The sequence below is a fragment of the Typopeltis vanoorti genome, chromosome 18 (assembly GCF_054136105.1).
Source record: "Typopeltis vanoorti isolate ZY-2024b chromosome 18, IOZ_Tvanoo_1.0, whole genome shotgun sequence".
Taxonomy (NCBI): Eukaryota; Metazoa; Arthropoda; class Arachnida; order Uropygi; family Thelyphonidae; genus Typopeltis; species Typopeltis vanoorti.
This window is the reverse complement of record NC_143566.1, coordinates 81,501,133-81,573,221: the sequence shown is the minus strand read 5'-3', so window position 1 is coordinate 81,573,221 and position 72,089 is coordinate 81,501,133. Positions and strand designations below refer to the sequence as shown.

The 72,089-nt window shown below is 35.3% G+C and overlaps 2 protein-coding genes across 2 annotated transcripts; both read right to left on the bottom strand.

Annotated features, from left to right (window-relative positions):
- Positions 1-1,073: 1,073 nt before the first annotated feature.
- Positions 1,074-17,017, bottom strand: mRpS17 (mitochondrial ribosomal protein S17). Its single transcript, XM_090408441.1, has 3 exons — positions 16,766-17,017; positions 5,897-5,974; positions 1,074-2,719 (listed from the first exon to the last, which is right to left on the bottom strand). The coding sequence occupies exons 1-3, from the start codon at positions 16,892-16,894 to the stop codon at positions 2,501-2,503; spliced, it is 426 nt and encodes a 141-aa protein (XP_090264567.1). The 5' UTR covers positions 16,895-17,017; the 3' UTR covers positions 1,074-2,500.
- Positions 17,018-39,960: 22,943 nt separating this feature from the next.
- On the bottom strand, positions 39,961-42,757 carry LOC150096848 (uncharacterized). The gene is made up of 3 exons (XM_090408740.1): positions 42,711-42,757; positions 42,112-42,567; positions 39,961-40,048 (listed from the first exon to the last, which is right to left on the bottom strand). Exons 1-2 carry the CDS (start codon positions 42,720-42,722, stop codon positions 42,133-42,135), a joined length of 447 nt encoding a protein of 148 aa, XP_090264866.1. The 5' UTR covers positions 42,723-42,757; the 3' UTR covers positions 39,961-40,048; positions 42,112-42,132.
- Positions 42,758-72,089: the final 29,332 nt, after the last annotated feature.

Sequence of the window (72,089 nt, the reverse complement as noted above, 5' to 3'; positions counted from 1 at the left end):
AGAAGTAAATTTGAAGTATAGAATAATATGGATTCAGAATTTCCATAATTCCATGAAATAAAATGGAAGTTTTCTTTAAGAAGTGCATGAACATACAACAATCTGTTACTGGCAACTGACAATGCTGATATTTTCAAGATACTTCTTACAGGATATGTTCAACTGATGAAGGAACAGTTGATAATTCGTACTATCACTGGACAGTATGAATTATTACAGTACGAAAAACAACTGCAACAGAAGAAACTAATATATGTACTTCCATTATCATTATTACAGTAGACTCACTGTGGGAAGAGAACTCAATTAGCAACATGTCTGTCATATTGAACCTTGAAATCATTTACACTCTCTGCATTCCATTCACAATGTGTTCCATTCCCCAAGAACTCTCCATGTAAAAATCTACTCCACACACTCTTTTAATGGGCCCTACCTTACTTGTACAAAATCACTAACTTTTATGAAGTTATTATTTGGTCCTTTTCACTAAAAATGATACATAATATTGGATTTATTACACCATGGTCTTAATAAAACATTTATACATAATCGTCGACTAGTTTTGCCAGCTGTAGAAACTGGTCGATGATTATGTATAAATGTTTTATCAAAATTATGGTCTAATAAATCCAATATTATATATCATTTTTAATCACTAACCTTAATGCTAACATACAGTAGAGGGTGAACTGTTCCACTCCCACCATGTTAAATCAGACATCAGAGAGGTACTTCTTTTGCATTTCCAGGGATGGTCTTTTGTTTTCTCCATTTTACAGTCTACTCTTTCTTATAATTTCTTCTGCATTAATAACCCCTTAATAAATAATCTCCATTTATTATACTCAGAGAACAGACTGTTTGCAAGTGCACTTGAAGTTTTTTAAGAATGCAGCTGATGGATAAGTAAGATACAATATCATGACCTACATATGTTTATCAATATGATAAATTTAGTTTAATCCTTTATCCAAGTGTAAGCAAACAAAGTTTGCACCTGAAGTATCTTTAGGACTGAGGCAACTCATGGTAAAAGTGGACCAAGTTCTCATCACTACTTGTCCTTTACCATGAGTTGCCTCAGTCCTGAAGATACTTCAGACACAAACTTTGTTTGCTTACACTTGGATAAAGGATTAAACTAAATTTATTATATTCTAACCAAGTGGAAAAAACTTCCAACATCTTTCTCTAAATCCAGAGTCATTTAATAATAAGGTGAGACACCTTTTGCCAACTTGTATAGGTGAATACGGCTTCTCCATTGCTTCCACCTTAGTATCACCACCTCTGGGTCTGGCTTCCACTGACGAGACCTCAATAAAGGTCAAAACCGGTTGGGTAGTGGCCTTTCCCTTAATGCACAGCATTATACAAGTCTGCAAGGAGATGTGTTTTGCATTATGGGCGATAATAAGACAAGTAGTGATGAGAGCTTGGTCCACCTTTACCAAGAGCTGCCCCATGCCTCAGTCCTGAAGATACTTCAGGCACAAACTTTGTTTGCTTACACTTGGATAAAGGATTAAACTAAATTTATTATATTCTAACCAAGTGGAAAATGTATTATATTCTAACCAAACATCTTTATCGACATGAATTTGATAAATTTTAGTTGAGTTCAATGTATATTCATCTTTATTTGTTTGTACAATCTCATTTGAGAGAAAGTGTGCAACAAGGGAGTGACTTCATATTTTTAATTCAAAATGTAATGATTTGTCTTTATATGTTGACTAGATGAGCAATGGACAAAATCAGTATAAATAATATTAGATTTATTAAATTGATTTTTGGATATATTTGGAGAAATTACTGGCTTCAGCTATAATAGTTAATGATTACAGTTCTTTCAATTGAATTAATACTTGAGTCTGAGTTCAGTAATAGCATTTCCATAGAATATGAACCTGATTAGTATTTTGGCAGTTAAAATAGATGACTGCATGAAGGAAATCATTCTTGATCAACATAATCACATATTAAAAACAAACAATATTTTCTTGAATAATTACTCTTGGGAATCAGTATGTAATGAATAATCCCAACTCCATAATGAACCTCACTATATTTATAATAACAATAGTATACTGTTTATAACAGACAGAAAGAGAAGGATTCTGCTAAGGTCAACTGAAAATAACCCAATTTTTTAAAAGGGGAGAGGCACAGTAATTCATGTCTGGCATTCAGTAAATGATTCCCTTTACTTTTTTTTTGATATCCTAAAATGCTAAGAAAATACATACCTTTGTACAAGTTATTATTTTAAGGCATGCTATTGTATTTATTTACTAATATTAATATGATATACAAACAAGAACAGAATTTCTAATAATGTGTAAAATCTTTAATATAATGATGATATTTCTTTACTGCACAAAATATTGCTTGCCTTTCTATCAACAAAATATTCTCTCTACCTATTGTTTACACACACACACACACTGTATATATAATATTTATTTAAAGTTTTTTTTTCCATGAGAAATGTATTTTAAGATGGTGGAAGAACATCACTACCAGATGAAGATGATGAATCCTGTTTCTTATAGCGAGGATTATAACCAAGCAGATTACTTTCCTGATCCAATTCATCTACATATTTGGTCCATTCACACCTCCGACCTGTTAGTGGATCAATAACATTTCCCAACTGAAAAATCACTTTTTCGACCCTGTGATTTATCTTGAGACTTAGTGGTTCTGGTAACTGCTATAAAATCAGATAGAAGGTAAATGGTAAATGAAAAGAATACAAGAAAACATTCAAGATACTCTTTAAATAAAAACTTTAAAACTGGTAAATATACCTTAAATTTTAAAGTAATTGGATTTAATTCATGGTAATAAAATATGTACAACTGAACTCTGCATACAGGTAGGCCCCAAAGCTCAACTATTATAGTTGTAACCACTCCTAACTGCTTAATCCCTGGCTGTTCAATTCTGAGAAGTGTCCAAGACATAACAATAAAACTTGCAGAATGGCATAAAAATATAAAATGATTAGCCTTTGGCTGTAGCTGCTATCAGTAGTTAATCTTTATTAACTCTTCCTGAAGATTTTATTTTCCACACACAATTATGATTCTTTCTTTTCTCATTCACTTTTAGACAACAAGAGAGTGCATTTATATGACAGTAACTACAAAACCTGCAAAATAATATATAGTAGTGGCTGCTTGAAACAATATTCACTACACCTCTTTGATGAAAAACGACTTTGTTACATCAACAATAGTATAATCAAAGGGAATTTTATGCTACTAATTTCATTCAACTCCAAATAGGGGAAAAAAAAACCAGATGTAAATTACTGTATTAATTGGCTTATTTGCTGTCATCAGGAATAAACTGGTTTAACCTACACATACTGGCAACTGAATTAGAAACGCTGCAGAAATCAGTGGTTTCTATATAGGCATGTGAGGGCCAATACTAATCCTTTTCAATTTCCTGTGTACAGTTCAGTGAGATATGGGTTGGGAACAGCCTTAATTAAATGCTTTAGTCAAATGCTGAACAAAGGAAGTTCTGTAATTAAAATAAAAAGCCAAAAGGCTAGTTTTCTGGCAATTGAATAGATATTAAATGGATAAGAATCCTATATTGTTTTATAGCCAGTAAGTGAAACTCAAGATCGATAACTACAATCTATGAGTTTCAATGCCGAAAAACTATTGGCGAAGGCAATTCGAAGCAAAAGGTGGAGCAAGCTCAATCACTATTCTTGATATTCTCTCATAATGTAAAACACAGCTCCTAGGAGATGTAATACTGTCATTACATTATGAGGGGGAGGTCACTACCCAGACCGGTTTCAACCTTTTTTGAGGTCTCATCAGTGAGTAGGTAGACCTGGAAAATATCAAAGCTTAGTGAAAAGAACTTACATACCTTCACTATACGAATGCCATAAAGGTGTGCTTGTATTTTGTAATTAAAATAAAAAGCCAAAAGGCTAGTTTTCTGGCAACTGAATAGATATTAAATGGATAAGATAACTATGATCTATGAGTTTCAATGCCGAAAAACTATCGGCGAAGGCAATTCGAAGCAAAGGTGGAGCAAGCTCCACCTTTGCTTTGTATGGATAGTTTTACATTATGAGAGAATATCAAGAATAGTGAGGGAGCTTGCTCCACCTTTGCTTTGAATTGCCTTCGCCGATAGTTTTTCGGCATTGAAACTCATAGATTGTAGTTATCGATCTTGAGTTTCACTTACTGGCTATATAACAATATAAGATTCTTATCCATTTAATATCTATTCAATTGTCAGAAAACTAGCCTTTTGGTTTTAATTTTAATTACAAAATACAAGCACACCTTTATGGCATTCGTATAGTGAAGGTATGCAAGTTCTTTTCATTAAGCTTTGATATTTTCCAGGTCTACCTACTCACTGATGAGACCTCAAAAAAGGTTGAAACCGGTCTGGGTAGTGACCTCCCCTCATAATGTAAAGACAGTATTACATCTCCTAGGAGCTGTGTTTTACATTATGAGAGAATATCAAGAATAGTGAGGGATCTTGCTCCACTTTTGCTTCGAATTGCCTTCGCCGATAGTTTTTCGGCATTGAAACTCATAGATCATAGTTATCGATCTTGAGTTTCACTTACTGGCTATATAACAATATAGGATTCTTATCCATTTAATAAAGGAAGTTCTGTTTGTATAAGTCTTAGGGCCATAGTTACGCCTCTTAGACAAGCAATGCAAGTTATTTTTCCACTGCTTAAACACCCAAGATATCTCACTTTTGAGAAACCAGTCAATACTAATGTTTTCAGAATCATGGCTGCAGCCAGACGGGTGCTCACAATAAGCTCTTTACTGAACTCCGAAAGATCCTTAATTTTTTTTTCATTGTGATCAATATTACTGATGATTACTGACAGCAGCATTCTTAAATAGTTACCTAGAATATATTGTGACACATGTGACCAATATTTTGCATATAATCTGTGGAAGTGAAGTTTATGTACATCTGCATAAAGGTTTCTTATTCTGTGTCTGATATATGTAGTAGCTCTAGTTTCTGCTAGTATAAGGGCCATCTGTTTTTTAAATAGTTGATAACACAGGTGTTGTTTTATATTTGCTTACATATATACAGTTCCAACGATTTGCTGCATTTGAAACATTACAGAATTTTCTCTATGATTCTATTTTCACACATGTGAAATTATGTAAATTGATAACTGTATTTTACCCCAGAGGGAAAAGTCAATTACTTAAATTGAATGACACAATGGCTTGCATGTTTTGCATAGACATGATGGCTTGCATTCAACATTCCTGTTGGCAGTGACTCTTCCCTTTAAGATGCAATTTTGTGAAAAATTACTTATGGAATAAACTTTTTTTTGTGTTCTTTTAAATGTTTAATGAACAGAGATAACAAAATCTGAATGAGACCATAAGTCACTTAATGCACACTTGAATCCACTAACTATCCCTCTCTACTAAATCTGAAGCACAGTACGTTGTGCACTCTGGATATGACTAACAGAAACTAATCAACTAATCTTGCACCTGCAGAGACTAAAACTCTGAGTCTCTATTTAAAATTATGCATGTTGTATTTTCCTGCTCCTAACTGTTTCTTCAAAAAAAAAAGTTTAGAAGTCACTCGTGACATTTTGATTCATCCTGTATGTTACACACTTTGCATGCTTTTCTGTTGTTGTTAACTTATAATCTCTCTAAGATAAGGTCATGACAACAATGAATCTGGGGTACATTAGAAAACTAGATATTTTTTAAGATCCAATAATTTATTTAGTTCTTTTAAGATTAAATTATGGACACTTAAGCAAGAATACATAATACAAAAAGAAATGTACATTTAGATATGTAAAATTCAAGTAATTATCTATACATACTTTTATCAGGACATAATCTCCAGGTTTGGTTATTTCATTTGGATCATAAGCTAAATATTCATATTTCTGTTTAAAATACTGCAATAAAAAAAAATAAAATAAAAATCATGAAACAAACTCCATAACTCTATAGATTAGTATATAATTAAATTGTAGGTATTCACTCTTTAATACAAAAAAACTACATTTTAGATAAGCTAAAAAACATTTTTACTTTGCCACTACACTTATTACATAGTAGTCCACCAGTCCAATGGGTTATAACATACTAGCTGAATCCTGGAACAGGAATTATGTATTTATGCATTCAGTTAACTATACCTGTGGTTAAATGAACAGGAGATCAATATTTCAGGACAGACAGATATTGAGATCTTCATACTTTAATTATCTCCTAAAAGTTCAACATGCAATTATATGTAACAAATAAATAATTTTAAATTACACTGAATGAGTTTAAGAAGAAATGTTTTGTGTATAAAGGTTGGTGTGGGTTTCACAATGAGCCTTCTGATTCTATGAGGATATCCCATATAATAATAATAATACTAATGACAATAATTTGGTGGTGAAGAAAGTTGTATAGTAGGTGTCACGAATAATAATAATAATTTAATATTGGTAACTTCCTGGTCTGCCTCCCACTAATAAGATCCCAATAAAGGTCAGAGCTGGTCTGGATCACTGTCCTTTCCATAATGCTTGTGCATTATGGAATACAAAGGCAACTTATATTAGCTGTGAAGATACTTCATGCACAAATGTTATTTTCACTTGGGTAAGCAAACACACTTCCTCTCCAACCAGCATGCTGTGTAGATTTGATTTCCACCATGGCCCGGATATTTTATTATTATCAACAGACTTCCATGTAGTCAAGAGACCCATTTCTCACAAGTGCAGCTCATCATACCTTGACACATACATTCACTGTCTCTGCCCTCATCACACCTTTAAGAAATGCATTCCAATCACTCGCCACTCTCCATGAAAAAAAAAATCTCTCTTTTGCAAGTTTTTAAATGGAACATAATTCTACTGCCATATATATATATATATATATATATATAAGACCATCACCTTACTTATTGGAGGTTTGAAATGGCTTGAGAGCATTTCATGTTTGGTCTCTAGAGCAGGGTTTCTGAATTATGTAAAATCCACACACACGTATACATACACAAAAAAAACCCTTAGCCCACCCATTGCAAGTTTAAAGCCTTCATGGGAGGAAGTTAAAAAAATAAAATAAAAATGAAACCACTCCAGATATCCAGATTATTGTTTTCTTCAGTTTTTATGTCAACTTTTTTCAGGGGGGGTTCCATCTTGCAAGTGGTCTTGTTGCCTTCTTTTCCCCTTGGATCCATATTTATCAACTCTTTTCACAGTGATACAATCCTTCTATTTCTCTCTATATTCCTAAATCTTCACATTTAAACTACAAATATCTAGCTCTCTTTTCATTTATTTTCATTAGTTGTAATTATTTGTCTTTATTGATTGTTCATAAAAGTCTTTCTGCTACCTGTATTCCTACTTTGATTTTTTTTTTTAACAGTTCATATTCTGAACCATATAATAACTGAGTGGGAGTGGTAACTACCTTATAAAATTTAAGTTCGGATTCTTATCTTGTTATTTTATCTATTGTTCCAAAATTTTTTTGAAATTTATTTATTTATTCTATGACTCTTTTTGATCTAACATGCTCTCTGCATTTAAATGCCATGATTTTTGTATTTTTTTTTCTGAAAGCAGCTTTATTATTATTATCAACAGACCTCCATGGAGTCAAGAGACTCATCGTGGGAGGATGCTAATCTGGTAATTATTCCTTACCAACTTATACATCTCGATCATGTCTCTCCTCTTCCTTCCATATAGTAGGCTCTGTAATTTGCATTCTCTCAATCTGTCCTCACATTCCACAGAGACCAGAAACCAACTTAGTCAATCATCTCTAAACCCTCTCCAATATCTCATCATCCTTTTCAAAACATGTCAACCAAATTTGTGCACAATAATCCATATGCAGCCTGATCAAAGTCTTGTACAATGGAATCAAAATAGCCTTACTTCTACATTTCAGTATAGTCTGCATCATTCCCATAATCTGCTGTTTTATCCTCAATTTTAGCCAAATGTCCATGAAATTGCAAGTCGCCTCCACCTTCTCTAAAATATCTCCACCAATCATATAGGCTCTGCATCCCATTTTTGCTTTCAATTTTAAAACCTTACACTTTGCAACATTAAACTGACATTCCCACACACTCGCAGATTCAGACAGTCTATTTTGGTCCTTTTGCAAAGCTACAACATCGGCTCTACTTTTCATAATGCTCCCCAACTTTGCTTCATCTGCAAACAACTATATATTATCATGTAAGTCCTTTCCAATGTCCTTTACATACAAATTAAACAAGAATGGCCACAAAACAGATCCCTAGGGCATGCCACTAGTGAATTTCCTCTTCTGGGATATCACTCCCCTGTACACAACCTGCTGGTATTATCAATCAGCCAATCTCCAATCCAACATACTAATCTACTATCCATCCTCATCTGTTCCAATTTAACAGCTAGTTTGTCATGTGGCAATCTATCGAAAGCCTCTGCAAATTCTAAATATTACTGGATATGCATCCCCTTGTTCCAATATACTCATCACCTTGTTATAATAAGCAAGATGACTGCTAAAACACAATCTTCCTTTAGCACATCCATGCTATCTCTTAAAGAGAATTCTACTGCTGAATCAAAATATGGGTCAAATGGATTATGGATCAAAAATCCTTAATTCATTTTGTAATACTATTTCTTCTTGTTCTAAGCATTTATATTAGCCTCCAAAAATATCTTTTCTAAAATCTATATGACTTTTTTTTTGTTTTAAATTTAATTTTATATATAACTTGGTTTTCCTTGATTTTTCTCTATTGCCTGCACGAGTATATGGTGAGAGAAATTTATGACTTTCTTTCATTTACTGCCTCTAACTCTGTATCTATGATGGAGTTATTTTTCTATCTTTTCAGGTTTTACCACATGCTTGCCTGACTGAGGTAGTCAAGTTTATTACATATTTCGCTATGTAGTCTCTGAGTGTTGAGTTTTGTTTTCAAAAGGGGCTAAGTGCATGCAGGAGCATTCTCACTGCAAAAGGATACCTTCCTAGTAGGAGGAAATGCCAACTAGACCACTAGGTGGCAGATCACATTCATTACCCAGTGAAACACCACCACTGGGGCCTGAAGTGGTGAAAGCTATGTTTGTCCTTCAGACCAGAGGTTCTGGCCTCCATCCCTACCTCTCTTCTCCATGCAGTGTGAGTCAAAGGGTACATCAGTTAAAACTGTGGTAATGCAGTCCGAATGCCAGATAGTATATGGGTCTGAACTGGTCACTAATGAGTTAGGTGGTTTCTCAGTCAACTGGTGCATAATCCTGCTGCTGCATGCTCTGCCAGGTCATGCCTGGTGAGGGAGTCTGAGCAGTCATATGTGAGAGGCACTGTTGAAGTCATGGAATGGTAAGAGACTGGTTGCTCTCTGTATGAGTGTCTTGTTCACGAGTCTATCTTTTCCCACTCTTTCTTTTCATCTAATAATAAAGCACAAATAATGACAGCAACAGTGTGATCAAAATAAATTTCCCTTGACAACCAATTCATTTAAACAAACTCTATCCAGCTATCTAACCAGCGAATTCATCTTCCATAACTCTAAATGGCTTCCCCTTCTCCAACACTACCGATCAAGCTGGACATGATGCTGAAGTTTTTACTATAAGCAATGATCTAATGCAAATTGTACATATATCTACTGAAATTCCCAATAATCACCTCAACTTTCTCAATAACCTTGACCTTTTTTTTTTTAACTAGTTCTCCTTCCACATACACTGTAGAGGTTACCTCTCAGAAACTCAGACTGCAATCATGTGCAAATTTACAGCCTCACAGAACACTCCTCCACTGGCCACACCCAACCTTGTGTCCTTGAGAAAGCAACTGACACAATGAAAAAGAAAAAGTTGGTCCTTGTTGGGAATCTAAATAGCAGAGTAGGAAATGATTGTCAGACATACAAAAATGTTTTGGGAAAATTTGGAGAAAAGAGTAAAGCTAATAATAATGGCAAATACCTATTGGATTTCTGCTCAGGACATGGACTGGTTATTGCTAACACAACGTTCCAACATAAAATGTGCATAAATTCACATAGAGAGAAGAGGCAAGGAATAAGGAAAGTCTCACTGACTATGTTATTGTTGATAGTGATGTTTTCTCCTTGGTGAAGGACATGAGAGTGTACAGAGCATTTGAAACTGGAAGTTATCACCATTTAATCTTGAGCAAGATAAAATTGAATTTCATATTGAAAAGAACATGAATATTTCCACAGTTTTAAAGCAAATAAAAGTTGATCAGCTCTCAGATGTGAACTGTATGCTAAAATATGAGGTCTATGCTAAAATATGACAGTCTCATGAATGGTTGTTTTTGAATTAAGTGGGATCCAGTGTCAGAGGATTTCTTAGTAACAGTGGTCTGAAAAGTTCTCGGCCTAACAATGAAAAAATGAATTTATAATTTCAAAATTCTCTTTATTTTTCAACATAATCTCCCTTAAGACATTTATTCCAGTGATGCTCCAGCACCACTATCCCGTCCCTGTAGTTGTTCTAAGTAAGATCTGCAAAATACCCCTCTACAGCTGTAATCATCTCTTGATTCGAAAAAAAAAAACGCTGACCAGGGAGGAAGCTTTTAGTTTTGGGAAGAGGTGTATAAAACAAACTATTTGATAGAATGTCTTGCAATTTCACATGGATGCTTATGACAGATGTACCAACTTAGAAAAAAAAAATCTTGCCAATAGTGTTACATCTATGGTGGAGGCTGAGAACTTTTCAGACCACCCTCGTACACAAACATTATTGAAGAAAAAATTAGAGTTTGAAAACAGGAACCAAACCCTGGAGATTCAGTGGCTGTTCCAACAATTCATAGTGCAGATCCCTTAATTTTCCCATTGCCAAAACACCTTTGTGGGCAGGTGCATTGTCCTGATGAAAGATGATTTTTTTTTTCTCTGCAAACCGGGTCTTTTCTCAAGAATTTTTTCATCTAGTCTGGTTAAAAGATTGGAATAATCTTCCTCGGTTATTGTTTTACACTTTTCAAGATAATTAATAAACAAAATGCCTTTAGCACCCCAAAGTACCGATGCTATGATCTTTCTTGTTGATGGAACCGACTTTGTTCTCTTGGATGCTGAACAACCGGCTTCTGTCCACTGTTTTGACTGCTGTTTGGATTCTGGTGTGTAATGGTGAATCCAAGTCTCATCCATAATAATTAATTGATGCACAAAATCAGTTTTATTCTTGTTAAAAATGCTCCAAGCACTGTTCAGAGATTTTCATGCGAGTGCATTTTTGATCTGCTGTGAGCAAGCGTGACACCCATTTCAAGCAAAGCTTTTTCATTTGCAATTCTTCATGCAAAATATATCCTACAAGTTCTTTTGAAATGCCTATAGTCTCAGCACTTTCACGTAATTTGACTCACTAGTCATCCAATGCCATATCGTGCACTTGACCAATGATTTATGGTGTTGTTACACTTTTTGGAGATGGCCTTCACGTGGATCATCTTCAAGGCTGGTACGGCCACGTTTAAACTTGGCAGCCATTTCTTAATTGTCGAAAACAAAGGAGAGGAGTGCCCATAAACTTTATTTATATTTTTTTTAACTACACCAATGCCATCTACTGCCCGCCACCACCACTAATATTTCCACAGACAATCACAAACATCCATGCCCACAGCGGGATTCAAACCTGCAACCTCTTGGCTGGAGAGCCGATATGCTAACCGCTCAGCCAACTAGGCCTTTTATGAACTTTGAATGAATTTCTTTCAGTGTTAAACCTTCTTTTACAAAGAATTTTATAATTGCACGATACTCAATTTTATCCATTTCAACGGATACAGACAGCACTTTTGCTTCAGAGAGCTATATAAAACAAACTACTTATAGAATGACTTGCAATTTCACATGGATGCTTATGACAGATGTACCAACTTAAAAAAATAAAAAAATTGCCGATAGTGTTGCCATTCTATGGTCAAGGCCGAGAACTTTTCAGACCACCCTTGTATCCAAACATTATTGAAGAAAAAATGGAGTCAGAGAACAGGAACCAAAACCTGGAGATTCAGTGGCAAGCCCTGATGAAAACATTGATTAAGCCAAAGAGGCATGTGGTGAGATTGTCTGCAAGGATAGAAAAATCAGAACTCCATGATGGACGCAGGAAGTTAAAGAGATGGTGAAGGAAATGAAGAAAGCATATCAAAAGTTCCTGGCAAATAAGTCAGCATGTGCTCTTAGAGAATACAGAGACAAATGTAAGAAAGCTAAACATTGTGTAAAATTACTTAAACAAAAGTCGTGGGAAGACTTTGGCAAGAGCATTGAAAATAAATATCAGGAAGGTGGCAAAATATTCTGGAGACTGTTGAAAAAGCTCAGAAATAGAGGAAAGAGTGCCATAAAAAGAATTACAGATGATAAAGGAGACATGAAAACTGGAGAAAAAGATATCCTTGATGTATGGAGCAATTACTTCGAAAAATTGCTAAACGAAACAATCAGTGACAGCATCTGACCTCCATGGAGTCAGAGACTGATCGTGGGAAGTACTCACTATTGCATACAATGCTCATCCAACTGCATCTTAAACCGATTCAATGTGTCCACATCCACAATACACTCAGGCAATGTATTCCACTCACCAACCACCCTCCATGCAAAGAACCTGCTTCTCACTAATTTGCTCACACCCTCCTTATACAGTTTCCAGCAATGGCCACTTGTTCTACTCCCCTCTCCCAATCCATGAAAAATCTCTTCCATGTCCACCTGATAACCACCCCGACCAGCTTATATGTCTCAATCATATCCCCCTCCTTCCTCCTATTCACGAGGCTCTGCAACTTACATTCTCTCAATCTGTCCTCATACTCCACATTCCAAAGACCACTGACTACCTTTGTGAATCTTCTCTGTACCCTTTCCAACATATCCTCATCACCATGAAAACCTGGTGACCAAATCTGTGCACAATAATCCATATGAGGCCTGATCAAGGCCTTATACAATGGAATCATAACCTATTTCTGCATGTCAGGGTTCTCTGCATCATTGCCATTTTTCGATGTGATGTCTTCATAACTTGTGCAATGTGGCCCCTGAATTTCAGGTTCTTGTCCACCATCACTCCTAGATCTCTCATCTCCTCTACTTCTGTTAAAGTTTCCCCATCAAGTGTATACTTTGCATCCCATCATTGCTTACCAAATCTCAAAATCTTACACTTGGCAACACTGAACTGGAAGTTCCACTTACCTGCCCATTCATGCAATCTATTCACGTCCTGTTGTAAGGCATTAACATCAGCCTGACTGTGCATTGCTCTTTCCAGTTTTGTATCATCCACAAACAGCTGGATATCACTAGTTAAACCCGATCCAATATTAACATACAAATTGAACAACAATCACTCCAAAACTGGCCCCTGTGCCATACCACTGGTGACCTCTCTCTTTCAAGATACTCCACTCCCATATGCAAGTTTCTGATACCTATCTGACAGCCAGTCACTGATCCAACACAGAAGTCTGTTATCCAATCCCATCTCTTTCAATTTATTTAAGAGCTTGTCATGTGGCATTCTATCAAAAGCCTTTGCAAAATCCAAGTACACCACTGTATATGCATCTCCTCTGTCCAAGGTATTTGTCACCTTGTTATAGTACATAAGTTAGTGAAAACATGATCTTCCCTTAACAAACACAAACCCATGCTGATCCACAGAGAATACTGCTATTATCAACCCATTTCTGTATCCTACTTCTCACCAATTTCTCCAGGACTTTGACCACAACTCCAGATATACAGACCGGCCTATAATTTAAAGCTACAGCCTTATCACCACCTTTATGCAATGGAACAATTTTACCCTCCTATATTCAATCAGAAATACTCAAGTATGGAAGTATAAAAGTCTTGTAGTGGCTGCACTGCATACTTCAGATGGCCTAGACAAAGGGATGAATTCCAGATGATTGGAGCAGAGCTCTCATAGTACCCATATATAAAATAGGAAATAAAACTGAATATGAGAATTACAGAGGTATTTCCCTACTGAGTGTTCCTGGTAAGATTTATGGAAGTATACTTGAGAAATATTTGAGAAGGATTGTGGAAGGGAAGCTTCGTGAACAACAAGCTGGATTCAGGCCAAGCAGAGGTTGTCAGGATCAGATTTTCACTTTAAAACAAATAACTGAAAAATCTGTATTTAAGTTCTGTAGATCTGGAAAATGTATGTGACAAGAGAAAAGTTATTCAAAATGATACAGTTATATGATGTCAATGGGGCATTATATCAAGCAATACTTAGTCTTTATTTGAGTTGTAAGTCAGCAGTTAGAACTGAAGGAAGTACAGGAAGCTGGTTTGATATTAAATCTGGTGTCAGACAAGGATGTACATTATTCCCTCTGTTATTCATTATAGGATTGTACATTATTCAAGGATGTACATTATTTCCTCTGTTATTCATCAAGATAGGATTAATTCAGAGGATATTTTTGAGATCAGGACTGGTGGTGGGAGGACTAGGGGCCATACATGGAAGCTGGGCAAGAGTGTGGTTAGCAGGGGTGTTAGAGCTGGGTTCTTTACTTTTAGAGTGGTAAATGAGTGGAATAAGCTGCCAGAGTCTGTTGTGGGTGCTATGACGGTGAACGAGTTCAAGGCAAGGTATGATAGATACTGTGAGAATGTAATCGCATAGTTGTGTGGACATGATGTTTAGGGCCTCCCTCGATGAGTCTAAGGACTCCTGGAGTCGCCCGAAATAATAATAATAATAATTCATTGTCAATATGGATCACATTATGAAGGAAAGTGGTATTAAACCTGATATCAAAGTTGGAGATATTAATCTCGGCTCTTTACTTTATGCAAATGACGTTATGCTTTTAAATAAATCCAGTTCAAGTCTGCAAGATTGCTTGACTAAATTGAATAACTGTCGTAATATATTTGGTATGAAAATCAGCAATAACAAGACAAAGACAATGAAAATAGGCAGAAACACTGAAAATATTAACTGCATTGTGAATGGAAAACCTACAGAACAAGTAAAACATTTCAGCTACTTAGGCACAAATTTTTAGTGAAGATGGTAAATTAAATATGGAAATAGACAATAGAATCAACAAAGCTGGTATGGTAGGAAGTCAACTGAATAAATTTATATGGAATAAGAGAGAAATTAGTCAAAACACTAAATTAGTTGTATACAAGACAGTGTTCAAACCAATTTTAACTGATGGATCTGAGAGCTGGGGTAGAAATAAAGCACTTGAGCAAAGACTAGAGACTACAGATTTGAGTCTTGAAAAAAATTAGGAGCATGAACAGATAGCATCAATGGCAATATCATATAAAAACAAGTATATTAGGAAAGAACTTGACATTGTTAGCATTCAGGAATGTGTTAACAGAGCTAATCTCAGGTGGTAAGGTTACTTGAACAGAATGGGAGAGGAAGATTTCCAGGTTCGCTGGAAAAAGACCCAGAGGAGACCAAGATATAGGTGGATTGATACAGAAAAATTGTCATAGAAGACAGAAATATAAGATCTGATAATGTTGGAGTCTTGACAGGTAACAGATTGATTTGGAGGAAAATTGTTGATAGGAAATTAGTAGTGATGTAAGCTCTTCTTCATGTAGTATTATCATAATATCCTGTACATCCCTTGAGGATACATGTCAGGAATTTGATGATGATGGGCTGTTTGCATGCTCACTAGAATTATGGACAATTTTCACAGTACATATATGTAATATATAGGCTAAATACACATGCATTTTTAGTTCTTCATATTTTATGAACATGAGAAAATATTTAAATATGCTATTGGCCAAAAATTTCACGCAATGTTTAAATGTTTATCACATCTATAGTTTATTTTATTATTGTTTCCTCACACCATTACTGGTTGACCATTCCATACACTCACCACATAATATGTAAACCAGAACTAACACTTGTGGACAGTTTCCAGGGATAACTCCAAGTTTTCTTCCCCTTGCCAACATATTTCTATATCATCTCATTTCTACTGTCTGTTACTCAACCTTTGAAGACCATATTCTCTCAGTTTATTCTCATATGATCAATAACACAAGCCACGTATCTTAGTTTTCCCATCTGTTGAATACTTCCAGTTGTCTTTTCATCTCTTCTAAACTTGAGATGTGATTGTATCAAAATCTTGTTTTTGATACATATCCAACTTAGATTCTTCTTCAACATAACAGTTATCTGAAGTGTTGACTTAACCACCCAATCAATATGGCCGGCTCCTAAAATTCAACTTTCTGTTTACAATCATCCTTCTATCTCTCTTTATTGACCATTTAGCAAATTACCATTAATACTCTACCTACAAACTTCTTACAAAATGCATAACCTTGCACTTAGTAACATTCACATATTAATGTTCTATAAGTCTAGACATCACTTTTCAGAAATTCGGATTTTTCATCTTGAAATACTTAAAAAAACTATCCGGAAATACATCAAAATTATTATATATAAAATTTTTCATAGAGCTAATTTTTTCAGATCGGCACGTAAGAATTTTGTCTTGCAAATTTCTCTTATAATCTTCCTAACTTTGCATCATTGGCAAATAATTATATACTGCATTAATACCCGGTCTAACAAGTTAAACATGGCACAAGTACGCAACTTGTGAAATTAAACGTGACTTACCATGTGAAGAAACTCATTCATTTCTAAACGGTCAACAATCACCCTAGCTGTTTTGGCCATTACACAAGTAACACACCTTCCAAACATTAAGAACGTTTTACTTGAGGATGCAACTACATGTCCAGCCATTTTAATCTAGATAAACGTCAATATACTACATACATAGACAAATATATCAACCTAATTAAGAATCCAAATCATACACACACATTTAACTTGACCTAGATATAAGAACAACTACAAATAACCCGGCTTTCCACCATTTTTCACAATTGTAAACAACCTGAATATTGTGAATGGCCAAAGATATAGCAAAAATCAACACTGTGTATAGCCCAAAAGTAGCTATCAAAAGTGTCATCTTTCTCTACGGATGAGAAATCTATTGCAGAACAAACTGAAGGCCATATTAGGCTCTCTCTCTCTATATACAGGGTGGTTCAAAATTCCACGTACAGACTTTTAGGGGAGGTAGCGAACATCAAAACCAATCATATTCACATAAGAAAGCATGACCGGAAACGCCACCGGAAGGTACTAACAGGGACACAAAGATGCAGAAATAACACAAGGCAGTATGCAGTGTAAAAAAATTTTATTAGGTGTAACTGAACAGTTCAATAGTAGTTGGATACATAATATGGTTTCATATCAGGTGCTCAAAGTTAGGACAATTAGCAGTGGGCATTCCTGACACCGACGAACCATTGATTGCCGTACATTTTCGAAAATACCTGGAGTTTCTAGGATATTAGCAGCGGTGATGGCGATTCTTGGCACGAAGTCCATGTCAGAGGCAACAGGCGTTTCGTACACCATGGCTTTAAGGGTCCCTCACAGAAAGAAATCAATGCTCGATAAATAAGGTGAGCGTAGGGGGCATGCGATAGGTCCACCACACGCCCAATCCATCAAGTCCCAAAAGACCCGTCCGAATACTGACGCACAGAAATGCCAAAATGGGCTGGAGCCCCGACGTGTTGGAATCACATCTGCTGACGCACAGTCATTGGAACATTGTTCAATAAATCCAGCAGAACTTCCAGAATGGTCCGATACTTCTGAAAGAGTCCAGTCGGGGTAGCAACAGGTATGGGCCAACTAAACAGTCAGCGACGATACCTGCCCAGACATTAATGGCGAAGCGATGTTGCGCAGCATATGATCGCATAGCGTGTGAGTTCTCATGGGCCCACACACGAGCATTGTGGTGAATGAAGACTCCTTCGTGGATAAATGAAGCTTCATCCATGAACAAAACACAAGTTAGAACATCCGGATCTATGGCACTTTTCTGCAGAAACCACTGCGCGAATTCCACACGTCGAGGATAATCTTCGACCTTCAGTAACTGTACCCGTTGCAGATAAATCGATGTAAGGACTCAGAGTGCAAAACGCGCAATACACTGGATCGAGATACCTCTATAGCAGAGGCAATGGCACATGTGCTTGTCTCTGGATTATTGTCCATTCCATGCAACACTTCCTCTTCCATGGCGGGATTTCGCTTCGATCGTGGCCGCCCACTATCATGCCACCACACATAGTCACACAAATTCTGATGCAAATGTGCAAACATTTGGTGATGTGGTACACGTCTGATTGGATACCTTTCGCGATACATTCGTAAAGCGGCTAGTCCATTACCGTCAGCTAACTCGTAAACGAGGTGCATCTCAGCGTTCGTAAAACGACGCATGGTCTTCGTACGAAGTCGAAATCTTGAATGAGGAAGCCCAAATTGACCACCTGGAGGGCTGGCGAACAGCGCCACCTATCACTTTCGGGTGGCGTTTCCGGTCATGCTTTCCAATGTGAATATAGTTGATATATATAATTTTTTAACGATACTTGTGACATAATGATTAGAAATATATACACGTTAGCAAAAGAATAATGTTTAATTTGCCAAATATTTCGGTCTGAATATTACAGACCATCTTCAGTCGCTACATAGAAATAGTTTTAAAAAACAAAATGGAATACGAACAATTGATCATTCATACATAGAAAGCGCCGCGTGATGTCGTATCGCTAAGTATTAGAAGAGTAAACATTTAAAAAAAAACATAATTAAAGATATTAATTCAGAAATTCATATAATGATCTTAAATAATTATGCTTATAAAAAAAATAAAAAAGTAAAAAATAAAAAATTTAATGTGTTATCCTGATTAAACTTTCCCAAATTTTTGATATAGATATATAGTCATTAATTCAAGTTAGGACGTTGAAGTGAGGCCTCTACACTTCTTTAAATAAACGTTCAAATTTGTAGCGACATCTGTGTAGGAGGAGAGTCTTGCACCAAAGGATGTTTTGGTTTGTTTCTAATCCATACTAAGCTAATCTCAGGTTTGTTGTGTTTAATTGATGACTGATGTTCTTGAATTCTTTTTTCTATGGAGCGTCCAGTTTGTCCAAAGTAAGAAAGATTACAATTACATTCTTTAGATGAAGGAAAATGGTTGGTGGTTGGATAATTTGTTGATAGGTGTATAAGTGGCTGTTAGATTATATTTTTTAGAATTCTCGAAATTGGTTCTGAAATCCCAGAAATGTAAGGAATTGGAACTGGACATATTGAATTTTGGATGTTCTGTGTTAGTTTGTAATAATCGAACAGATGTTGTGTACTCTTTTTGGAGAAGCCATTTAGTTTCATGTGATGTTTGATAGTCGAAAGTTCCTTCTGCAATAAATGAGAAGTTGAACAGTTAGTTTTGACTCGTCAGATTAAACATTTTGTTACTCCTGTTTTTTGACAAGGGTGATGAGCAGATTCGTTGAGAATATAACGACCTGTGAATGTTTGTTTTCTGTAAACTGGTTGTTGTAAGAATACCAGAAGGTGAACGGATGAGAAGGACGTCTAAAAGGGTAACTTGTTGTCTTTTTCAATTTCTGTGGTAAACTTTATACGAGGATGTAAGGAATTGATACTGCTTAAAAAAGAAGGTAAGGAGTCTCTGTCGTGAGGCCATACAGAAAAGATGCCGTCTATATATCTAACCCATAAGGATCGTTGAGGGAATATAGATGAGAACATGACTTCTTCTAGCTGTTCTAAATAAAAGTTTGCAAGAGCAGCAGAAAGTGGACTTCCCATGGCTGTTTCTTCCACTTGGTTGTAAAATTTATTTTGACATAAGAAATATTTAGAGTGCATTACGAAATCAAATAGTTTTATATCTTGTTGGAAGATGTCAGCTAGTAATTCCAAAGTCTCTTTGAAAGGTACATTCGTATATAAAGATTCTATATCGAAGGCAACCATAAGATCTGTAGGTTGTAAAGAGAAAGTTTTTAATTTATTTAAGAAATATCGGAAAAGTTTTTAAAAAAAGAGTGTGAGTTGCCAATGTGTGACTTCAATAATTTAGATAGATATTTGGCTATGCGATAGGTAGGAGAATCAATACAATCCACTATAGGGCGAAGAGGAATATCTCTCTTATGTATTTTTGGTAGACCATAAAACCTGGGAGGCCTTGCAAAATGAGTTTTTTGTCTTTCAATAGTGTCTACATCTAAACTTATGACCTCATCTAGAAGGGATTTTAATTTCTTCAGTTGTCTGTTGGTTGGATTGTAATTGAGTTCCTGGTATGTTGAGTGATCTCGAAGTAAAAGGGAGAGTTTTCTTCTATAGTTTGAAGAGGCCTTATTTCAATGTCCTAACTTGAATTGTAATGATTGTATATCTATATAAAAAATTTGGGAAAGTTTAATCAGGATAACACATTACATTTTTTTAATTTTTTATTTATTTATTTATTTTTATTTTTTTTTTAATTTTTTATTTTATTTATTTTTTTATTAGTAGGCCTGTGTAGCTCAGTGGAAGTGGCGCTTGCTTCCTCTGCGCTTGGCCGCTTGAAGTTAGACCTAGGTTCTAGTCTAGTCGCTGATTGGAGGAACTTTTTCTAAGCCTATCTTCGACCGGTTCCCGAGTTAGTCGATTTCTGGCGCAGGCAAGCTGGTTTTTCCTCCCGGAAACTCGGGTTTTTCGTCCCGTAAACTCAAGAAAATTGACTGTAGTACCCACATTATTTCAGATAGTGACATATCTTGTTAGGGTTAGGTATCTGCCATCTCTTGGCAAACAAGTGCTGCCAAGAGATGGCAGCACTTGTTTGCCAGCCGATTTCATAGGTGGCTGCTATAATCAGTGATTGACATGGGCGAGCTATCTCTGATTGGCTACCGGTGGAGATTGAACTGCCCACTCAGTCTTCAAAAAGCTAGATAGGGTATAAAGGCCTCGCCTACTCCTATTAAGGAATAAAAACGCGTTAGTTGATTTTTTTATCAGTATAATGTTATTTAAGATTATTATATGAATTTCTGAATAATATCTTTAATTGTTTAAAAAAAATGTTTACTCTTCTATACTTTGTGATATCACATCGCGCGGCGCGTTCTATGTATGAGTGATCAATTGTTCGTATTCCACTTTGTTTTTTAAAACTGTTCCTATGTTGCCACTCAGGATGGTCTGTAATATTCAGACCGAAATACTTGGCAAATTAAACATTTTTCTTGTGCTAACGTGTATATATTTCTAGTTGATATAAATAAATAAATAAATAAATAAATATATATATATATATATTGGCCAGACAGATAAATCTGTTTCACTTCGTCTTGAGGAACATAGACGTGACATCTCCTACAATAGAACACGAGCGAGCGCCCTTTCAAGTCATGTCCTTTTCTCGGCAAACTCTAACCTTGAAGAACAGCCACATCAAGTTGACTGGGAACGCACTACTAATTTATATATTTGCAAGGATGAATTCGAAAGAAGAATTATCGAATCAAAAGAAATAGTTCTGGACCCTTCACATTTAAACAATAATCTTAGCTACAATTTGCCTGATTCCCATAGCGCAGTAATCCAGTACTGGCGCTCAAAAATTAGCTGTCGCACACATTCTACTCATGCGAACGGTAGCACGCGGTCACCTATTCAAATATGACTGTTACTATTCTGCTTTTTATTAAGCTGGAAAGTTCATTTTTTACCGTGTTATTTTATATCTTATGTTTTGTATTTCTCACCTGAAGAAGTTGGAGCACCGATGAAACTAGTTGTGATGTATTAAAGATTTTTGTTATACTTTCTCGGGTTCTAGTCAGTTAAATTTATGTTTATAAATGTATACATCCCGAGTAAACCCTAATTTCAACAATATATATATATATATAAATTATAAAGTATCGCTATTTGCAAATCTAAGTTGAACGAATCTAGCATAAGAAAACGAAAGTTGATCCCATAATAATAGGTGCTTTAGGCGCCATCCCGACATTGAAAAACATCTAGAAGCACTCGAGTTAGATGGATTAAAAATTGGGCAGCTGCAAAAGGCCGCTTTGTTCGGCATAGCATTCATTTCCAGAAAGTATTTCCACAACTCATAGGTTCTTGGGTAGGGCTCGAATTAGTGGAATATAACCAGCCTTTTCTTAAGACTGAGGAAGCAACAAATCAAGCTTTGATGATTATTATATATAAAATCATCTAACGCCTTTTTATTCCCGTATATAGGGAGTAGGCGTGGTCGTTTAGCCCTGTCTAACTTTTGGAGACTGAGTGAGCAGTTCAATCTCCACTGGCAGCCAATCACAGATAGCTGGCCAAAGGCTATCACTAATTAAACGGCACGCAGTGAAGAGCAAATGCCACTTCCACTGAGCTACACAGATACCAAGCAATTTTATAAGCTAGGATTTTGTACAATTGTACAGAATATAGGCTAAGTGAGCGATAGAAGTGAACCAATAGAGGTCTTTTTTAGTGAGGTGGAACAAATGCAATCTCAGTAGGACTACTTTGGCACCTTGTAAAATGTGTACATCACTCATTAATTATTAAGGCCAGAACAGCGCCTACTTACTTCCATAACCCTAAATCTGAAGAAAGAACGATCTTGCAAAGATGGATTCTGGCACTGACCAAAGTAATTTTTTTTTAAAATATAGTTTTTTCAGCCAATTCTGACGATAGTGTGTCTTTGGTACAAGCAACTCGGTGTTTTATTTCTTCCGTGTAAAGAAATATGGAGTTTCAATGGTTCAACTGAAATCAGCTCATCGTATCAGTATACGTTCTAAAATAGCAGGTGCCCTCCCTCGATGAGCCTTTGGACTGCCTGGGGGTGATATCATGTAATAATAATAATAATAATAATAATAATAATAATAATAATAATAATAATAATAATAATAATAATAATAATTGTGTTAGTTAAATGGCAAGTGTTATAATAGCACGTTGCCTACATGTGTAGTGAGTATGGAGATGGTGAAGCTTTTAAGAGATGGTATGATATGCTATGCATGTTTGACATAAGACCTCCTATGATGACTCCTCTGATTCCAGGAAGTCTGATGATGTTGTTGATGATAATGTATGTGCATTCAGAGTAGTAATTGAGTGAGTCCTTATTCGGCAATATTTTTGACAGAAAGCAGCTTCTCCAAATTATTAAACATGCGATCGCTAATGTCATTTATTCCTCAGTTTGTTAAGATCATTTAGCCCTAATTATCCGAAGACTAGGAGGAAAACAACCCTCTTTCAATTACCGTTACTAATATCTGGCCAAAGATTGTCAATGATTTTGTGAGGCATCTGCTAAGAAGTGTATAGCAAAGATCTGCTTTCATCTAGTGGTCACTAATCCTAACACTATATATCATTGTCTAAAATAGTGTGACTTCTATGTCGATTTTTTCAGTTGCTGGATCAAAATCGAAGTTTCCTGGTGGAAAAACGCCAATTATTTGCACTAAAGATCGACTGGCTCAAGGACTAGCTGAAAAACGTTTATTAAAGGTCTTAGTTGCCGACTGGAATCGAACCTCGAAAGGGCTTTCTTTTCGCTGTAGCTCTAGCAAGCGATTATCATTGCATAGCTCAACACAAGCACACCAGTGCAAGTATAACTGATTACACTCTGCGACAACTTTTTGTTCTCTGCATAAAATGGTATTCTAATTATGAATAGGTTGTTAAATTTTATCTATCACCCAAAGAGACACGTTATTCATAAAATTCGCCTACAGGAAAAAAAAAATGTTTCTGAAGGCTCTTTTTACTTTTTTTTAAATGAGTCCCTAAAAGATTTCGAATTTTTTTGTTGGCGTTTTGCATTAAAATGGAATTGATGAAATGTTCTGTATATCTGAACAAAAAAAGGGGTGAAGCATTTATTTATTTGAGCAATAAACTTTATGAATAACTGAATTCAAAATAAACAAAGATGCTTTAATTCGTTCGTTAGTATGATTGATTTTTAAGTTCACTTAACTGAAGCTTCTTTTTTAAAGGAAACATGATAGTTTGTCAATACTGTAAATGAAATGGCAGGCAGTATCAGTTCATGGATTTTTCAATATTAGGACGAATTTCCACAATTTTCATCCAGAACGTTTCTCTAGTATGAACATTACAGAAGTTTTCAACAGGATTATCACTGCCCACAGAAAGACGATTATAACTCGATTCTAGTCTTTCAAAACAGGAATGTTTACAATAGGTTTTCCTTTGGCTTGGTGGTAATGGTTCTTCTGCAGAAATTTTGGTTTTTAAACCTGCAGCTCTAAATCATCCACCAGAGGGCTCACACCATTTCTGATATAATAGATACCTTTTAGGTTTGGCCATGACGACATTTGTCTGCGATAATCGAATCATTCACTGCTACCATATTGGCTATTAATGATAGCAGGAAGGTGGCGATCATGCGCTTCTGATCTTCAAAAGGCATTTAAAGTAAGGGGCAGTTCTTTGAGGATAAAAAGTGTTCTAGATTTGTATATGTTATCTTTTCAAACATAACGGATGTTAATATAATCTATCTACTGGTTAGATGTTGAAAGAACCTGCTGAGATAGCAAAATTTTATAATTACGTGAGTGGTGAAGTGGAAGGCGGGATCGAAGATGGTATAATGCAAGCTGAGAATTTTAATACAATTTTACAGATCTAATATGAGATAAGAAACTTTTTTATGTCATTCACGCAAGAAAGATTATTTGAAAACCTATTGTATATTTTGTACTGTGGATGGGTTAAGGATATATTCCTGATATTTTAAATTATCTGACAACCTACAAGGCTGGAAGCAACGATGGTGTATGGCCTTTAGTAGTAAATATATGTATGTAAAATATAATTAAGCTTGTTATGATTCTTTTCGGTAAGTTAGAAAGATTAATAATCATTTCTACAGAATGGAAATTTGCAATGATGATATTAATTCATAAGTAGAAAGAGGCACATTGTATGAAATGGAAAAGTGAAGTCGGACTGTTACTCATGAGAGTTTTGTCAAACTAATGAAAAAAATTAAATAAGAACCGTATCTATTATCTTTAACAGCAATTACTTATTGAGCAGGACTCAGTATGATTTCATGAAAGATCTGTCGATCTTGAATGATCTGACAAAATGCTTGATATTAAAAAAAGTTAGGTATATAGACATATTATTAAGTGTACACTATGATAACATTTTATTTGAGTACTGTATTGTCTTTATTAATTTTTATTAAGTTGTATTTACAATGCTCCTGGAGCTAAAACGGGGCGTTTGAAACATCGAGTGGAAATTATTAATGACCTCGTGATCGAAAACAGATCTAGATCAGACAATAGCTGATCAAGAATAGGAAACAATATGAACCAGATGTAAGTTTTTAAAAAAAGTATCAGGTGTAGGTATAACCTAACGAAAGCTCAAGTAGTCCACAAATACGATAAAAACCATACAGAGATCACATTTGCGTACATTAACCATGTAGCTGAACCGATTCCAGCATGTGTGATTTTTTTTTGTAAGACCCTCACGAATGACAGCATCAAATCATTCAAGCTCAGACATCCTTTTGAAAGCATTCACAGAAACCGAATAGAATTCTTTGAAAATATGCACGAGTATCTTCATTAATTCCAGAAATTAATGTTTGGTGAGACAGGGTGTGAATACCAGACGCTTCCAATGCATGTATTGGAAGCGTCTGGTATAGAGTGTCTTACTTAATAGCAAAGTCTAAACCTTCTCAACTGATTGATTGAGCCCACAGTAAAGCCCGCAGTCAAAATAATAGAGAAACTCCTGGCAGAAGACAAAGAGGTAATGCTGTTGAAAAATATGTCTTGCAAATAATATAGGATGGTTATAATTAAACTTCATATTTCGAAAGCTGGTTAACTAACAGCAACGATTTAGTATTTAAGATAATGTGTGCGGCACAGAACGTCGAGTTATAATTGTTGTGGATATGGCACATAATAATTTGAGGTCAACTAAATTGGCTATGTGTCCACGATAGACAACGTCTTTGAAATGTCCCCACAGTCAAAAGTCGCAAGGGGTTGAGATCTGGCGAGCACGCTGGACACATTGTATGAAAATGTGACTGATAATTTTGTCCTCAGTAAAATAAAATATGTCTCAAGCAACTGCTTGACATGGGTGGCGATGCGAGTAGGGGCACTATTCTGCATTAACACGTTCATTGCCAATCACACGATATCGCGCGATGCGAGATCTCACCAAACGGTAGATCACGCGTTATCGCGTGGACGTCGCTAACTAAATAAAAAAGTAAAAAAAATTTGCCCACCACACGAAATTCCAATTTTCAGCTTGGCAATGAAAGTGTTAAAACTATTGAATCCAGGCACTGAACGGTGCTGAAGTGTTGGAATCACAAGATTGGCTAAGGGAGAGAGAGAGAGAGAGAGAGAGAGAGAGAGAGAGAGAGAGAGAGAGAGAGAGAGAGAGAGAGAGAGAGAGAGAGATGCATATCACTGGCCATTCATAGTGCAGGTAACGAGACTAGCAGGACAGAGCTCCTCGAAAAAGAAAGGTCCATTAATGAATTCCTTTCTGAAACCACACCGAACTGTTACCGTCAGGGTATGACACGTAGAATCTGTTGAACAATGTGTAGCGTCTGCAGTTACCCAAATTTTGCAGTTGTGCATATTCACAGCACCGTCCAATTGGAAGTGAGCTTCGTCAGTCTAGAAAATATTCTACAGGCAGTCGCTGTCCAGTTTAGTCAGACCAAAAAACTGCAGGGCATATGTTTCTCGGGAATTCCGGTCAGGATTCAACAATTACTGAATGGGGGAAAATCTTTTAAGGATAACAACATAGAATTTGCTTTACGGGTTTGTGAACCATGCTTATGGATTGGTCCAATAACTGTGCAATACTTCGCGCGCTGCTGCGTCCAACAACATTTGTCATCGTTTCTTCCTCTAACGCTGTGGCTACTTCCTGCACTGTCCACCGTTTCATCCTCTGACAGGTTTGACATCTAAAGAACCAGTATCTTCAAATTTCCAGATCATTTTGAGTAAACCATTTGCAGTCACAGGACTTGTTTTTGGTCCCTTTAATGTACTGAACTTTCGCAATGCTGTCAACGCACAGCTGTTAGTTTGGTAATGATGACATTTTGCTTTAAAACATTATCTTCTCAAAGGCAATGAACGGACCGCATTCCGCATATACCTGCTTTAATAGAAGCTTCTTTCGAAGCATACATTATTGGGGACATTTGCCATTTGTATAAATGTTACGGTCGCAGCTTTTCACTGCATGCTAGGAGTATCATATCTAATTTAAGGGTATTGCAGCGGCATATAACGCCCTAGTGGACAACTTTTAGAACTAACATTAGTTTTTGAGCATAATAAAATTCCATTGCCACACACATCATCATGTTAAATATTAAACCGTTCCTTAGAGCAGTTACCCAGTTACAGCCTTTCGAAATGTGAACTTTAATTATAATCATCCTGTATTTTCACAATAGAATTTTAGATAGGAAGAAAACATAAAACATCCATTGTTGTCACCGGTTTGACAAAGTCGATACTATACACTGCAAGTAAATAAATCTATTAAAATTATTCTGCTAATTCTAATGGCATTTGTTAGATACCAGCTAAATAAAGTAGCTACAATGATTTGGTGTTTAGGCAACGTGGGTCAGCACATACTACAGGGAAAGTTATTTTTCGAGTATTTGATGATTTCATCAGAGGCAAGAACATTAGAGTTGATGCATTGGAACATGTATGGGTGGTGAACTTCATCCTTTAAACTTCATAGCAGGAATTCAAAGTAAGGAATGTTCACTAAAAATGATGATTTAAAACCAAGTTTGACATGACTTAATACGTTTTATACAGATCAAAAATGTCTAATTTCATTTAAATTTATAATCACTAAATTTTGATAAAAAATAAATTGATTGAAAAAAGTAACCATATAGATACAGTGTCGTGTACAACTTAAATTTATCCTAGATGTTATGAAATTCGGCCTATCTACAGAAGAGTAAATGCAGAATAATTTTAGGCTTCAAAATGAAAAACCGAATTTATAATTTCCAAATTATTTTTATTTTTCAACATAATCTCCCTTAAGACTAATACATTTATTCCACCGATGCTCCAGCGTCATTATCCCGTCCCTGTAGTGGGTCTAACTCTGCCATGGGATCCTTAGGGGTTCCATGCATGGATTAAGACAGTGTCGGTAAGATGAGTGTCGATGCTCTGACCGTAAAGAAAAAAACACGATTGTTATCTGATGCCTATAATATCAACAGTCAAAACATGCCGACTCGGACGTCGCCAGAATGAACAAGGTCCACGATACCAATCGAGCGATCGGGGTTGGATCGAAAAGTGGGATACCGAAAGGAAACAGAAACTGAAACTAACAGAACTACTATCAGTAGGAACATGGAATATACGGACGCTTTGGATGTCAGGAAAACTAGAACTACTTCGCGAGGAAATGAAGAGATATTGGTGTGATATATTAGGACTGGAGGTGATGCGATGGACATCACCAGCAGAGATAAATGGATGCAAAGTCATATGGTCAGGGCATGACGCCAAGCACGAAGCAGGAGTTGGCTTCCTTCTTAACAAAAGAGCTAAAGAGTAGTGGTTGCCGGTGAATTTTAAATGGAAATGCTGCCTATACAAAATAAAAAAAAAATATTTTTTTCCTAATAAGTAACCAATTTATTATTAAATAAATCCGCAGATTTATTTATTAATAAATTGGTTACTAATTAGGAAAAAAAGAATTTTTTTTATTTTATATTGGCAGAATCCCCACTTGAAATTTCACCGGCGGCCACTGCTAGAGAGGCATTGTTAGAATACAAACCAGTCAATGAACGAATCATAGTAGTAAGATTTCAACCAAAACCATTTAATATATCAATAGTCCAGATATATGCAACCACATCTGACAGCACAGATGAGAATATTGACTTAATTTACAAAGACCTGACAGAGACAATTGAAACAACACCAAAGCAAGATGTACTGATTATTGAATGAGATTGGAATGCCAAAGTCGGAATAGATAATGATGGTTGGGAAAGCGTAATGGGAAAATATGGTTTTGGAGAAAGAAATGAACGAGGCGAAAAATTGAATAGAATTTGCTGTGGACCACGAGATGATGATCTGTAACACAAGATTCCAACAAATGGAAGTGGCGATCAAATAATGGGAAAACCGAGAGCATGATCGATATGATTACGATAAAAAGAAAATGGATAACATCAGTTATCCATAACATCAGTGGCGAAATTTTCAAGGAGCGCATATAGAACTCGGATCATAGTTTAGTGATTGCAAACATCAAGTTGAAATTAAAAAGAAAATATAAACCCATTATCAGAAACGAAGAGATACAGCAAAAATAAATGAATCAGAAATAGGAAGAAGGTACAAAACAGTGTTAGAGGAGAAACTAAAAAGGGTGGACAAAGGAAAAAAAATTCGAATCTGAGAGTGTAAGGATGAAGGCGACAGAAGATGGAGTTGAAGAAACAATAGCAGAAGAAGAGAAGATCAAGAAGTGGATTAGACAAGAAACACTGAAGTTAGTATAGGAGAAAAGAATGTTGAAGATAAGATGGGATACATCAGAACAAATAGAGGAGCAATATAGAAGAAAGTGTAATATGGTGAAAAAAAGCAGTCAGAATGGATAAGATGAAATGGTTAGAAGCCCAGTGCAATAATATAGAACAGCACCGGAGAGCATAAAACTAGGGAGGTGTACAAAATGATTAGAATCATTAATAGAAGGTGGAAACCAAAACAGACCACAAAAGTGATAAAGGCAAAGTATTGATGAATAAAGAAAAAATTGTACAGCGGTGGACAAGTTACTGTAGTGAATTATATGAAGTAAACTTTATTTAGATAGCGTTGGGAAACTGACTGAAGAATTGAAGCAGATATCACCACCATGTAATGAGTATGATATGGACATTTTAACAGGAGAGGTTGAAAAAGCAATAGGACAGCTAAAACACAACAAGAGTCCTGGTAATGATAACATCACTGGAGAAATGATTAAATATGATGGCGAGAGTATGGTTATAGATATGCATCAACTATATAATATGGTACGGAAAGAAGGAAAAATGCCAGAGGAGTGGGTGAAATCGATATTAGTGACATTATACAAGAAAGGAAATAAGCTAGAATGTAAAAATTATCGAACAATTGCCTTGACAAGTCACATTAGTAAAGTGATGACAGTAATATTGATAGCAAGATAGAGAACACAATTGGAAGCATACCTTGCAGACGAGCAAGCAGGATTTAGGAAACACAGAACTACAATTCAACAAATTTTGACTGCGATTAATAGCAGAGAAAATAGGAGAAAGAACAAAAACATTATATAGTTGCTTTGTTTATTTTCAGAAGGCATTTGACAGTATCGACCAGAAAGTGACATTAGTAGTCCTAGAATCCTATGGAATTGACAGAAAACTAATAGCTATATTAAAAGATGTTTATAAGAATGCAGTTGCAGCAGTTAGAATAGGTGATGATTTGGAGAAATGGTTTTAAACAAGCAAAGGTACTAGACAGTGTGGAGGGGGACAATATAACCAAGCATTTTCATGGGACATTTAGAAAGAGCAATGGATAAAATGAAGGAAGATGCAAAAGGAATATCAGAGCATTGGATAAGAATTAACAATTTGAGATTTGTAGATGACATGATTATTATTGAAGAAGGCGAAAGAGAACTACAAAAAACACTGAAACTGCTAAATGAGGAATGGAAGAGATTTGGACTTGTTATGAACTTGGAAAAAACAAAGACAATGGTATTTGATCAGAAGAACATGAAACAAAAGATACAAGTGGATGGAACTGATATGGAAAATGTTGAACAATTCACATATTTGGGAAGTAAACTGACATATGACTTGAACTGTAAAAAAGAAATAAAGATCAGGATTGCAAAGTGAAGAACAAATCTGAAGGCCATGGATAACATCTGGATAAGCAAAGTGATCAGCCTGCAAACAAAACCAGAAGTACTGGAAAAATACATTTTAGCGGTGTACTGTACAGATCTGAAACATGGATAATAAATAAGGAATCAAGAAAAACAAATTTTGGTGTTTGAAAGAACTTGTTACAGGAAGATTCTAAGAATAGGATGGGCAAAGCAAGTCAGAAATGAAGAGTTCTATCGCAAGATACAACCAAAGCAGAATCTAATGCAGAAGATTATAAAATGGAAGTTGCAATTATTTGGACAAATCTGCAGAATGAGTGAGGACCAGAAGATAAAGACATTAATGTTTTGTATTATGGATGGTGTGAACAGAAGAGGTGGGCCATACAGAGAATGGATAGATGACATAAAGGATTGATGTGGAAAGGGTGTACAGTTTCTGCGACACTGTTCACTGGACAAAGAAAGGTGGAATAAGATAGTAAAGGAGGCATCGGACACTAACGGGCAGTGGGCCCATGGTTCGTGATGATGATGATGATGATGATGTAGTGGTTCTCAGTAAGAGCTGCAAAATACCCCTCAACAGCTGCAATCACCTCTTGATTCGAATAAAAACGTTGACCAGTGAGAAAGAGTTTTAGTTTTGGGAAGAGACAGAAGACAGAGGGAGCTAAATCGGAGAAACAGGGCGAATATTCCAACAATTCATAGTGCAAGTCCCTTAATTTTCCCATTGCCAAAACACTTTTGTGGGCAGGTGCATTGTCCTGATTAAAGATGAATTTTTCTTCTGCAAACCGGGTCTTTTCTCAAGAATTTTTTCGTTTAGTCTGATTAAAAGATCGGAGTAATGTTCCCCGGCTATTGTTTTACCATTTTCGAGATAATTAATAAACAAAATGCATCCCAAAAAAAATGCCATTACCTTTCCGGCTGACGGAACCGACTATGTCTTCTTTGGGCTCTGAACAACTGGCTTTTGTTCACTGTTCTGACTGCTGTTTGGATTCTGGTGTGTAATGGTGAATCCAAGTCTCATCCATAGTAATAAATCGACGCACAAAATCAGTTTTATTCTTGTTAAAACGCTCCAAGCACTTATCAGAGATTTTCATGCGAGTGCGTTTTTGATCTGCTGTGACCAAGCGTGGCACTCATCTTGCGCAAAGCTTTTTCATTTGAAATTCTTCATTAAAAATATATTCCTACACGTTCTTTTGAAATGCCTGTAGTCTCAATACTTTCACGCACTTTGACTCGCCGGTCATCCAATACCATATCGTCATCCAATGATTCCTGGCATTATTACACTTTTTGGACGTCCTTCGAGTGGATCATCTTCAAGGCTGACACGGCCTTGTTTAAACTCTGCAGCCCATTTCTTAATTGTCGAAAACAAAGGAGAAGAGTGCCCATAAACGTTTGTGAACTTTGAATGAATTTCGTTTGGCGTTAAACCTTCGTTTTACAAAGAATTTTATAACCTCACGATACTCAATTTTATCCATTTCAAGAGATACAAACAACACTTTTGCTTCAGACAGCTGTATAAAACAAACTGCTTGATAGAATGACTTGCAATTTCACATGGATGCTTATGACAGATGTACAACATAGGAAAAATAATCTTGCCAATACTTTTGCTATCTATGGTCGATGCCGAGAACATTTCAGACTACTCTCGTACAGTTTTGAGACGTTTAGTCAATCTTCATACCATCTATTAAAATCTGAATTGTAATTGTCTTGAGTCAATTCTTGTAAGAACTGTAGTAATGAATTTCAGTAAATCCCAGTTATCTCAATAACTTAGTTCAGGTGAATGGATGAACCAAATAATAGAAGAAGGTATTTTAAGAATTTAGATTACCTACAGTCGATTCATAATGATAAAGGCCTTTTCAAAATTCGGGTTACAAATAATAATAATTAATAACAATAATAATAATAAATCAGCTAATGCCTTTTATTCCCATATAGGGAGCAGGGGCAAGGCGGTTTTAGCCATATCTAACTTTTGGAGACTGAGGGACAGTTCACTCTCCATCGGTAGTCACTCAGAGATAGCTTGCCTAAGACTATTGCTAATTATACATGGCGTGGCGTTCAGTGAAGAAGGATGACTTGCAAGTGCCGCCATCTCGTGGTTCCTAATCCTAACAACATGTTTACTGTCTGAAAATAATGTGGATTCTACGGTCAGTTTTCTTGAGTATATATAAAAAATTAATGTACACTGCATTTTGTACTGAACCTTTGTACTGTACAGTACTTAATAATAATAATAATAATAATAATAATAAAAGCTGGTGCTGAAGCGGCTTTTATTCTCCAAAGAGTAGAAAAAGCAAAACTTTCCTTTCTTTAAAGAATAAAATGTATTAGCAAGTTTATTTAATTTTTTAAACTAAGATATTATATATATAGGCAGAAGATGATTCAGCATTTAGTGTCACTTACAGGATGCAACAGAAAGGGTTGGATAAGATAGTTTTCTTGAAAGTGTCGAGGTTAGTTACTGGAAACAATTTGTAAGGCAACCGAGGAAAATGGAATAAAAGAAAGAAAGGAGAGGAAAATAAATTGGATGCGTTTCCAAGAGATCAAAGGTATGTTGGGCAGCTATTGCACTTCTTTTAAAAGGTTTAGCGGAAGGCAAAGGAATAACGGATGCCACTTCAGTGGAACAGTGTCCATGAAAGTGCTATAGAAAAAGCAAAAAGATGAAAGAACATTGAGATGGTATTTGAAGTGAGACGGTGAATTGATGCTATCTCTGAACACCATCAAGGATAGGTAGATGAATTTCAGATTTCCACAGAGTTAGTAGCTGGATGAAAAATAACTCTTAGTTCTCAGAGGCTATGAAAACAATTGATTGGTGTACAATTGAAGATAAGGTAAGATGAGTTGATATTCATTTTTTTCCAAGTGGGATGGCGATGGCAAGACTACTTTATTTATTTATTTTTTTTATTGAAGCAGTGAAGTTGACCAGGTTATCTTCTCGATATTACAAAACAGAACAGTGATAAGTGTTTTTGGACTGGATTCAGATCTTAAAAATTGGGATGTTTGTGCATTGCAAAGTTTGTGATATGAGCAAGGTGAACAGAGTGTACCATCATCAAAACCGAGGATAGCATTGTTGATTGATAGAAGGTCGGTTCTCCAAAATGGCTAGTAATCCATCAGGCTTGAAATGCATTATTATATATAATGCATTATACGAGGGTGGTCTGAAAGGTTCTTGGCCTAACAATGAAAAACGAATTTATAATTTCACAATTATTTTTATTTTTCAACATAATCTCCCTTAAGACTAATACATTTATTAGTAAATCAACAGGTTTGTGTCCACTGTTTTGACTGCTGTTTTGATTTAGTGCGTAATGATGAATCCAAGTCTCATCCATAGTAATAAATCGACGCACAACATCTGTTTTATTCTTGTTAAAACGCTCCAAATACTGTTCAGAGATTTTCATGCGAGTGCGTTTTTGATCTGCTGTGAGCAAGCGCGGCACCCATCTTAAGCAAAGCTTTTTCGTTTGCAATTCTTCATCCGAAAGATATCCTACTGTACACGTTCTTTTGAAATGTTTATAGTCTCAGCAATTTCACGCACTATGACTTGCTGGTCATCCAATAACATATCGTCCACTTGATCAATGATTTCAGGCATTGTTACAATTTTTGGACGTCCTTCACGTGGATCATCTTCAAGGCTGGCATGGCCATGTTTAAACTCGGCAGCCGGTTTCTTAATTGTCGAAAACAAAGGAGAAGAGTGCCCATAGACTTTTATGAATTTCGAATGAATTTCTTTTGGCGTTAAACCTTCTTTTACAAAGAATTTTATAATGGCAAGCACTCAATTTTATCCATTTCAAAGGATACAGACAACACTTTTGATTCAGGCAGCTGTATAATACAATCTGCTTGAGAGAATGACTTGCAATTTGACATGGATGCTTATGACAGATGTACCAACTTAGGAAAAAAAAATTGCTGATAGTGTTGCCATCTATGGTCGAAGCCGAGAACGTTTCAGACCACCCTCATATATATATATATATATATGTATACTACCACCGGCCACTGAATTGGAAACCTTTATTTACATATACGTCACTTACGCGGCGCATATGCAAAATATTTTTTCACGTGTTATAAACTCCGCCATGTGTTATTAGCGACTTTTTAACATATGCTGCTGATCAATAATCTTCAGCCATGTTGATCACAATGGGAACAAAACAATGGACAGTTTGGAATTCGATAAAGAGCCAATTGTAGGTGTCCCTCTGGCTGGAGCCACGATTTTGAAAAGAGCAAAGCTGGCTGATATCTCTATAGTTGTGTCAGAAATACCGTAACTTGACCCTGGAAGAATCGAAGAAAGTTATGTGGTCCAACGAGTCATGATGCATATTGTTTTGTACACCAACGGTAGGGGAGAGTTTGGTGGGGAGCCCCACGAGGCAATGATCTTAGCTTCTCTTGTAAAACTAACATAAGGATCTGGAGGTTGTGCCATGGTGTGGGGTGTGTTCCCACCAACAGAACGTAAACAGATATTGCTGGAAGGTTGGTGTCCTTCAAGGAATATCTAAAGATTGTTGGCAATCAAGTGATTGGTGTCTCCCTTGGACGACAAGGTTACTGTCCACCGAGCAAGAACTACATATCAGTAGTTTATCGATCATAACAGCGACTTCCGCCATTCCTGGCCACCACAAAGCTCAGATCTCAACTTGATTGAGAATGTACGGAACATGTTTGAAAAAACAGATTCGGGAGTAATATCTTCTTCCGTAAAATCGAAGCCATTTCAACTACTGTCTGGCAAACGCCTGATGTGTTGTAGAAGTAAGCATATGCAGTTCAACACCTTGTGGAATCCTTGTTAAACTAAATATGTGCTATAATTCGGGCTGAAGGTGGTCAACCAGGCATTAAATAAAAACTTTCTAACTCAGTGACTAGTGTGTGTGTGTGTGTGTGTGTGTGTCCCTTTGTTTTTAAAGTACTAATTTTTGAGTCAATGTCTTTTATAATTTTCGTTTATTTGTATTTCATTATTGCCATTTCACGTTATTAAGTGGTTCTATGTATATTCACATGTGATTTCCTATACTGAATTCTTACGACCAATTTATCATCATCGTTTTTCTTTAAAAAAAAAAGCAGACATGTTAAAGACTTCGCATGCCTTTTAACATATTAAAATAATTTCATAACTACCTTGTTCTCGGTAATTTATTCTTGATTAATCAGATTAATAATTTTGATATATAAAGGGTGAACCATTCCATTTAAATAAGTTTTTCTATGCACAATTCTATTACTTTTTTATTTTAATTATTTCAGACAATCAAACAAGTTCTATAACTTCGTAATAACTTTTTTTTATGGCAACACCATTCATTATTGTATTAGGACTCAGTTTGTTACTTTGGAATATCAGATGAAGTTGTTTCTAGATATATACTGTAGTGATTATGTAAATGAGGTGGATATTAAATCCAGCATTATTTCAAAACTGATATAGAAACTATGAAAGTTTCGTAAAAAAGTTGACAAGAGAGCCTACGGGAATACACTCGCCGGCATTCACGAAATGAGCCCATTTCGGTAAGGTTTCACTAGCCTGACAGCTATTTCGAACTGGTTGGGTCTCCTCAGAGGCCAGGCAGAAACCTTAAGAGAGCAAAAACTCTCGTTCAAAACTAAGGAACTTGAAGTGTCAGAGAGGTGCATTTTTCGTAAGCGAACTCTAGGTGGGTGCATAAAGTATTTATAAAAATTAATTAATATTTTAATTGACTAAAATTTAGTAAATAATTAAGGCTAAAACGGCTTTGTTTTCCCCCTTTGAGGAATAAAAGTCATTAGCGGATTTATTTATATACCTTTTTGAATTTAAAAACTGAAAAAAATAATATAAATGAACTTTACTTCCTCAAATTCCCTCAGAACAGAGCATTAACGATTCATTAGTTCTGTAATACTTCGAAAAAAAAAAATATATATTTCAATTTTGGTTTTACAGATAATTCGAATGACACAAAGAAATGAATGGCTTGATATTCTGTACGGATTGAAATTCTAAATTTCATGAAATCTATATAATCAGTGTCTAAGGCAACCTGTGCATACATATCAATGAAGAAAACACCTAAAATCTGGCTATTTTTTTAAAACTTTTCTTCTTCTTCTTCTCCCTTCTACATGTTAGGCCTACTGGCCTGTTACAGAGCAATCTTAAGCTCTTATAACTCGTACCCGTCCCGAGGATAACGTGACTACCCCTATCCTCCCGGTATATTGCGTGTGTTCATGGGACCGGTTTGCCTGCTTGCGGGAGAAAAAACAGCAAATAAACTGTGGAAAAAAAAACCCTTATGTCCACGCCCAAGGCCTGCTAACTTGGCTATGTCTGATAAAGACACTCCTTCCCCAGGCATATGGTTGCGAAGTAGCCACTAGGTTAACCGCAAGGACATTATTACTAGTATTATTTTTAATTGGAAAAGCCTAAAAATGAACATGCTCATTTTTAGGTCTTGTTAGGCATTATATTCGTTTGTGCCCAACAAACTCAAAATAATAATAGTCTTTGCAAAATTAACAAAGGATCAATGGAGAACAGGATAGACGGTTGAAAATCTACTACAGGATATTTTTCGGAACTGATATTTCGTAATCAGCAGGGGCGACTCGTGCATAGGCACTAAGGAACTGCAGTACCCTCAATTTTTCTCGATATATAAATATATTTATTAATTTATTTATATTTTCTTGTAATATTTAATTTTATCATCGACAATCCTATACAATTCTCTTAATTTGTATAAAAAGTAATAAAAATCCATCTTGTAGCACTTAGGAGGGCGAAGGACGCTAACAGCACTGCTTTTAGCACAGTGTCATATTGCTATGTGCTCAAACATACGCACGTCATAGTGAGATGCGAGCTATTAGTGTAATGCGGCACTGTCCATCGCGCAGTTCCACTGTTGTTTATATGCAGTTGCGCCAGTAGTAGAGTGTTCGTAGTACTTATCGTGTTTACTCCGTCTCTTTAAATATTTGGACATTACAATTACAATTAAAGGATTTAATTGTAATGTCCAAAAATTGTAAATCCATTTAATTACAATTAAAGGAATGGATTTTATTTTGAAGTAATTTTGAATTATACTAAACTGTATATTTATCGATAATAAACAATATTTTTTGATGTTCAATTTTTTTTGTTAATTTTTACCATAATTTTGATATTTTATTCAAACACGTATACACTGTACATACAGTGTGCATAAGTTGCAGCACCCCCATGATTTCAAGCCACGAGCCGCCACTGGTAATCAGGATTGAGGACGAACCAACTAAGACTCGTATGAGGCCATGTATCATTTCCATTAATTGCGCATGTTCTTCTGGCCAGTTTGCTTGTTTTAAAAGATAAAAAAAATCTGTGGCTCCTGACAGTAGATTCAAAAGATTGGAGTAGCATCTGGTGCTATAAATCTTGTTACGTTTCTTTTATTCATTTTAGAAATGTACGAGGTGTTACCGAAAAGTTCAGGGAATTTGAATAATGCACGCAAACCAATCGTAGTAAGGCCTTCAGTAAGGAGCGAGCAGTACTCTTTGTCAATCAGCATGCCAACAAGGAGTAAGCTAAGAGGTTGAGATCTTGGGTTACATGTATTTTTCTTAAAGTCGTGTTTTAGTGTTTCGGCGATTTTCTTCGCTGAATTAGGCGAATTTTAAGGAGAAAAAAATATGCATCAAATTTTGCTTCAACGTCAACAAAATTGCTTGCTTAAAGAAGCATTTGAATGCCGCCAAGTTCACCGCTGCCTCAAAAGCACGTGGAGTTCGTAGCAATATCAAGTCAATGTTGATCTCTTTTTTTTTTTTTTTTTGACATTATCCACAATTGCAAGTTTCACTGTAAGATTTTGAAGTGACTAAGGACGAGCATTCGGCGCAAACGGCAAAGAGGTTATTTGCTTGACCTCTCCCCTGCGACTTTTTCCTGTTCCCCCAAGATGAAGTTCCGGCTGATAAGACGTCGCTTTGACACAAATAAGGAGATCCAGGCAGAACCGCAGGACAGTCCTAATTCCCACCATCTCCTTATTAGGAGTTAGGGTAAGTAATTTTTTATGGTCAAATTCCCCACACTTTTGGACAGCACCTCGTATGGACCTGATTTAGAATACTATGGGTGACAGATAGGTTTGGACAACTGCACTTTGAATTGGCATCATGGCTAGAAAATCATATTATAACACCGTTGATAAACTCAGTATCTGCAGTGATGAATTTCCGTGGTAAAATGCTTACACCTTTCAATAGGACAATTGATCACATTTCTAATCGTCAATATAAGGACTTGGTTACAGAGACATCGTGATATGGGCCGAGTAGACTAGAATTTTAACTGATTATTTGTGAAATGAATTTCATAGGTGTGTCAGAAGTTGCTGGACAATATCTTTTTGGATTTGACGAAGGAATGATGAACTGTTTCTACACACGCATGTCCAAATTGAAAGCAACTACGGGGTATGTTGCACTCCAAATGTTACTGTATCTTAAAATGTATGTAGTGATTTGTTTGGATTACTTTTTGTATTCCAACATTACCTAGGAAAACAGTTTATTTAAAAATAAAACCGCCTAGGTACAGTCATTGCTATGGTGAACATATGTATCGATCTATACATATGAGCATATGTATAGATAGATAGATGACTACTCATTCGGGATTAAGGATATCATGAATTATTATTGTGTGAAATAAAGTTCACGCATGTAGATGAAATACGGACTACATAAAGACAGAATACTTAGAGCAATGTATTTATTTCCATATTTTGCACAGGTTTCATACAGCTTTCATAATATCTTTCTGTGGCAAAATCTTAGCAGATCCTGTAAATAAAATGAAAAACAAATATTTATTTCAAATGCTTTCAAATTTAATCATAATTACTATTTTTAAAGAAGTTTTCTGTTCAGGCTATATACACCGCTGCATCAGAGTTGTTAAGTAAATGAATCATTGAATTAAAGAAACGTGCAAATAGGAACTTTCAAAGAATCTGGCAAGAAAGATCGACATATGAAGAAACCAACACCAAAATAAGAAAATTTTAATTTTAGTGTAATCACATATTCTTATTAATTTGTTTGTCTTTGTATAAAATCTAATTTTTTTTTTTTTGAGTATACATTCCAGTAAATTGTCTCGAAATCAAGCAAAAATAAGAATTATCTTCTTAAATAACGTGTACAATTAGACATCATAAGCTACTATTATTACAAATTCTTATATTAAGAGACTGTTTAACTCACCGGAAGTGAAGTTTGCACTATGGGTGCGCTATGAGTAGGCCTTCCGAAGAAAGACCCAAGTTCAAATCTTGTCCGACTAGAGGAACCTTTCTTCAGCCAGTTCTAGAGTTAGTCAATCTCTGATACCGGCAAGCAGGTTTTTTCGTCCGGAAACCGGTTTTTTGCTCCCGTAATCTCAAGAAAATCGACAGCAGAACTCACACTATTTCAGACAATAAATATATTGTTAGGATTAGCGACCACAAGATGATGGTACTGTCTCCAGCTGTCTCTTCACTGGATGCCATTTACAACTAGTGATAGTCTTGGGCCAACTGTCTCTGATTGGCTATTGGTGGAGAATGAACTTCCACCCCAGTCTCCAAAAGCCTGCGGAGTTTACATACGTAGTGCTAGGCCTCCCGAAGAAAGACTAAGTTCGAATCTAGCGCCGACTAGAGAAAGGAACCTTTTCTAGGTATTTTTCGACATTTCTCTGGGTGATTTAATTTTTTTTTTTTTTCATACTAAAGTGAAACAAATCTACAGAAAATGCAGGCTATTTCATGCATAATAAATGACTTTAGGGTTTCGGGCCACGAGATGGCGGCATTTATCTGCCATAATCTCTCCTATGAAAGTCTTGATTCATTTAAAACTTTGAGTTTGTGTGAAATTTACAAAACATTATCAGATGCAACCTCGAACATAGAGAGATATAGAGAGATAGATAGATCGGTAGAGAAGAGATTCAAGTTTGATTCTCGTCATGACAAGAATCTTAAGCTGGGCTTTTTTTTTTTTTTGCATCGGAACGTGAATTAATTGGTCTCTCTACGACTCTGAATGGTTTAAATTTGGGTTTTTCGCTCTGCTAAACAAGGAATTGGCAAGAGAATGCACATATATAAAGGATATTTTAGATTCAATATGGTTGCCCGTCTGGCTGGAGCACGATTTTGAAAACAGAAGAGCTGACAGATTTCTCAAAAGGAGAAATATCTTGGGTGTTGAGTCAGTAGAAAAACAACCCACATTGCTTGTCTAAGAGGCGTAACTGTGGTAGTAAGACAGTCTGTCAGGAACGAGTTCGCCGTCGTCTGATAAGGCTTGTACGGACAAACATAACTTACGGTGAGCAGATATTGACCGAAGCATTTAATGATGGCTGTTCCCGATCCATATTTCACCGAATGATGCGCTCGGACTTAAAGAGGATCGGTACCGGAGGTGGCATGCCTGTACGAAAAGCACTGCATTAAATAAAAGTTTAATTCAGTGGCCAGTATGGGTATTATTGATATTGCTTGTTAAAGATATCATTGCCTTTTGAATATTTAAATCTTATGATAGTGTATTTAACAAATTTTCATCTCGTTCGTTTTATCGCATTTGATTTTATCAATGGAATATCTCTTCGTCTAATATGGATTAGTTTGCGAATGCAAATAGCGTTATTTCTTTAACAGTAATTGTTCAATAAATTTAACCATTCATAACTATTCGTAAAACAGAATTTCACCACTTTTTTACAATCAGAAAATGAAGAATAACAGTATTAAAATAATATAAGAACAATATAAGATAGTATAGCCAGTTTAATACTATTAAATTGTATTAAAACTCTTAATAAAATAAACACTAAGTACTCAAATACTCACCGCAGTGACTAAGCATGGGATTTAATATCTGCCGTATGTTACTCTATAGCTATCATAGCGTGGACTTCTATTATATGGCTCGCTTCTGTAATAGTTATTTCTGTAAGGAGTGGGTGATCTATATATTCTATAGGTGGATGGAGTGGGTCTAGGTCCGAATCTGTTTGGTTGAAATCTGAATATTTCAGGTTTTCGGCGAAGCCAAGCTCCAAGTTCATTAAATGAAGGACGAAATCTGTTGTTGGTCATGGACACACTTCCATAGCGGATTTCATTTTTATTGTTTCCACCATAACCTTGAAAAGGACCGTTGGGGCCTTCACCAGCAAAAGCTTTGAGTTTTCCTTCTCGATTGACTTGCACAGATTTTAGCCAGTAGGGTCTTTTATTATTATTACTACTAACGGCTGCTGCAGTAGCAGTTGTCACTATGACAACGAGCAGGAAACTCAGAAACTGTAAGACAAGTTCATTTCATTCATTAAAAAAAAAAAACAATAAAAAAAAACAGAGCAGACGATTCAAACAGGCATAGATAAAAATATTAATTCAATATAATTGAAATATAATACTCCATAATAAACAGTGTCAATACTTACAGTTATTCTCATGGCTAACCGAAAGATCAGAATCAAATTAAGGAAATATTTCAATCCTGACTTAGGCCCTTCTAGTGTGGTTAACTACAAGGTTCTCATATTTATATCTTAATTTGCTCTGTAGGAAGAAAGCCAGAGTTTTATTTCCTTGAATATTTCGTATGTGATTTGCTCATTGGCAAACACGTCATCAGACGATTTCGATATCTAACTGACATTCTCTACGTAAGAGGGATTCCCGATTTTGTGATTTTTTTTTTTTAAAGATACAATACCGAAATAAACATCCGCAAGATTACTTTTGTTAAGAGAGTATACAGTAAAAAACTTCATTCACGTATCTGTTTAAACTGAGTGATATTTGCAAAGATGGACATCGAATGAGTTTGCGTGACATGCAGGCTGAAAGTAGAAAATGCTCACGAAGGCTGTTGGATAAACAGTGCATTGCATGTGATGGAATGGTTGGTGTCCAATGGAGTCAGGTACTCCTTGTTGTCATGCAGAGAGCAAGTTGCATAATTTTTTGATCGAAAAAACTACTGAATGTAGAATCTAAACTGAGAATATTAATTAATTATCATTATTTGAGCAAGAGTGGTTATGAATGACTGCGTTGAGTGTCTATTTATTCAAAAATAAACCCTTTTTTTGCACATTTGCTCTGATTTCCCTTTCACATTGCTGGCACTTGATGTCTGAAAAAAACTTCCTGAAAAAAAAAACGCTTTGAATATCGCTAAACTATATTTGGTCACTCAATTAGATAATTTAAACTGAAATATATTGTTTTTAATTGACCAGTGATTTATAAACATACAAGTTTTGTTTGCTTGTTTTGCCAACGAACTGTTCGGCTTCTTCAGGGCTAATAACGATAAGAGAGAAAACTCAAAAGTGGCTAGTACAGAGAAAATGGAGTAACACTATCGTATAAATTAAAAAAAAAATTGAAACATTACACGCATGGAGCGTGTTGTATTAGTCGTTGTTGTGTGAGCATGTTCCGTAGTTAGCGAAATGAAATTCTGGCAAACTGAGCCTTATTAAGGTTTTCCATATGTCGGCTATTATCATTCCATGGTTTCTGTTAAGATTTTCTCCAGAACGGAGGACTACTACGGTTTCCTTGAAGTTTGTACAACGGAAGTCTTCTTCTAGATAAGGCATGGAGCTCTTATCCCACTCAATGCTGTGGTTTGTCATCGCGAAATGATGGGCTAGACCTGAATTGTCTGCTCTGTTGTTATAAACATCTCCTATGTGTTCTTTTTTTTTTCGAATTTCTAGGCTTCTCGACGTCCGTCCTACATAGTTTAGACCACAAGAGCATGGGATGTTGTGCACTCCAGTGTGTTTGAAGAAAACATTAATATCTTTTGGTGATCTTAAAACGTGGCGGACAATCTTTACAGGTTTGAACGCAACTCTGATGTTGAAAGGACTAAGAAGGTTTGCGATCTTTTTTCGACACAGTACCCGCATAAGGAATAATTATGAAAGATCTGTATTGAGTGGTGGTAGGTTGTTGTTGTGGGGGATGCTATGAAGAATCCTATTGATAAAATTCTTGGGAGAGCCATTGTTTATTAATGTTTCTGATATTTGAGTTCTTTTTCTTCTGAGATGATGTTGGTGGCTCTATTTTTGAGTGTATTATGCTGAACTCCTGGGAATATGGTGAGTTGATTTGAAATGAAGGTAGCGTCCAGTGCGTGTGGGTTTGCGGTAGACTGTTAGTTTGATTTGTCCATCTATCAGTTTCGTGATTAGAGTGTCTAGAAGTGGTGGTTGATTATCTTTTTCCAGTTCCAAAGTGAATTTTATTTTTTGATGGAAAGCATTTTTTGTTAAAAAATCCAAAGGAGTTGTTTTTGTGTCCCTCCAAATTATGAAGACATCATCTACATACCTCCACCATACTAAAGGTTTTGGGTCTAATTTTGAAAGGATGTCTGTTTCTAGCTTTTCCATGAACAGATCTTCACAGGGCAGTGAGAAGGGGACTGTCCATAGCCAAGCCATTTAGTTGTTTGCATATCGTGTCACTCCATTTAAAATTTGAATTCTTAATGCAAAAAATAGTATTTTCCCCTAATGCAAAGCACATCCCCTTACGGAGATGTATGATGCTATACATTAAAATCAAGGGCCACTACCCAGATCGGTTTCGACCTTTATTGAGGTCTCGTCATTGGGAGCGAGACCAAAAAATCCCAAGGTTGAAGTAATGCAGAGCTTATAAATTTTACCTAAACAACTTGTCAGAAGGTGCTTTGACCTTATTAAATAAAAATCTCAGGATGAGAGTAAGATGTAGAAAGTTTTTTAACTTAGGTATACTATGTTAAACATATCAAGCAATTTTATAAACTAGGTTTTAATCCTTTTTCTCAAGTAAGCAAATAGACAAGATAAGACAACATACATCTCCGTAAGGGGATGTGTTTTGCATTAGGAGGAAATACTAAAGAAAGTGATCGGAGCTTACTCCACCTTTACCACGAGTTGCCTCAGACTTGGACTATGTTCAGGCATAAACTTGTCTGTTTGCTTACTTGGGGAAAAAGGATTAAAACCTAGCTTATAAAATTGCTTGGTATCTTTAACATAGTATACCCAAGTTAAAAAGCTTTCTATATATAGAGTAACCTCGTGAAAGTTAAGCCTTTTGCTTCCGTAATTCTGTGCCGCCATTAGTTCGCTATAAGTTCGCTTCTAATAGAATTAGCGGAATTTTTAAGACCTTTCACAGCCGATTCCGATTATCTTTCAGTCCATGCGGTGTTAGGGTTAATACCAAGACATGGCAGCAGTTCTCCATGAAGCCTTGCGGATAGACAGGCATTAATGACTGTTAAGGATGAAAACCGGCTGCCCTTCTATCTTCAAAAACGTACGGCTGTAAGAGTCTCTCCAACTCTTTTTGGAGAACGAAAGGCGTTATAGGATGTATTTATTTATTTATTTATCATTTTATAGCAGTTTGCGTTAATTGAATGAGGATTTCCCAACTATCCGTGTGTTGAGGCTCTCCTGGTCGTCACCTCCTAAAATTGATTTATCTTCCAGTCAACTCTCTGCCCTCAGAAAATTACGGAAAAAAAAAGTATTGTCATCACCAGAGCTGACAAGGGTAATGCCATTGTAGTTTTTAACGCCTCAGAATATAATCGAAAAATGAATATTATTCTCCGTGATCGCACTACCTACATACCACTTGAACACGATCCCACAAAAACTCAAGTGAAAAAATTAAGAAACCTACTCAAATAAGTGTCCTCTTGGCCTCCTGACATTACAAAAAAACTCAATCCATTCTGTTCTCGTCCCCCCCCCGTATATACGGTTTACCGAAAATCCATAAACCTAATTCTCCCCTAAGACTTATAGTAGATGCCACTAATGCTCCTTGCTACAAATTGCCAAAGCAGCTGGCTAACTCTTTGACCCCCCTCACTGGTCTTACTACATCTCATGTAAAAAACTCTACCCACTTTAAAAACTTAATTGAAAATCTTACTTTAAATAATACAGACACATAGGTCAGCTTTGACATCATCTCACTGTTTACCAATATTCCCCTAATTAACACCTTAACACTCTTAAAAAACGTTTTTCATTCTGATATCTTAGAGATCTTTTCCTTTGCCATCTACTCTGGTTATTTTTCTTGGAAGAACGAAATCTACAAACAGATAGAGAGAACTGCCATGGGTCCCCCCCTCCCTTGCCAATTTTTACATGGAAAATTTTGAAAAACAAGCCGTAGACTCTCTTTCCCTCTAAAACCTTCCATCTGGCTAAGATATGTAGATGATGTGTACTCTATTTGGCCTCATGGCCCAGACACATTAGATTCTTTCCTCAGTGACCTCAATAGTCTACATCCAAGAATCCGGTTTATGATGGAAAAGGAAAATAACAATTGTTTATCCTTCTTAGACACCTTAGTAACACGCCTTCCTAATGGTAACCTTTCTTGCTCTGTATATAGAAAACCTTCTTATACAGGCAGATACATTCACAAACTCTCCCACCACCACCCCTCTCAGCAATATGGCATTATTAAAACTCTAACCAATAGTGCCCACAATCTCTGTTTCAGTGAAACTACCCGTTCAACTGAACTCAAACACATACACAACACTTCCTTTCCAATGGCTACAATGATTACTGAATTAAAAAATTAATCAAATCCTTCCCCCTTCCCCGACCATCTTTTCAGTAGGACTTCAGAAATGTCATCACCATACCTTACATCCGTGATACATCAGAAAAAATAGCCAGATCATTAAAAAAGTACAACCGCCATACAGCTTTTAAGCCCCACTGTAAACTTGCCACTCTTATCCGTTCCACCAAACAGTAGCTCCCTCCTCTCTCAGTGCCTGGAGTGTATAGAGTACCTTTTGCCTGTAAACTGGCTTACTTCAGACAGACAGGTAGATCAGCAACAACCCGGTTAGAAGAACAGAAGTCATACATCTGCAATCACGGTTATGGTCAATCTGGCAGACCTTGTTTTGGATACCACCCACAGGATCTCCTGGGAAAAAACCACCATGCTCCACCATAGTAAATTCAAAAAAGAAAGACTATTCTTTGAATCTGCATCTGCACTCAGGAATCAACCGAATTTAAACAAATACACTGCATTAAACTTCCCAAAATTTGGTAAACATTAATTATCAGAGATCCCTCTTTACATCCTAGGCCACCTGCAAATGTCCATAGAGGGCGCACCACCTAGATAGGACTTTAGTTTCACTCACTATTGTATTATATCTCTGTGTGTGTGTGTGTGTGTGTGTGTGTGTGTGTGTGTGTGTGTGTGTGTGTGTGTGTGTGTGTGTGTTGTCACAAAAGTTTTTGTTGTAACCCCTGATGATGTCTCTGTGACGGAGTCGAAATATTGGAAGTATTAAAATTATTTTTAATCCTTTCTCAGTGCTGATAACATTTTATTAAACCTCCAACATGATTTCCCAACTACATTAGATGCATGAAGGTTGTTGGAGAATAGGAGACCCGAGATGAAAAATGCAATGTCCAAAACAACAAGGAAGCTACTACTAAAACTAGCTCAATATTTCTCCAAGCCAACCTCAATTCCATTTTGTAACAGAAGATCCATTTCCTAATATGGATAATGTTGAACAGAACTCGCACTGACGTCTACTAGGATGTGATATTGAAATCTTCTTTTCCTTTTTTTTTTCATTGTTGAAGAAGTCTCTGCATTGACTGAATGTCACCAGAAAAAAAAAAAAAAAGACAACCAGCAGACACTTCAGCATCAGTTGAGTGAAGACAGAAGTAACTAGATAAGCGTAATAGCACTAACTCTTAAGTCGAGTAACGTACTTGACTTAAGTTACTGATTTCCTTTTATTGCAAGGAACATTAGCACCAAATTTGCGGTGCTATAACCATAGTTTTAAGTCGAATTTTATCCGTCTACTCTTTTAATGGACGGACGTATTCAACAGGACACAGCACACCGATTCAAAGTTAAATGATATTAGTGAAACAACTAGAGTACTTTGGAAATAGAGAAATACTACCCCCCTCCCCCCCAAAAAAACAGGTTCTGAATCTAGGACTTCTATTAAGGATTTCTCAACTGAAGGTTAATTAATAGAAAGGGGGATGGTAAATCCCTTTATGTTTTAATAGCCGGGTACGAAACTCGGATCGAAATCCATAGTTTCCTGCAGAAAAAACTATCGGCAGGCCCAAGTGTAAATGATCACTTGGGTAGTACAATACCAGGGCAACTCCATGCAAAGGTGGAGCAGGCTCCCTCACTAACTTTAATATTCTCTCATAATGTAAAAGCCAGCTCCTAAGAGATGTATATATATTGTTTTACATTATGAGAAGAGAAGAGGTGACTACCCAGACCGGTTTCAACCTTTTTTGAGGTCTCATCAGTGAGTAGGTAGACCTGGAATATCAAGGCTGACAATTGACATTTATGTCTTTAGGGGTGAAGCAAGATGCTTTTCATATTCCCCGCTATCTGTTGTGGTTACAGTGAAGGTAAAATTTATGAGCAGTTTGCTCACCCTGGAAGGGCATGGAGATTATGCATCACTAAAGGAGGCTAATATAGCTTTTGGTCTTCTATATTTGAATATGTCCGTTGGATCGTATGCTGCAGCTTGCTGAACCAAATCGTTGGGATGTGTGGACGTCTTTAGGAAAAACTTGGTTGCTAAGGATTGTAGAAAAGAGAAAATATAGGGAATATTTGAGTCTCTGTGGAGTTGATTGTTTCTAACATACCACGGGGCGTTCAGAATCATTCTCAAGCACTTGTTCTGCATTCGCTGTATTTTGATAATGTTAGCATTAGAGGTGTGGCTCCAGGCCGGAGAGGCATAGGTGATTATAGGACGAATTGTCATCTGGTATAGTTGCAATTTGATTCTGTTGCTGAGCTTGCTATTTTTATTAATTAGCGGATAGATCTGAGCTACGGCTTTAGATGCCTTTGCGCACGTAGACACCCAGACCGGGTACGAAACTCGGATCGAAATCCGTCGAAATCCATCGAGTTTCATACCGAAAAAACTATCGGCTTTTACACTTGGGCCTGCCGATAATTTTTTATGCATAAAACTCGATGGATTTCGATCCGAGTTTCGTACCCGGCTATTAAAACAAAGGGATTTACCATTTCCCTTTCTATTAACATATTCGCCGGTAAAATAGCCTTTCAGTTTATTAAATTAGAAGGTTAATTAGTCAGTCTTCTGAAATCGAAGCGACAGTGTTCCTGGAAACTGGGATTTTTCCTTCAGATAAACAGGCAAATTGCCCGAAAACAATCCATTTACAAATATAATACATTTGCTTTCACAGTCTCTTACTAACAAAACAATAATGACAGTTAAATAAAACCCGCTAATTTATCTATGGATGAAAATCCCTTATTTCTTCGCATTCCTAGACAGGATTCGAACTCATTTTTCTACTGAAATGCACGATTGTCCTCAGTGCCGTAACGAGGCGTGGCGAAAGAGGCGCCCGCCACGGGGGGAAGTAAGTTTGGGGACCAAAACGTAAAAAATAAAAATAAATAAATAGATGTAAAATTTCGTTATTTTATATTGTGTTTTTAAATTTCAACAATACGTCCCTTTAGACACAAATTCTGCAACACGTTGCAACTCGTTTTGATGGGATTAATAGTAAGTATTTAACATATTGCACGGAGTAAAATTTAACTTGTTACATTTAAATTTTTCAAAATGTTTGTCATTTTTGGGTTTGGAGCTCAAGTTAGAAACTTCCCACAGGCGCTTCATACACTCGTTACTGTACTGATTGTCCTGTCCTAATTTATGCTCACGCGTAGACCTACACTTTTTACCGTGTAGGCGTTCGGAACCGAAATTTAGAACTCACGGAATAGGTTGGTTACTCCTCATTCCTGGAGGTGTCCTATGTCTGTAGAGGCGTGTGTTTACGGGGCCGGTTTGCCTGTTCTGAGGGACGAAAAACCCGAGTTTCTGGGTGAAAAAACCCCCTACCATCGCATGAGACTGGCTAACTCACCTTTAGTCGAAAGAGACCAGATAAAGGTTCCTCACATCATGAACGGGAATCGAACCCAGGTCTTTCCGACCAAAGGGCTTCGTCTATACTGACTGAGTTACAGAGGCTAAACGACTGTCCTAAGGATCATATTACGTCTATAATGAATTTATATCTGATTTTCTTAAGTTGAAGAAACACACACACACACACACACACACACACACACACACACACACACACACACACACACACACACACACACACACACACACACACACACACACACACACACACACACGGGTACCAATGGTACAATGAAATTCTGCTAGCGGATAAATACAGAAAAATAATGCGCAAAAAAATATTGGAATTCCCAGAAGCATCACCGGAACAGGTTTTCTCTTTAATCACTTCCATATTTTAACGTACATTTGAGACTTGCTACCTCCGGAAGCCTGAGAGTATAAATAAATAAATAACCCTATAAGATAATAATAATGATTAAAAATATAGAAAGGACTAGTTTTGAAAATAGCTCATTTCAAATTGTGGCCTATTTTATAAGACAGTTTCTCTAGCCTCTGGAGAGAGTATAAAATAGCAGATTAGATGACTAAATATTATCAATCTAAAAAATTAAAAAAAAAAAAGAAAGTAAAAGGAATAGTTCTAATTTTTGTTTTTCCTTTGCAAGGGCAGACACACAAATTCATTGTCTATTTCGTTTACATGAATAAATGTTTCTATTATACTTCTGCTGACTAGTAAAGAGCGCCCTCTGACTATATTTTACTTATATCACCAAACTTTGAAATCTCATACCTTCCTGGGGCATATTTTATCTTATGTATATTTTACTTATGTACTCACGCAGTATGATATATTTTTAGGATTTGAAATTGCGAATGTTAAAAGTGCATATAATCAAACGTTATCTTTTTAAAATTTTTTTTTTAAAGTGTCCATTTCCGCTAATGTAATTTGATATTCGTTTGCGTCATAAGATAATACAATATTGATTCTTTATTATTATTATTATTATTATTATTATTATTATTATTATTATTATTATTATTATTATTATTATTATTATTATTATTATTATTATTATTATTATTATTATTATTATTCTACACCTCTAGGACTCCACATTGATATATTACAGATCATTTATGCCTCCCCCATGAAATACATTTTTGCCTCATAACTGAATGTGTTTTCAGGTACCTGATAGTTTTGTGAGAGTAAAAATATGAATCTCCAGTAACAAAAATAAAAGTACAATTAAAAGTAAAATCCTTTGCTGCCTCCATATACGACTTTTCCAATTCAAACATCGATGGCTACCAGTCAGTACCAGGCACAGTAGAAGTTGCCCTTGTTTTGTATCTGTTTGCTTTAACACAGCTGAGCAACCACTTCTGATGCTCTTACATGAGGAAAATTCGACTTAAAGAAAGTCAAAACCGCGTTATATATTTCTCAAAAGAATACGATTAAAACGAAAGACTACGCATACTGCCAAGAAAAATTCTGCAAGATAGCAAAAGTTAGAAATTCCTAAAAATATTATTTTGTATTTAAATAAACGTAAGAATAACATGACTAGTACTTGACAATGTAGAGGTCATGTTTACAGCGGAAGGAAATACGAAGTTCCAAAGTCATCCACTTCCTGTCAAAGACGTTATCAACCAGGAATATCACTTGCCAACTTCAAACGATTCTCTATAAAACTGCCCACAGCGACAACCCCAAGTGACACAGTACACATCGTCCATCGTCATACCTTATGCCGGCTCAGTCTCCACCAAAATAGCAAAAATCATGAAGTCTTTCAACATCAGGGTTGCCTTCAAACCTATTTTAACTACACGGCACATGTTAAGATCTAAGGACAGTATCGCTTGCTACAAATACGCAGGAGTATACAACATCCCATGTTCGTGTGGACTGACTTACATAGGCCAAACATCACGAAGCCTAGAAATCCGAAAAAAAGAACATATCGGAGATGCCAACAATAACAGAACAGACACTCAGGATTAGCCCATCGTTTCTCAATTTCGAACCATTCCATTGATTGGGACAACAGCTCCACCGTATATTGAAGAAGATTTCAAATGTAGAAACTTTAAAGAGGCTGCAGTGGTACTCTGGACAGGAGACAATCTCAATAGGCGTGATATTAAAAGACATTTGGAAAAGCTTAATAAATTCACGTATATTAAGCCATTTAAAGGAGGGTTGATTAGGGATAATTGGGTGAGGACATATCTAAAATAATAAATAAATAAATAAATAAATAAATAAATAAATGTTTAGCAGAACTGAATCATGTGAAAAACTATAAAATGCAATCTACCAACAATGATTAAGTCTCCACGCTTTATGCTCTTAACGTCACGCGTCCTTTTCAATTTTTTAAACTGATTTTAAGGTCGTTACTACATTCGTCTGTTGTAGCATTTAATGTTAGTGTAACCATTCTCGTCCTGAAGAAGAAGCCAGACAGACTCAAGCTGGCGAAACTGGTAGACGATTTATATACATATATTTATAAAGAATCAGGTCCAATAAAATCCAAAGAAAATGTCTCATATTTAGAAGTTGCCCTTGTTTATTGAAATATGGTTAAATGCAAACAAACAGGAAAGAATGTATAACCTATGTGTTTTTTTAGGTGCACATTATTAGGATGAAAATTTTTCTCATACAGGTATGCTGAGAAAAAGGACCGCTTTTTTAATATCTTTGGTTGGAAAGACCCGAATTAGGATATCGTCTAAAACGCAAAGAACTTTGAACAGGACTCAGACTGAAGTGAGTTAGCCGGTTTTCATAAATAGGCGGCAGGATTTTTCAGTGAAAAGGACACACTCAATTTTCAGCCATAACATATTGCAGATAGAATGAACAGTTCCATCATAAACCGTATCGGGTTTCTGTAAAGCGAAGTTACCTAGCCGTGACGGGCTATTGAGCCAAACACAAGAAGGAAAATTAGATGAGATGAAATGAGATGAGATAAATACCGGAAAAGAATTCGCAAGGCCGCGTCTATTTGCATCTATTTATTCTATTATACTTAAGCTTTTTTATTGCAAGAAAAAAAAAAGAAAAATAAAATAAAAGAAATAAAAGAAAAGAAAAAGAAATAAAAGAATAAAAAAAATCACCTCCCAGAGAAGGAGTGAGAGAAAGATTAATTTGAACAGCCAAGACCACGAGCTTCTCCTTAAAATGAATTCATATTGTTCATTTAAAGGAGGGTTGATTAGGAATAATATGGCGTTTGGGTGAGGACATATCTAAAATAATATGCAATAATTGATTTATCTTCGAATATCAAATTATGCTGGTTTAGGCATTGTTTAGGTGTTTCAAATTTCTGTATACACCTTTAGAAATTTATATATCATGAATAACATGCACTGTTTTAATTTTCTTTATCATATTTGAAAGCCAAGAAATAGACATTTTTCACAATAAAGTATTTTGTCAATCTACTTGGGATCACTGTGTTGATGGGAATCTCTTCTCGTAGAATAATTGGACCTTATCGATTCAATGGTGCTATTAATGGTAAACATTATCACGAAATATTGAGAGATTCTGGTAGAATACCAGAAATATGTTTAGAGATACATTAGTGTTTTTTTCAACAAGATGGTATATGAAATAAAGAGCCAAAAGGCTTCTCTTCAACGATGCAAAAATTATAAAAATCAAGTGAATATTAAATCTAGCATTATTTCAAAGCTCAATACAGAAACTATAAAAGTTTCGTATGACAAGATTACGGGAATATACTCGTTGGCATTTACAAGTTGCTCCAACCGGACCTTATAGGAGACACGAACGCAAAAGAAAATTCCACAAACAAGCGAGCCAGGATTTGAACATAAAATGTCTGTTCGCTACGTGTGTTTGCTAGCTTACTTATATGTTTAAGGGATCAGGAAAAACTGTGTCGCCTGTTTATGAAACTGAAATCAACTAATTCTATATAAATGAAATCAACTAATTCTGCTAATACTACATAATTTATTTTGTTATTACTCATAGTCTTATGTGTACCAATCGCATGTCAAGGCTTGCTCCCTTAATAGACATATATTTAAATACCTGACAGCTTGTCTGCTTTTATTTTTATTTATTATCCGTTTTTTTTTTAAGTGACATACCTTTGCATTGTGAAAATGTAGGTGAAAGTGAGGTTACTAACTAATGTTTTATTTAATATCTTTGACCGTGAAGTTAACCGACCTGTGACTTCCATTCAAATGCGTAACAATAAAATAAAATTAAAAAGAAAACTAAGGAGAAACTTTGAGGTAAACACCTATGTCACGTAGTTCATGCGTTCAGTGTAGTGTAATTTAAAATTCTAACAAGTAAGCACGCTTTCACATAACAGTACTCTTTCACTTACAGTTTTCACCACCAGGGGAATCCTCAATGCAGACGACGTTCATTTCAATTGTATTAAAAATAAATGAAAGTTAAAAGTAAAATAATATTATTAATAATAATACTTTTTTTTTTTCAATAATGATAGACACAGTTTATTATTATCTTTCAAAGAAATTTCATGAGTGTAAGGTACATTTGGCTACATGTTATTAAAATTATTATGATTAGGAGAAAATAATACTATAACTAATGTTAAAATGAATAGTAATCCTAACAAAAACATTTTACACTTCCAGTTTTACATTAAAACGATTAAACAGCTATTTTTGCATTTTTTCATTTACATTTTAATTTTACAATTCATTTTTCTTCACAATTCACACTAAAAATTATTTTTTTATAATTTTTTAAATCATAAAAATTATATGTATTCATTTCCCTTTTCACAATAATAATTAAAATAAAAAAAATCGACAGCAACAATGAACAATGATAATTTACAATTTTACAACTTGACAATTTTACAATTTGGTACATCACTTTACTTTCAGTTATCATTACCTCTCAGAGGATGACATTTATTTTATAATATTTAGGCAACAGGGCTATAATTTCTTACGTTGCACTTTTCACTCTTAATATCTTTATAATTGCATAATGTGGAATTCATGATACAGAATAATAACGATCACAGTAATCGTTTGCAAATATAGTTCACAGTTACACAAGGTAGTTGATATGATTACATGCTGCATTTTACATTTTATTATATATATATATATATTTCCTTTTTTTTTATTTGACAAAGTGTTATCTTTATTATACGGATGTTATATAATAATAACAACAATAACAATAAAATTATTATTATTATCATCATCATTATTATTATCAGTTAAGGTATTGTGACTTTCAAGTTAATTGTTGATTAATGAGGATTATTTGATCAATCCGTGGTAATCTCATCTACTTCGAAGCTAGGGTTAGCTTTTATGAAGAGAGTGGATATATTTTTTTTTAAATTAATAATAATAAATGATTACATATGATACATACATTACATAGTTTTGGTTACATATGATACAACATTACATACATTTGTTTACATATGACATATACAAGTATTCTGATAATTAATAATAATAATAATAATTTTTTTCGCAATAATAATTATGATAATTTGTAACATATGATACATACATTACATACTTTTGATTACATATGATATAACATCACATACATTTGATTACATGTAATAAATATTATTTATTTATTTATTTTTATATTTTTTTTTATCTTGGATGAGATGTTACTTCTCAGCTTTCATCCTCGAAGCTTATTTGTGAGCTATTCTGAGGATGACACCAGTTATTATTAATTGGTTTATTTGCTGTGTTGGGAAGCTATGAAATCAAATCTATGTTTAAGTGGCTTGATTTCCACTGCAGCCGTTGATTGAGAAATTCGCACGCACACAACCACGCACGCGCACACACACAACCACGCACGCACGCACGCACGCACGCACGCACGCACGCACGCACGCACGCACGCACGCACGCACGCACACACACACACACACACACACACACACACACACACACACACACACACACACACACACACACACACACACACACACACACACACACACACACACACAAACTTAGAATGTCTTGATGCGTCGCTGAACTGGAAGCCTGAACGAATATATTGTGTTTCATTGAGTTTGTATGGTATTTTGGGTGCGTGTTTATTACGAATAAGGTTATTAGGGGTACGAGACACTTTTTTTTTTTTTTTTTTTACTTTTATATTTTTGTTACCATATTGTCACAGATAAGTGCAGGTGTATTCTGTAATTAAGTATTCAATAATTTAAGTATTCGTTAGGACGCGTATAGTTGGCGACACGATCGAGTTCCACTCGAGTGGTTCAAACTGTTTGCATTAAAAGTAAACTAAAAACAATTGAAATCAGGCAGTATGAACAATCCACTAAATTTTGGAATCTTTTACATTTAAATTGTAACGGTTCCTCGCGATTGTTAATCGTGTATATATCCCGATTTGTCTTCTTGAAATAAGAAATATAGCTTCTTCCCAACAAGGGTAATTGCAATGGTCTTATTATAAACTTATTATTATCTCGTCTTCCTTTCCCTCATTTACCTTGAGGTGTCGACGGTTCATTAGTCATCGGACCTCAAGCTTTCACAGGATAAGGTGGTCAGTGTTGAGTTCTCAAGGCCGGTTTGCCTGCTTTGCGGGATGAAAAACCCAGGATAAACTGGTGGAAAAACCCTGCTGTCCAAGCCCAAGACGGGCTAACTTAGCTATAGCTGAGGAAGATCCTTCAGCTCCTCACATCACCAACGGGAATCGAACCTAGGACGCTCTTTCCCCAGGCATACGGTTGTGAAGCGCATAGCCACTGGGCTAACCGCGATGATGATGATGATTATTATTATTATTATTATTATTATTATTATTATTATTATTATTATTATTATTATTATTATTATTATTATTATTATTATTATTATTGAAAATTTAAATTTCATAATTTTTGTTTCTATTGGATTCATACATCGTATAACTGAAAGCATTTTTAATAATAATTTTTTATATATTTTTAAAGACTTTATTATGTCTCAGATAAATTACATACATATAATGCAAATTTAAGCAATAATACGACATTTTCTTTCATGTGACTAAAGAACAGAATCTGTTCTTAAGTCACATGAAAGAAAATGTTCAACAGATTCTAATTAATATCATTATAATATGTATAGTTTGCAGTTGATGTAACAGCATAATTGATTTATTATTTGTAATAATAATTTACTATTGTATTTTAGATACAGTAATAATTATATATATATATGTATATATAATATTTATAATAAGGCACAATTGTGAATAACAGATACTTGCAAGTTGATAATATATTTAAATATTTTTTTTTTTTTTTCTGTATAATGTATTATATTCTTTCTTTGGGAGGCATTTCTGATTCCTTCCTCGAAGCTTAGCAGGGCTTATCTGAGGAATACTAGATGATAGATTATTACTATTATTATTCCTGATACCTCCAAGGAGTCCGAAGACTCATCACGGGAGGACACCTACAACTGTCTCAACCACTACACCGAGCCTCTACTACGAATCATCTCCATCAACGCCATCTACCGCCCACCTCCGCCACCACTACAATTAATATTTTTTGTCTGTAAATTGCGTGTGTTCTGAAGGGCCGATTTGTCTGTATGCGGGATGAAAAACCCGAGTTTCAGGGAGAAAAAACCCCGATACCTCTGTATGAGTTCGGCTAACTCACCTTCGATTGAAATCGTCCAGATAAAGATTCCTCCCGTCGCGACGAGAATCGAACGTAGGCCTATTCCAATCGAAGGGCGCAATGTACTGTAGTTCTTCCAATTGCGCTACGGAGGCGCTGGTTTCATGGTTATGTTTCTATACTGGTGGCAAGCCAGGTGTTGATTTTACTGTTTGTTGGTACGTGCTTGGAAGACTTCAACTGCTATTACAGTTTAACTTTTTTTTTTTTTTTGCAAATAGGGTTGGATTTAGACATGGTGCGTTTGTTTCTTTGTGTTCTTGTAGTGATGGTTTTTGAGAGGGGGGTTTGTCATAGGTTTGTGTGTGTGTGGGAGAGAGAGAGAGAGAGAGAGAGAGAGAGAGAGAGAGAGAGAGAGAGAGAGAGAGAGAGAGAGAGAGAGAGAGAGTGAATAACAGGAATTGCTCTAATTTTCATTCTCGCAATAATATTTATACAGTGCCTGTTTCAGCTCTCTGTATGTTCCTAGGTTTCTGTTGTCGAACGGCAGTTTGTTTATCACGTCAGGTATGTAGAAGTTTCGGGTGACTTTGTCGTACTGATTGTTGTACTTATATGTTACGTAGTTTGTTGACTGTGGTCTTGTTATTTGATATGTTGTTCTGGTTACTCTATATGTTGGGCTGTAGTAATGTTTTAACATGACTGTGTAGTGGCATAAGTGTTTCACCTTAAATATTTTGTGTTTTGTCCATGCTTCCTGCATAAGAGTGGGTTGTTCCCAGAATATCAGTTTTATCATTTTATCTTGCAACCATTGTAATCTGTTATAATAATATAATATAATGTTATGTTATATATTATATAACATAACATTAATATTTTAACATTATATAATAATATAATGTTAAAATAATAATAATAATAATAATTTTTTAAATTGTAATAGCATTTTATTTTTCATCATACAGAGTATTTACATATATACAATAAAGTATACTGTTACATTTTCTGTTCAGTACAAAATGTAGAATACAGTGATTTTTTTAAATATTAATATACGTATATTTTTTCAATATCAATATCATAGCTTATTATCATACAGCTATTTACATACACACAATTTTTTTTTTAATATCAGTATCTTCATTATTGTTATACACCTTACTAACTGTTTTGTTACTTAATCTGCATTCTTTGATTATGAGGATAACGTGTAGATGAATGAGGAGCATTAATCCCACCTACTTTGAAGCTTGGGTTAGCTTTTATGAAGAGAGTGGGATTAGCCTTCACTATTTGTGTTGTTGCTACTGTTTATGTATGGGATGTAGGCATTGAATGCTGGTGATTTGTGTTGTGTATATTAGTGTTAATGGTATATTAACTTTGTTGGTATATTTTGCAGAGTTCGTTTTTTAATGTTCTGTAGTTATCTACGTGTTTTAAATTTCTTGGTAGGTTGTTGAGCTGCGTGGGTATCTGATGTGATCTCACAAAAGAACCGTATGAGTTGTTGAAGGGTGTAGGGATGTACAGAGTTTTTGTGGGTTCTGTTATACGATATGTGTCTCTGTTGTTTCGATAGATGATGTTGAAGTAATTCCTTATTAATGTTATGTAGTGTTTCAGGTTTTTAATGCTCAGAATTCTGTGTATCGCCATGTGCTTGTCGGATATTGGTTGTTGCGTATGAGGTGTCCAAATCACTGTTGACACCATTTTCCTATCTACTATTTCTAATTTTGTTAGGTGGCTGTTTGATGTGTTTGCATAGACTGCTATATCGTATCTGAGTAGGGATTCGTAGATACCGTGATATAGGAGTTTTTTTTTATGTGAGGTGGAAAAATGTCTTATACTTGGAAGAGTTTTGCTACGATGATCCGGAGTTTGGTGTGTAGGTATTCTATATGTTTTGTTCATTTAAGGTGGCAATTATAATATTCTTTTTTGTTATTAGCTTGGTTAGGGGGGGGGGGGACATGTAGGTTTCGATAGTATTCCTGAATTTCATATTCTCAGTAATAGTTTATTTAAAAATGCTCATTTCTGAAATAAAAAATAATAATTAAAAAATTAATAATTTTTATAAACAATTTATCTGATTAAAAATAAAAATAATTTATCCAATTATCTGATAATCAGATAAATCTGATGATCACGATAATCAGATTTTTCCGATTGAACCAAAAGACAATTTTCAAAAATCTAGAACAAAATACCGGATCCTTATTAATAAAATGATCCTCATAAATTCAAATAAGACGAAAAACGAACTTAAACATGGCATGGATGCACTATAAGAAAGCATTCGATTCGCTTCGATACTTCTGAATCCTAAAATCATTAAAAATATTTGGAATTAGCCAAAGCATACGTTCGTTTCTGGCTGCTGCTATGAAATCATGGAAAACAACTTTAATAGTGAATAATGAACAATTCGGAGATATCAGATTAAACGTGGAATTTTCCAAGGTGATTCCTTGTCACCATTGCTCTTCAACATTTCTTTTATACCTTTGTCTATGATTTTGAAGAAAACTAAATATGATATTAAAATTTCCCACCTGTTGTATATGGATAACTGAAGTCATGCGGAAAATCGGCCCAGCAAATAGATTCTTTATTGGACACAATTCGTATTTTCAGTCAGGACATCAAAATGGAATTTGGTTTAGATAAATGCGCAATTTTATCTATTAAACGAGATAGATTAATGACACTAGCAATTTTAATTTTGGTCGAGAGAAATATATAAAAGCAATTTCTGCTAACGAACACTATTATACCTAGGAATATTAGAAGCCAGTGATATTCTCCACTCGAAAGTCAAACAACAGGCAGCAGTAGAATACACCTAAAGAGTTAGAAACATGAAAACAAAACTCCAATTTGCTCTAATTGTGTTTAATCTCAATTGATTAAACACAATTAGAACAATGAACTCTTAGGCTATACCAGTGATCCGATACACAGTTGGCATAATAAATTGGGCAAAAGAGGACCTGGACAAATTGAACCAAAAACTAGAAAATTAATGATCATGCATCATGCATTACATCCACGAAGTGATGTTGACTGGTTGTACCTACCAAGGAGAATAGTTGGATGGGGTCTGATGCAAATGAGACAGCCTGTGAAAGAAGAAGAAATTTTAAAAAATTTAAATTTATTTAAAATTTAAGTATTGGGAAAGGAAACAGCAAAAATTCTCTGGGACTTTCGAATACAAACTGATCGGCATTTGGAACACAATAAATCTGACATCATAATATCGAACATCGACAGGTTTGGATTATTAATATCGCAGTATCCAGTGATAACAACATTAACAACAAAGAACTGGAAAAATTACTAAAAATCAAGATCTGACAATCGAAGTTGGCTAGCTGTGGCTAAACACACCCAATTCATTGCAATAGTTATCGGTGTGCACTTGGTGCGGTTTCAAAACAGCTATCCAACTATTTACAACAATTAAACATCAATGAAGTGACCCCATATGACCTACAAAAAAAAAAAAAAAAAAAAAACCGGCATTACTTGGAACAGTCCATATTTTACGACGCTACCTGACGTTCTATTCTTAGATTCCTGGGTTGAATCTGAACTGTTCTGTACAATCAGTCAACTGTTTAAATGATATCTTGTTTTGACTGTGTATGATTATGTGAATAAAATTAATAATAAAGGTTTCACATGTTTATAATTTTTTATAACGCAAATGTTTAAAAATAAATGCCTTTATTCGTGTTTGAATAAATTATTATTATACCTTTTCGGAAACTGTCTTTGTCAGAGAAGGGGAAGCCCGTAATATTGAAATTTTAAAAGGGATATGGGTACAGATAGTTTGGGAACACTGTAATTATAATATTGGAATTACAGTGTAATTATAATTACATTGTATAAACGCGAAAGTAGTTTTCTTGCAAATTGATAAACAGCGCCATGGTTGAAAACATTTGCATGTTTCCTGTTTTGAAAGTAGAAGCATGATTTTTTTTTATTGTATCGAGTAATATATCTTAAAGAGTAATATGCTCTCTCTTCCCCTATTCGAATCCTACTGTAGACAAGGAAGTCTGCGAATGTTTTGTTGCCTACTGAAGACCTGGTATGGTTGCAAACAGTTCCCTATGTTGTCTCCAGACGAGGATTTCCAAATTATGTAATCCTCATCCAATCCTTAGATCACTCGTGGTATTAACGTGTTCCAAGTTTACGACTTCTTGGTGGGATGCACATGAAAGTAATAACAAATGATGCCAATTACAAACATCATGCATTATGGGTAAAAAAAGACGAAACCATATTTGCTTTTTATATTCAAAGCAAACATCTCAACAATTGAGCACACTCTTATTTGCAATGCAAAGAACAACCTAATATATATCGACTATTCCGATCCATCAGCTGATCAGTGGTTTCATACCAAGGTCAGCAAAATGTGAAACTTTGAAGTAATGTTGTGGTCGTTAAGTCCTTGGAGAGCATGGCGATGCTTAACCAACCAACCAACTACAAGTATCTACATTTTCAGAAGTATTAAATAATAGCTAACCACATGTTTTAATATTCAAAGTTTGACTTTCCCCACCATTATCAAGGTACTTTCTACATACCAGGACAAAACCTGTTCCTTTATAGTTTCTATAAGGATAATCGCTCTCAACATAATTGATAATATTTCATTTAAAAGTAAACGGAAGCAGCCTATTCTTCAAGCGTACTCAAGGTCTAGTAAATTATGACTGTACTCTTGAAGTATAGGCTTGAAAGAATAGAGTTGATAAAGATGTACATTTGTTATCAGCGATGTTATGATTGTAATAAGTCCTTAAAAATGTTATTCGACTTTCACGAGTTTGTCTACGGACTACTTTTCTATGAGCAATAAATATTTTGGCATAAGTATCATTTTAAGGTGACTACAATAACTACAGAAAGAAAAAAAAATCATGTTAATGAAGACCCACATGGATGCCCATGTTACACAACTGGCTTCTCCACTTCGGTAAACTCACGCAAACCTTCACACTCACGAAGATTTCTACTTCCAATTTCTATTAATTCACGTATTTAGTATCTTTGGTATCACAGTTGACCTCTCATGAATACAGAAACTGTGTTTTAATGAATGTTAGGGGCTACTATTTATCTACACAACAATGAATTGACTTGTGAGTTTCCCAGCCTTCCGATTCTCCGCCCACTGTCATTTCCTCTGACAACATGTATGTGTTGAAGGGCGGCCGGTTTTTATGGGACTCTTTCTATGTCCGTCACAAGTTGCCTTTTCAGGTTTTCTATTATGTTGGAGACAAAGCAAAGGTGTCACTGAGGAAATGAGGGAACAAGCAACTATAAAAAGAAGTGTCGTCTTTAGAAAACTGTTAAGATATGGAAAATTCACTTATGTTACTGGTAGCCAAAGGAAAAAATTACCTTTGGAACATGAGGATGCAGGTTAGTACATAATACTTTCTTCTGTAATTAAGATCCTTGTAATTTATTCCTTTTTATTTGATAATTGTTAACTACCAGTGCGATCCTTTTCTTGATCTTTGATTCTTTTCTCTTTTAGAGCTCAGTTTAATCTGTAGGGTTTTCACAAACGAAATAAGTCATTTTTGTTAATTGTAAAGAGAAGATGAGTGTTACAATTTCTTTGTAATAATTCCTGGACCGATTTGAACTTTGAAAAGATAGTAGCGTGTATATTGCTAGGTTGGGGTTCAGACTTAAGAATACTCTTTTTATACATGCTAGTGTATAACATAAAAAATAAGTCGCTGAAATTTAAAAATAATACTAAATTTAGGTGAAATATTAGATAAATATTTGACTAGCATGGATTAGTAATTGTTGTTTAGAACATGTATTTAAAGCGTGGTATGTAAACCGTGGTATGTATGAATTTCATCATTGTTTGTAAAATCTATATATTCTAAATTTCCTGTGGTGGTTAGTGTGTGGAAAATACTAAGGACAGTGATCGGGCTAGCTCCACCTAAAGGTGGAGCTAGCCCGATCACTGTCCTTAGTATTTTCCCATCATGTAAAACACATCTCCTAGGAAATGTATGTACATACATCTTCTAGGAGATGTATTTTACATTATGGTAGTGGTTCTCAAAATGTGGGGCGCGACTCCCAGGGGGGGCGAATGGCTTGAAAGGGGGGACTCTGCTTTCCTACAGATAAAAATTAAAACTGCCCTAAATCAGTTTTAAAAATAACAACAAATAAATATACAGAAAGAAAAACTTTTGATGATACAGGTTTTAATTATCATGAATTTCAAAATAACTAATAATTATTTTCTTCACTCGCACTTATAAAACGCGTGCGCCAGAGACAGTGTTGATAGTTCGGCACACGGCCGCATCCTCTTCCAGGCAGCACTACACACGTCCGCTGAAAGCAGTGACTTAATGACATCTCATTGGCGCTTCTTTCAGTGCAATTGTGCTGCTTAGAGCACAGTTGTGAACTTAGAGTGGCCATTTTTGATATTTTACCATGTTTTGATAAACTTTGTTCTCAAAAGCAGGCGCATCCATCACATTAGACTTTGAATGTTTGATTATTTTTACAGAGAAAAATTAAATACTTGTTAGTTAAATATTGTTTCATTTCAATACATAGTTTGGTTAATTGCAAGTGGAATCTTATCTGACACTGCTTTTGTTTACGGACTTGATACAATTGCGCACTTCTAAGATCACACTGTTCACAACTTTTTAGTATACCATGGTGTTTGAGAATTCTGTTTCATTAAGATCACTGTCATACATAAAAATATAGATACTTTTTTTGTTCATTATAAAAATAGATATATTTGTATTACACCCTCTGTCCAAAAAGAAACCGAACTATTCGAAAATAGAAAAAACTAGTGGCGTCACCTGTTGTATCTTTTTGTTGTCGAAAGCAGTAACCTTCATTAGTGTTGTGTCAACTGTTTATGACATTTGTTTCATTAGAAGCCGAGTTATAATGTCAAGAGTGACAGTGTGTTTTGACGGACGGTCGGAAAATGAGTTTCAAACAGAGAGCTACGATTGACTTTTGTGTTAAACTTGGTAAATTTTACAGAAACGCATGAAATGCTTCAAAAAGCATACGGTGATGAATGCTTATCCCGTACTCAAGCGATTTCAAAGTGGTCGTGAGACGACGAGAAGCCAGGCCGTCCAAAAACTGGACTGAGCGAAATTAACATCCATAAAGTACGTGATTTCATCAAAGAAAACCCGAAATCGTCCGTGAGATTGATTGAAGATGAATTGGGGATTCCAAAAGCAAACTGTGCACAACATTTTGACTGAGAGTTTGGGTCTCCGTAAATTGAATTCGCGATTTGTTCCCCACAAGTTGACCGACGACAAAAAATGTATCGAATTGAACACTGCAAGGACCTCATTAAAACCGCTCTTAAGGACTCAAACGGAGTCCTTAAGAGGTGTTACTGGTGACGAAACGTCGTATTTTGAGTATAAATCCGAAATAAATCGCCGGAGTGCTGATTGGAGACCACCAGAAGAGGGGCATCCGAAAAAAAGTCGCTTGAAGAAGTCAAAAATAAAGACAATGCTGATTTGTTTCTACGATTCCAAGGGCATTATCCACAAAGAATTCGTTCCGCCTGGTCAAACGGTCAACGGCGAGTTTTATCTCGAAGTTTTGAAGCGATTGATAGCGAGAATTCGTCGCGTACGGCATGAATATCGTGACGACCGACCGTTCGTCAAAACACACTGTTACTCTTGGCACTATAACTCGGCTTCTAATGAAACAAATGTCATAAACAGTTGACACAACACTAATCAAGGTTGCCGCTTTCGACAACAAAATGATATAACAGATGGCGTCACTAGTGTCTTCTATTTCCGAAAAGTTCGGTTTCATTTTGGACAAAGGGTGTATATGAAAGCAATTCATGACAACTTTAATCCTAAATCATTTGTTTGAATTTTTGACTGAACTAAATAATCTTTAGCAAGGACACTTACTGGTCTAGTGTCTGTGGACTAAAGCTCCATGACACGCTAATTTAAGCTGTTTATATTTTAAATCACTGATTCTACGAATTTTAAAAATTCCAAGACAGAGCATCTCCTACTAAATACAGTAAACTCTCGATTTAACGGACTAATAGGGGCTGAAGGGTGTCCGCTAAATCGAAAGTTCGTTAAATTGTGATTTTTTAAAAATAAAAATATCTGTAAGATTATACTGCAAATTTATCAATATTAGACTGTAATAACAAAAAATTGTTTTACACACACTTTTAGATAAGTTAATGTGACGTTAATGCTCGATGTTGAGGCACTTGGTTTAGATAATCCTGCTTTGAAAAAAAGTACCAAGTTTGTTTTGAACTTTTGAATTCTACTGTTTTTTTTTTTTTTTTTTTTTTTTATAATTAACTCCCAAAAATTAGGAAAATGTGTTTAATAAAACTGCCGCAGAAAGTCACGCCACACTACATAAGAACCAATTACAGTGCCATTGGTGTGATCACTTCCTAATCATTCGCCGAACATGTTTTATGAGCGGTGGCGCATTTATGTCTGCTGAATTACTATAGTGTTTTTCCAACATATGATCGCCTATTCGCCAAAAATTTGTTAAAAAATAACAGTAAATCGATAACAAAAAATAACCTGTTAATTTAATTATAAACAAATCTTGGTTAAAAGCATTTTAAAATTAACACGGTGTTAATTTTCACGTGACATAACGGAAATTTTGTCCGATAAAATACGAAGTCTGTTAAATCGAGGGTTTACTCTACTAAATACTAAAACACCAACCAATTGCTCAATTTTTCTTCTTTTGCAGATCATTAGCTGCCCGAAGTCAAACAGGCAAACTCGGTGGCCTTAGGTATATCCTATAGCTATTCACATTTTTTTCTGCGTTTTTTTTTTAATTGAAATTTGAAAAAAAAAAAACCCGTAACTAACGCATCAAGTTAATTTCAGTTAATTCGGTTTAGGAATTCGTTTATTTATTTATTTATTTTTTACCAGGAGTTATGCGCACCACAAATCTCCTCACAAGGAGAGATTTGTGAAATATTTCGTCAATCCTAATGTAATGAATAGTCAATGTTATCTGCTTAATTCTGTTTATTTCATCTCCATCTTTACTAATCACCATTTTTGTTTATTGCAGACTATCGTCTTCTGCTCAATTCTGTTCATGCTTGGCATAGTTAATGGCGGATTCCAAATGCATCGACCCAATTACGGATGGAGATATGCCGGTAACGGGTACAGTTATGGTCATCGCCAAGGTATTGGAGGAGGAGGATATGGGGGAGGAGGTTATAGCGGATATGGACAAGGTGGATACGGACAAGGTGGTTATGGACAAGGGAGTTATGGAGGACATGGACAGGGTGGTTATGGAGGTGGTGGCTATGGACGAGGTGGTTATGGAGGTGGTGGCTATGGACAAGGTGGTTATGGAGGTGGTGGCTATGGAGGATCTGGTGGCTATGGGGGAGGAGGCCATGGAGGATTTGGTGGCTATGGGGGAGGAGGTTATGGTGGATCTGGTGGTTATGGACAAGGTGGAAAAGGACATGGTGGCCAAGGTAGCGGATGTCAAGGATTTCAACGTGAGTGGTTGATTTGGTACATAAGATGTGGAGGACATGGTAAGTCTGGACATGGCGGAGGAGGAAGAGGAGGATATGGTGGATATGGAGGGGGAGGAGGATATGGTGGATATGGAGGGGGAGGAGGATATGGTGGTTACGGAGGAGGAGGAGGAGGAGGTGGATATGGTAGTTATGGACATGGGTCTGGGGGTGGATATAGTGGTCATGGTGGACATGGGCGATCTAAACCTTGGTTGTGAATAGTAAGGTGAGTCTTAATAATTTTTAGTTAGCATTTTAATTTTTAAGATTTTCAAGTAGCTTATAAGGTAGTTTCTTTTCAGAATCAATTATGTGGGCAGTATAATGCATGTCATTCAAGATTTAAACTTAAAAAGTAATGCGACTTCAAAATACCAAATCAAGAATTACGGGATATCCCCCCTCCCCTGAGTTTCTGGTGGTATGATGGTATAGAACAGAATAACGATAAAATAAGAAGAAAGTAAGAATTGGGAATGATAATACAAAAATTTGTCTTAGAAGACAAACTGCATTAAATATATAATACATGCAAATTGATAACGAAGAATCACCATTAACAAGCAATGTATTTTATTTATAAACACTATTTTAAACAATAATTAAAATTATAAGGATGTATACGAATTATACATCCTTATATAGATATCGATATAAATGTGTCTATAAGATTCTATGAAAACATATCCCATTCTTCCACCAGAGCAGACTTGAACTCATCAAGTTACCTTGGTAGTGCTCCTCTGCATGCAATGTAACGCTTAAGAACATTCCACACATTTTTGATTGGATTTTGATTGGTGATCAAGCTGGCCATGGCGCTTCTCGGATATACTTCTCCACCACTTGAGCTCTACTGTTGGTGGCATTGACCATACATGCATGAAGAAAAAATCTGGACCTTTCAGGAGGGGGTACATATTACGATATTATGAAATAACGTTTCATATAATGCTATCATAATTTCCCATCGACAGTTTTCTTCCAAATTAATCTGTTATCTGTGAGGAATAAAATATCATCAAATCTTATATCTCGGTCTACTAAGCACTTTTTACTCTGTCAATCCATTTACATTGAAGTCGTCTTCTGTGTATTTTTCTTGCCATACTGGCAGGGAAAATATAATTTCGATTTGTTTTTGGTAGCCTTTTCTCTTCTATTCTGTTTAAATGATGACCGTATCACCTTAGATTATCTCTGCTAACACATTCTTGAATGATAACGTCAAGTTCCTTTCTGTCTTCATTTTTAATATGATTCTGCCATTGATGCCACCTGTTTACTCCTCTAATTTTTCTCAGAACCCTGATATCTGTGGTCTCTAATCGTTGCTTTATTTCTTGCCCAACTCTCAGGTTCAAAACTTAAAAACCGGTTTGAACACCACACTATCTTACTTGTACACTGCCAGTTTAGAGTTCTTGGCTAATTGCTCTCTTATTCCATATAAATTTATTGAACTGGCTCCCCATCAGATCAGCTCTTCTTATTCTGTTGTCTGTTTCCATATTTCACTTGCCATTTTTATTAAAACTGTGTAAATAGCTGTAATGTTTAACTTGTTCTACTTGTTCTGTAGGTTTTCCATTGTGTATCCGACGTTTTCTATGTTTTTCTCTGTTTCCATTAGTCTTTTGTCTTTTCACTGTTGATTTCCATACTAAATTTATTACAACTCTTATTAAGTTTTGTTAGGGTAGACTCGTACTGTATTAATTTAGGAGTACAACATTATCTGCGTAAAGTAACAAGCTGAGATTAATGAACTCTTCCTTGTCTCATACCAGGTTTAATATCAAACCATCTCTAGATAAAGAATAAGATCCCTTCAATTCTAGCTGCTGACTTACAACTTAAATGTAAGCTATATATTGCTCAATCGAATGCACCATTTATATCGCATGATTGGATCTGTTTGAACAGTTTTCTCCTATATACTTTGTAGTCTGAATTTTCGAGATCTACAATACTCAACTACAGATCCTTATAAAAATCTGATCATGACAATCGCTGGTAGTCTGAACCAAGTGTGTTTTTTTCTCCAAATTTATTATTCTTCAATAAATACAATAAATTTATTTATTTATTTATATAATTTAAATTATATTAAATTTTCCACAATCAAATTTGTCACTTCAGCGTTAAAAGTTTGCAATAACTGAATAAACAAATAATTCAATTTAAAAAAATAATAAACTTGATCTACAGTAGCTTGAATTGCGAGTGGTTATATAAACCAGTGTATTCAATAAACTAATATTGCAATCAAGGTATTACATTTACATCTACAAAAAGTAAGCCTATTTAATCTTATATATTGAAATACGTATTTGATAGCTACAAGGCATTATGAAATTCGTATCTAATTTATGGTGAAATAAATTTACGATTATGATAGAAATTCAAGTTTTTTCTTTCCTACAAAATAGACAAATCGACTAAAAACATACGCAAATTGTCAGCATAATATGAGGGCTGTTTTAAACGTGTTTAGAATGATGTGAATGCCAAAAGAATAGGAACCCAAATAGGGAGCTTAATGTCTTTCAAAAAATAAAACATAAATTAACAGCTAACGCTTTTTATTCCCTTAAAGGGAGTAGACCAAGCCTTTTAACCCTATCTAGCTTTATTGTAGACTGAGTGGGGGGTTCAATTTCCACCTGTAGCCAATTAGAGATAGCTGGTCCATGACAATCACTAATTATAGGCGGCAACTGATGAAGAGAGGGGGCCAAACAAGTGCTTCCATTTCTTGGTATCTAACCCTAAAAATACCTGTTGCTGTCTGAAATAATGCGGATTCTACGGTCGATTTTCTTGAGTTTACAGGACGAAAAACCCGAGGTTCTAGGAGAAAAACCCGTGCAAGAGATGGCACGGGTTTTTCTCCGTTTCTGAACAGAAAGTGCTGCGCCATCTCTTAACCCGATGGCGCAAACTCTGTGAGATATTACGTTATTACGTCGAACTAAACTGAGCAAATTTCCCTACATTTCTCTACTGATAGACGTTTACAGTGCGGATCGCTTTCGATCGAGATTCCACCTTTTCTTTAAAAAATGTCTTTAAATCTTTAAAACTCTTTTCTTTAAATCATCATAGAAACGCCTGCTAATAATATTTTCACTAAATCATGTTTCATTAGTCGTTTTTCTTTTCCAATTTTAATAGAAAATTGGATAACACAAATTGGATTTGAATAAAATACAAAATTGTAAACCAAATTTAACACATTACTTTTCTTTCAGACATTGTAAATTACATATCGTAACAAAACATTTTTGTTTTATTTTATTTTTTGGTTAACGACAACAGAGGGATGAAACAAACACACCGACTAGCGGCCAAAACTTAAACCTATCAGGTTTGAACAGACGATAGGTTTGAGTAACAGAAATCTCACAGTTACGTCATAGTCAGCTATAATATTAAATAACACGAATACAGTACGTCAAATTTTTATTTACTCCGTAGTCAGTCAGCATTTATATATTTTATTGATTTGTTTGTTTGTAAAGAGCTATTTTGCACCTTTAAATGTCTAAATTAAAAATCAGCATTACAGAATGTGAAAAAAAATATATTTATTAAAACAAAAGCTAGTCAAATATTTGAAAATCTTTAATATTCGATAGTATTGTTTTTTTTTGTTTTTCTTTTTGAACTTAATATTCAAAATATATTATTTTTATCTTAAGAAATATGCTCTTGTTTTTCAGGTGTGTTCATTATGGGAACTGGATGCCAACCGTGGTCATTTTTTTTACTGAGATTATCATGCCATCATTACTTCATATCAACCCCAACTTCATATCAATCCATTACTTCATGAATTTTATGTTTTAAAGTTTTTTTAATTTTTGTTAATAAAGTATATTTTTGGACCGATCTCTTTTTCTTCAAGCCACATTTCATAAACACACACTTGCTACATGTTATATGTAAATTCATTTGAAATCTATTTTTAATACATGCAGTTTTATTTCAAAGAATAAGATCCCTAGTTGACGTATAATTTTATTTATGCTAATGCTAGATATATCTGAATAAATGCAGTAAGGATAGTCCACTTAAGAAAAACGTGAAGATTACTGATTTATTCCAGAATATAATTTATTTTGAAAAGTAACAAATTGCACTGACTATTGACAGTTAAAATTTATGGTTGCGTTCACTGTTACGTTTCAAAATAATACCAGGCATCTGTACAATATCTATGGCAGAAGTCTTCACATTTCAGTTAGAAATCTGAGAGAGTTTTTTTGGATTTTTTTTTTTCACTACTGGTGTAACACGCCTTTAATTTTTAAAAGTGCGTCCGGTCTGCATTACTTTACAAAAATTTAGATGTTATTTTATGCTATCTAGATAATTTGAAAAATCGCAATTCATGTATGAATGTATTTTCTCTTTCCAGAAATATATCTGTATATTTTAACGGAAG

Excerpts from the sequence above, each read along its gene's own strand:
- mRpS17 (XM_090408441.1), bottom strand. The coding sequence starts at position 16,894 with ATGGCTGGACATGTAGTTGCATCCTCAAGTAAAACGTTCTTAATGTTT. Across the intron at positions 5,975-16,765 it reads TGAATGAGTTTCTTCACATG|TATTTTAAACAGAAATATGA; the intron begins GTAAGTCACGTT and ends TTTTTATTGCAG. Across the intron at positions 2,720-5,896 it reads GAGATTATGTCCTGATAAAA|CAGTTACCAGAACCACTAAG; the intron begins GTATGTATAGAT and ends CTGATTTTATAG.